This window comes from Chenopodium album, chromosome 2 (genome assembly GCF_948465745.1).
Source record: "Chenopodium album chromosome 2, dcCheAlbu1.1, whole genome shotgun sequence".
Lineage (NCBI taxonomy): Eukaryota > Viridiplantae > Streptophyta > Magnoliopsida > Caryophyllales > Amaranthaceae > Chenopodium > Chenopodium album.
The window spans coordinates 22,647,090-22,705,814 of NC_137835.1; the positions used below are offsets into that span (position 1 = coordinate 22,647,090).

At 34.5% G+C, this 58,725-nt stretch overlaps 1 protein-coding gene and 1 pseudogene across 6 annotated transcripts; both read left to right on the forward strand.

Moving 5' to 3' along the window:
* The first annotated feature begins 12,534 nt into the window (after positions 1–12,534).
* On the forward strand, positions 12,535–21,197 carry LOC145597335 (transcription termination factor MTERF4, chloroplastic pseudogene; annotated as a pseudogene). 3 transcript variants are annotated; one of them, XR_014103329.1, is made up of 4 exons: positions 12,535–12,673; positions 12,872–14,559; positions 15,948–16,038; positions 20,892–21,197. The product of XR_014103329.1 is annotated as a transcription termination factor MTERF4, chloroplastic pseudogene, transcript variant X2 (transcript). The 3 variants fall into 3 exon arrangements; XR_014103323.1 differs by having other exon boundaries at positions 15,951–16,038; XR_014103337.1 differs by having other exon boundaries at positions 16,000–16,038.
* Positions 21,198–23,974: 2,777 nt separating this feature from the next.
* Positions 23,975–37,015, forward strand: LOC145597347 (cationic amino acid transporter 2, vacuolar-like). 3 transcript variants are annotated; one of them, XM_081653503.1, is made up of 14 exons: positions 23,994–24,374; positions 26,504–26,705; positions 26,939–27,023; positions 27,585–27,725; positions 27,840–27,958; positions 28,062–28,158; positions 28,267–28,439; positions 28,563–28,629; positions 30,527–30,685; positions 32,215–32,488; positions 34,338–34,452; positions 35,438–35,550; positions 35,689–35,764; positions 36,552–37,015. In XM_081653503.1, exons 1-14 carry the CDS (start codon positions 24,236–24,238, stop codon positions 36,703–36,705), a joined length of 1,914 nt encoding a protein of 637 aa, XP_081509629.1. In that variant the 5' UTR covers positions 23,994–24,235; the 3' UTR covers positions 36,706–37,015. The 3 variants fall into 3 exon arrangements, 2 of the variants coding, with proteins under 2 accessions (XP_081509629.1, XP_081509636.1); XR_014103345.1 differs by lacking the exons at positions 35,689–35,764; positions 36,552–37,015 and adding an exon at positions 32,978–33,089 and having other exon boundaries at positions 23,975–24,374; positions 35,438–35,452; XM_081653510.1 differs by lacking the exon at positions 23,994–24,374 and having other exon boundaries at positions 26,509–26,688.
* The last annotated feature ends 21,710 nt before the right edge of the window (positions 37,016–58,725 follow it).

Consider the following 58,725-nt stretch of genomic DNA (forward strand, 5'->3'; position numbering starts at 1 on the left):
ATGTTAGGGCGTGGACTTTTTGACTGAAATTATTTTAAATGCACGTATTTTATTAAACAAGATTGCATGAATACAGGTTCCAGGAAAACAAAACAAAATACAAAAAAATTAAACAGGATTGCAGGAATACAGGTTCCAGGAAAAAAAAACAAAATACAAAAAAAAAAAAAAATTAAAATTACAATAACTTTGCGACGGAATTTCCAATAACTACAATAACTATTCCGTCGCAAAAGAATCCATTTTGCGACGGAAATACATTCCGTCGCAAAATTTGTGACGGAATATTCCGTCGCAAAATGACTCCTCTTGCTACGGAATTTTCGTCGCAAATGTTGTTTTCAGCTACAACTACCTTTCCGTCGCAAAATCCGTCGCAATTCGTTTTGCGACGGATATTCCGTCACAAAAGGACTGTTTGCTACGAAAGTTCGAGCGACGCCATGCCTGTGACGGAAATCCGTCGCAAAGTCACTTTGCGACGGAATTTTGCCAGTTTGCGACGAATTATTTCCGTCGCAAAACGGCCCTTTTCTTGTAGTGGAAGCTATCAATCTAGTAAAATTATCAGGATCATACTGCCCAAGAGTTACGGTAAATGTTGTTGCATTTCTAGTTGAGGACAACCCTGACATATTTTCGGGCTGTTCTTGGGTGAATTCAAGTGGATATTTATAGTTTAAATATGTATCACGCTCATCTTCAACTATCATGTTGTGGATGATGATGCAAGTCATCATGATTTTCCACATCAACTCTACACTCCATGCCAAAGCAGGCTTTCTATTTATTGCAAACCGAGCTTGTAACACACCAAATGCACGCTCAACATCCTTTCTAGCACTCTCTTGACGTGTAGTGAACAATTTATCATTTAAGGTTTGTGGGACAGCAATAGCGTCTATGAATGTCGACCATTTTGGATAAATCCCATCTGTGAGATGATATCCTTTGTTGTAATTATTTTTATTAACAGTGAACAGAACTTGTGGAGCTTGATTACTTATTATATCATCAAACACCGGAGAACGTTGAAGTACATTAATGTCTTTGCAGGATCCAGGCGTCCCAAATCCATAAATCCCTGGACGCAATTGCTTCTAAAATAACAGTCGCCGTTTTAGATCTTCCTTGATACATTCCTTTCCATCCAGCTGGACAATTTTTGTAGACCCAATGCATGCAATCCATGCTGCCCAACATGCCAGGGAAACCTCTATCCTCCTTTTCTCTAAGGAGGCGTTGGATATCTTCCAATGTTGGCTTGCGAAGGTACTCATTTGCAAATTGAGTAATTACTCCGTCGACCAACTGTGCAAGACATTCTCTAGCAGTGCAAGACATATGGAAGTAACGGTTAGTTGCACTCAATGTGTTGACAATGCGAAGGAAAAGGGGTCTTCGCATAGAAACCTCCTTCGAAATGTGGTTTCATCGTATACTGGTTGGTCACTAAAGTAATCTGAAACTAAATTGTCGTGATCTGCTTCACGATTTCTCAGCATAGTTACTCTTCGTTTTCTTTGACGTTTTTGTTCATTTTTCTGTACTAAATTATTTACAGCTACAAGTAATTCATTTTGCATTACTTGTAATCGATGACTCTCGTTGATAAAATTCATGACCATTTGATCATAGATTTCATCAGTTGAACTTGAAGAAGAAGAAGAAGAGCTTGAAGAGTTTGAATCGAAATTCATATTATGTTTTATTACCAAACAATATTTGAAATAGAAGGTTTTGGGGTTTTTTTTTTTTTTTTTTTAAATGCTAAAAGGAAAATAAGCTTGATATTAATAGATGTAATGTTATTGGGAGTAATATTATGAATTTTATAAATAAAAATATGATAAGGTTAGGATGATAAGATTTCTCCCAAGGATATGTGGTCATGAAACAAAGGATGTCAGAAGATAAGATTTTGGTTAGATGAAATGTCATGGGAGCAATCTGATAAATTATATAGACAAAAAACGATAAGGTTAGTCAGAAGATTAGATTTCAGATAATGATATGTGGTCATAAAACAAAGAAATTATACAAAGAAATTACATATTAATACAAAGAAATTACATTCATATTAAAAAGGTACATTGACAATAGTTCTGTAAAGTTACAATAATAATAAAACATACAACTCATAATCGTAATAACAAATCATGATTACTTGATACAATCAGGTAAATTAAATAAAAAAAAAAAAATCTACTCACTACTAAAATTCAGCCAAATTGCGACCGCCTCAAACGGTCACAGAAAATAGCAATAACGGTCGTAAAACATAATTGCGACCGATCGTAACATAGCGGTCGTTATTCTCTTGGTTGCAAAAAAAACAAAATTAGACCGTTTGACGGTCGCAGATTTTTTGCGATCGTTTTTACTATTTTCAACTATCGTTAAGAAAACGGTCGTAAATATTAATAATTACTACCGCTATGAAACGGTCGCAAATCTTGAAATTAGCGACCGTCATAAGCGGTCGCTAAAAGTTTTTAAAAAAACAAAAAAAAAAGGAAAACAGACCCATCACCCACTCACCCTTGACCCAGATCCACCGAAACTAGATCCCACCCAAGCCGCCACCACTGCCCACCCTAAACAACCACTAGCCGCTGCCCTCTACCCACCATCACCATCGCCCACCTTCAACCATCAATACCCACCACCACCCCCCACCCTTAACCCAAAAAAACATAAATTTATCAAAAAAAAATTAACCCATAAATTGAACCAACAAAAACATCCAATTAAACCAACAAAAACAACCCATATAATTTTGAACAAATTTACAAAAATTAAACAAAAAATCAAAAAAAAAAAAAAAACATAAATTAATCAAAACAATTTAACCCACAAATAAAATGCACAAAAATTAAATAAAAGGAAAAATTGATGGGAAGCGTTGGAGATTAATAATCCCACCTTTGGAATTCTTTTTAATAATCCCACCTTTGATATCAATCCGCTCAAAATACTCCCGGGTGACCAGTAACCGGTTGAAGAGGTAATTTTTTTTTATTAAGTTTTATTTTACACGTGTCACAATTTGATTTGTCCAAAATTAAAAAAAAAAAAAAAAAAACACCACCTAAGCTACACCACAACCACCACCATCCCCACCACCCCACCATCCAGACCCAAAACCACCGCCACCACTAATCGGACCCGAAACCAAACCACTGTACCGCTATCCACCCCAGCCAACCCAACCCTAAAACTACCTTAAAAAACCAACCCACAAGCAACCTCGTCTCCCCGCAACCTTCGTCACCACGCCGCTCCGGCCAGCCATCCCCAACCCAACTCTGACCTTCCCTGTCCCCCGTTTCCGGCGCGCCGACCTGACCTGTCCCCCATTCCCACCGTACCTTCCTCCCCTGACCTCCATTCAGATAAAAAATTGACAGGGTAAAGTCGTATCCCCTTAATCAAAAGTAATTCCTAAATCCTCTAACTAATGTAGATAGGGAAGCAGGGTCGAATCCAACAGAGAAACAAGTCTTTCTATTCCTAATTAATTAAAGTAATCTAAATTATAAAGTAACCAATATATAAATTTAGATATATAACTAAACTACGGAGATTAAGAATAAGGAGAAAACAATGAATAAAAGGCCTAGGGCATAGGTTCACCAATAAATAATATTCCAGGGTAAAACAAAATAATCAATCATCAATGCATACATTAATCAGATCATAAAGGGCTTTCGCTACGTATTACAATCACACAATTAATTTACCGGTATAAAATCTCATCTCTCGAATCTCGACTTAACCATTTATAAATTAACCTGCCTATTGAAACTAGACCTAAACATCAATTCTCATCTATCGAATCTCGAATCAATATTGTTAAACTCATGCATAAAAGGTCTGCGCAAATCTAGTCACAGAGCATTAAATCAATCAATAGGAAATTAATCTAGCATTGACAATTAACAATAATAAATTACCCCTTCATATTATTTATGGATCCCCACAAACCCTAGAAATAAAAATACTCACACATAATTAAATCTAAACAAATCAAAGTAATAAAACAAAACATGATCAAAGGAATAAAATAATTAACTAAGGGCCTGTTCATATTTACTTATTTTCAGTTCAGTTCAGTTCAGTTCAGCTCCAATCAGTTCAGTTCAGCTCCAATCAGTCCAATTCAGTTCAGCTCTTAATTACCCTCTCTCATAAAATATTCATTTCAGCTTAGTTCAGTTCAGTTCAGTTTAGTTCAGTTCCAATCAGTTCAGTTCAGTTCAGTTCAGCTCCAATCAGTTCAGTTCAATTCAGTTCAGTTCAGCTCAGCTCAGTTCAGTAAATATGAACAAGCCCTAAGATTAAGAGAAGAGAAATCGTTACCAAATAAATCTAGAATTAAGAATAAAGTTGAGAACAAAGTATCAGAGAGAGAAACTAATCTAAAAGCTAAGTAGAGAGAGAAAATCTAAGAAAATAATTAAGAAAGAGTAAAAAGGGTACTAAACTCGCTTTACGGAAAAGTATTTATACTAAGCAAGAATCCTAAACTAAAACAAACTTAATCGCCGAAAATTAACTCCTTAAAATAACACGCGCCCGATCGGGCGCGCCTTTTTCTCCGCGTACTCTTCTAAACAGCCGCGCCCGATCGAGCTAGCAGCTCACCCGATCGGGCGCGCCTTTGGCCACGCACCAGCACACTCTCGCGCCACGCCCGATCGAGCTGAGCTTGCCCGATCGGGCCCTTGCTTCACCTCGAGGCTTGGAACTTCGATTGAGCTTATTTCTTCGGCTCAATCCGGATATCCACTTAGGGTCTTGATCATTCGGTCCAAATACCTCAGTATCCCGATTACCGAGCCCTTAATCACCGGCTTGATGACTCTAACCGGCCTTGGGCTTCAAAGATGGTCGTGCTCCTCTAATTTCCATAGTTGATCCATGAAAACCCGGGAAAATGCTCCAAAAGTGAAATTTCCTACAAAACTCAACCAAAACTACGAAAACACTAATTAGTAATAAAAGTGTCTCTAAAGAGCCAAAAACACTACCGATTATGACAAAGCGATGGGGGTAAAATACTATATAAAATAGACATATCAAAAACCCACCAAACCCAAAACCACCTTCCAATTTAATAATAAAAAATCCACCAAATCGAAGCCGGGGAAAAGGGAGGGAGGCCAAGATCAGGACGGAGGAAGGGGAGGGCTCGGGATTTTGGCGGAAAAATGGTTTTCAAGGGTTGTGGGATGCTTGGTTTTCGATGGTTTTTGTGGCGGTGGAAGGGAGGTTGGTGGTTCGGGGGAGGCGGAGAAGGGGCGTCGGCACTGGGGGAGTCGATTTGGGCGTTCGACGTTGTTGGGTGGCTAGGGCTGGGCAGTTGATTGGTGGCGGGGACGGTGACTAGGGCTGGGCAACTGATTGGTGGTGGGTGGTTTTTTTTTTTATTTTATAAAATATCTAACTTTTTTAAATAATTTATTATTTTTATTTTTATTTTTTTACCATTCATAGGCCGCCACGTGTCAGGTAACCTATTATAACAGGTTACTTGACCGGTTGGGACTATTTAAAGTGAATTGATATCAAAGGTGGGATTATTAAAAAGAATCACAAAGGTGGGATTATTAATCTTCAACGCTCAAAAGGTGGGATTATTCCCATCAATTTTTCCTAAATAAAAATCAGCAAAAAATACGAACACAGATCAAACCCACAAACACTAAGCAAAATTTGAAAAAAAAAATCAACTTAAAAAAACCCACAAAAATTCGAACAATCACACAATTTCGACAAAAATCGAACCATTATTCGAACAAAATCAACAAAAATTCGAACCAAAACTCAAACAAAAACACACAAAAATCGAACCAAAACTCAAACAAAAACACAAACAAAAATCGGAAAAAAATTAAACAATCATGGAAATTAGAGAACTAAATAAAACAACAAAAATTGAAGATAAACAGAAATATAATAAAAATTCAGAGAAGAAACACATACCTTTCACGAAACTTCTTCCTCTTTGGGTTTATATGGTCAAATTCGTCCATAAAAACTCCAGATTTGGAATTTTTATGGTCGAATTTGACCATTAATAACAAACTTTGACGAAAATACAACACCGCAATTCATTAGTTAACAGAAATCCTAAGAAAAAGATGAAATGAAGAAGAAACAAAGAAACAGAGATGGATGAAGGTGAGGAAAGAGAACGAGAAGGAGAAGAGGAAAGAGTACGGGAGGAAATTTAGAGAAAGAGAAAGAGAATTAAAGAGAGGAGGAACGTGATAAGGAAAGAGAGGAGATAAGAAAATGAAGGAGGAGTAGCGGCTGTGAAAAAATTAGGGTTAGTGTGAGTTTCCATCCCTTTTATACCCTATTTTAAAAATTAAAAAAAAAAACAATTACGACCGCTAAAACGGTCGCAAAATTAGAAATCTAGGACCATTTTAGAGGCGGTCGCATATTCTGACATTTACGACCGTCTCTTTGACGGTCGCAGATTATGACATTTACGACCATCTTTGACGGTCGCAGATTATGACATTTACGATCGTCTCTTTGACGGTCGCAGATTATGACATTTACGACCATCTTTGACGGTCGCAGATTATGACATTTACGATCGTCTCTTTGACGGTCGCAAATTATGACATTTACGACCTTCTTTGACGGTCGCAAACGATTTAATTTAATTTAGAATTATTTTTAATTGTTCAAACATCCTAGCGACCGTCTAAAAGGCTAAAAACGGTCGCAAATTTGCGACCGTTGTCAAAGCAGTCGTAATATTGCGACCGCATAAAAAACGGTTGCAAATTTCATAATTTGCGACCGTTTTCCAAACGCTCGTAGAAAAACGGTCGCAATTTAGCCGAATTTTAGTAGTGACTACTGAATTTATCTCTAAGTTTCTTATACATTTCTAATTCAACTTCATCAAGAACAGGCTTCGCATTAATCTTTCTAACATTCTAAACTTCATGGCCTCGTCCTTTTGTCTTTTCTTTTCTTCGACTTGTGCCTTTTTAATTTCATCTCTTTCCTTCAACTGATCTAGAAGTCGCCCACCCAAATCATTCAACTTATCACCAACTTTGTTAAAATTTGTGTTTAACGCTTCAAGATTTATACTTGAAGATGAAGTAGTAGATGCTTTACCTTTCATCTTTGTTTGTTTTATGCAAGCAGGACTTTTACCTCTTCCTCCAACCTTGGATGGTGAATCAGGTTGTGATCTTTTACCGCTTCCCCCACTTTCGGTTGACGTTTGTGTGGCCACCGGGTATTAATCTTTTGCCAAAGATGGATCCCATTACGGATATTTTCTCAATTCCTCAAAACAGTGCAATAAACAAAACATCTTATTGTTAGTTGCGTAATAATCTTTGTGAGAAAATTTCTCCAAATTTTGTCCAAATTTTGCTCGGACTCACCACTACCCTTGGTTTGATAATGATACCCATATGCATCTACCCATTTACTACAATGTGAATTAATATGATCCTAGCGATTTTGCATAGATTTAATGTTTCTTACCTTTATTTCATCAGATTTTTCTATTCTAGAACGTTCGTAGCGGTTATAGATGTCAACCCATAACCCACTTCTCTTTGTCTTGGTTCCTCTCACTACGTCACCCCTGCGTTTATGTAGCCGATACAAGTGCTTTGTCTTCAGCTATGCTCCATGATTGGTTTTTCCTTTGCCCGGTGATGTTGACATTTTGTTCGAAAACAATTTCGACATCAACATCGTTAATGTCTTTTAGATGTTGCGCCCCCACTAATTGTTCCACATGTTCATCACCACTCTCCTCTATTGGAGTTGCATTGCTACCACCAAAACCTCCCAATGATTGATCCATGTTCTAAGTGAAATGTTCAGAAATGGGAAAACCCGGCATATTACCAAGAGATTGTTGAGATGACGAACTACTTTGAGGAAAAGGGAAAGAAGGTTGACATTGTGGAATATTATTGACATTTATTGGTCTTGATTGACTATTAAACCATTGTTAAGCAGCTTGAAAATGAGGATTACTGAATAAATTTGGGTCGAAAGGAGGATTATTTTGATTATATTGAAGTTTTTGAATTATTTGGAAAAATCATATTATTCCCGTAATTTGAATTATTACGATCCATATGAAGGGTATTTGAAATTGGAAGTGAAATTTGTGGAAAAAAAAAATTTGTTTGAGTGATATTAGATGTTTTCAAAAATAGATGAGATTAATGGGGAAAATTGCAAAAAATGAAAGTGTGTGAAAATATGGAAAAATTATACTCATTTTATACAGAAAAATTTTTTATGACCGTTGGTGTTTTTGGTTTTCTGAAATAAGTTACTGTTAACAAGTTATAGCCGTTTTAGAGATTTAAGTCACAAAAAATACGTGACCTCTAAAGTTGTGACAAGTGTCACAACATCACTTGTGCATGCTTTGCCATTTGACTGTTCTTCTTTGACGTTGGTTTGGCTTCTTGCTTCCAACGATTACTTTTCCCTTTTTTTTCTTTTTCTTTTGTTTGCTTTGGCAAGTGGGTCGAGACATTGTTTCCTTTATGGAAAGGAAATACTTCTTTCCTAATTAAAAGAGGATCCTTTTAGCTAATCTAGCATTCAAGAGGAATCTAAAAAGTAGATAAAATGATGGCTAAAAGGAGAGTAATCCTCTCATTGCTGGTGCTCTAATCCATAGCTTGAACACCCTTTTTTTATTATATAAAATTACTATTAACAAATTAGATTAAAACCAATTTACTTATGGGTAAATGAATTTAGGTCATTTTAGACCCCTTACATAACGTTTTCAATCATTGAAGGGTTGTTTTTCTTAAATTATCCTTTCATCCAATAACAATATTTAATTGGCTCAATTAATAATTATTGTATAGATAAATGGTATTGATGTAACAATTAGTGGTTGTATTAAGCTTGCTTTTTATTTAACATTTGTAAATCATATCATTCTAATGCTATCATAAATTAAAGGAAAAATTGCCCGGAATAATCCTACCTTTGGGCCGTCCGCTGAAAATAATCCCACCTTTAGATTATTTTTTAATAATCCCACCTTTATCCCCCGATCTTTTTTAATGGTCCCAACCGGTAACTTAACTTGCTGTAGCAAGTCACTTGACACGTGTCGACACCCAATTAGTCCAAATAATAAAATTTAAAAAAAGGTAAAAAAAAACAATTAATTGATAATAAAACCACCCACCAGCAAAACCACCTCCCCTGCCACCTATCCCAGCCCGCCGACCTCCCCGGCCACCAATCCCGGCACGCCAACCTCCCCATCCACTAACCCCGACCTCCCTTGTATCAAGTATACGGTTGTCCCACGAATCCAACCACCCTCATCGCCCTATTCCGGCCTCGCAATCACCCCCAATTTCGGATTTTTCGACATCCCCTGCCCCCTCTGGCCGCGTCGACCTCCCCCTTTCCCGAATTTCGGCATCCCCTTACCCTCGAAAACCCCTTCCCCATCCCGATCCCAACCCCCTCCCCGTCCCTTAACATCAGCTAGGCTGGGGTCTTGTTCGGTGGCTGGGGTTTGGTGGGTTCCACATCTGGTTTCGGGTTTGGTTTGGTGGCGTCGTGGCGGTGGTTCCTGGGTTGGCTGGGGTCTGGTTTCGTGGCAGTGGTGGCTCTGGATTTAGGTGGGGTTTCGAATGGGCATGGGATTGGTGGGTTTCGAAAGAGTTTTGGGGTTGGTTGGTTCCGGTCGGCGTCGGTTGGGAGTGGCGTTTCGGTTTGGTGGGTTGCGTTCATGTGGGGATGGTGGTGAGTTACGGTCAGGTGGAGATGGTGGTGGTTGAAGTGGTGTGGCTTAGGGGTGGCTGGGGCTGGTGGAGGGGTGGCTGGCTGAATTTTTTTTTCATTTTTTTATTAAAATTTTTGGTCAAATTGTATAGTGACACGTGTATTTCACACCCAAAAAAGAAAATTTAACTTTTTAACAGGTAACTGGTCACCTGGGACCATAAGAAGCGGATTAGGAGTAAAGGTGGGATTATTAAAAAATAATCCAAAGGTGGGATTATTTTCAGCGGACGGGCAAAAGGTCGGATTATTGCGGGCAATTTTTCCTAAATTAAAACATTTGACCCACCTATATTCAAAAGTGGTGTTACAAAAATGACTTCTTTTTTGCCTTTTAATGGTCGAATTTGGCCTTCTTAGCCATATCTGAAGTGAAATTCAAAGTCATTGTTAATTTTAAAGGTATTTGTTCTTTTTTTTTTATTTACGATTTGGTTGTGGGATCGGTTAGATCTATGTTTGTTTGTGGGTTCGGTGTATGGTGGTGGTGGCATGGCGTATTGGGGGTGGGGCTAGTGGCGTATTGGGGGTGGTGGTGGGTCAAGGGTTACTAGACGGGTAGGTCCGTCGGGGATTAGCAGATGAGTTACTTGAAGGGTTACTTAAATGAGGTTACTTAAGTGGGGTTAGTGAGGGGTTACTTAGAAGGTTACTTAAGTGGGGTTACCGGAGGGGTTAATGGAGGGGTTACTTAAGTGGGGTTACTAGAGGGGTTACTAGAGAGATTACTTTAGAAGTTACTGACGTGACACTTTACCACACATCCACACCAAAAACGCGCTGCAAGGTATTATTTTACCATTTAGTAGTAGGCATTTTACTAACGCTTAACGGTGAGCCGATAGGACTTCCTCAATTCCTCCACCCAAGTAGAGAGTTTACTCCCACTTGCCACTACCATAAGTACGAGTAAAGGTAAAATACAGTCCCTAAACTTTCGTATTTGTGCACTTTTAGTCCCTATCAACTCTTTTGTGCACTTTTGGTCCCTCCTCCACCACTTTAGGTATTTTCTAGGCAAAAGTTTAGGGACTATACTCACTGAGCATTAGTTTAGGGACTATGAGTCAGCAAAATAGTTTAGGGACTTTGAGTCATCAATAGTTTAGGGATATTGATTTTATATTTTAATATTTTTTCAACCAATCTTCTTTAGCACGTATCATTTTCTACTGAGTTTAGGGACCTTAATTTATTATTTGTCATTTTCCTTTTTTTTTGACACATTAATTTTCTCATTAACATTAATTTAAAAACAAAAGTAATTAAAAAGCAATACTGATTTCTTACAAATAAAAAACAAAAAATGAAGATAATAATTTTTAGGCTTGTAGGTATGATTTTATAAATAAATTAATTTTTTTTTAAAAAAAAAACCCACCCCAAAACCCAGCAACCACCGCACCCTCACAACCCCACCACAACCCAACCCCACTCCCCCACCGACGGAAACCGCTGCAACCTATCCACGATCCCCCAGCCCCACCGAAACCACAATTACAAACCCCAAACACAAACCTAAATCCAAAATCCCCACAATTAATTGAATCTAACACAAAAATCAAACCAAGTAAATTAAACATAAAAATTAGCCATAACAAAATAGGAGAGAGACATAAAGATACAAATTGAGATTTTTTTTTTTAAAAAACCCTAACCATCCTCAATTGTTAAAAATGGAAGAGATAGAGAATGAGTTGACTTGAATAATGCAAGTCTACGGTGATGGAGGAGGTATACTGCCAGTTGGTGGTGGTTTCCGGTCTTTGAAGGAGACAACTAGGGCTGTACAGAGTGCGGCTTAGACCGCACCAAACCGCAAATTGAACCGCAATTTGCGGTTTGGTGCGGTTTGCGGTTTGAATTTGCGGTGCGGTTTTTAAAAATGGCCTAACCGCGGCTTGCGGTTTGGTGCGGTTTCAAAAAATATTGAGACCAAACCGCACCGCAAACCGCACTTTAATGCGGTTTGCGATTTTTATACTTTATTTTCATTAAAATTATATAAAAGAACTAAATTATATGAGCTAATCTTTAACTATTAGTTAATTAAAGATTAATTAAAAGAGTTTAATATTTGAATTATGAACTAATAATTATGAAATAAAATAAAAGTTTTGTTTTTACAAGAATAATTACAATTTTAATAAAATACGGTTAAATCGCAAACCACACCGCACCAAACCGCATTTTGCGGTGCGGTTTGAAAAATTTACAAACCGCACTTTTGCGGTTTGGTGCGGTTTATGATCCAAACCGCACCAAATCGCACCGCGAACATCCCTAGAGACAACAGAGGCGGCGAATTGAACGAGGCAGCGTGGACGAAGATGGAGGAGGAACCATGGGCGACGAATTGCGTGGGAGAAGATGAAAGAGGCAGGAAATGAATCACGAGCAGGAAGCTTGGGTTACTTTAATTTTCATAAAAACAAATTTTAAATTAATAATTACTTGAGTACCCTTTTTTTAATAAATTAAGGTCCCTAAACTATTTTGTTGACTCATAATCCCTAAACTAATGCTTACTCAGTATAGTCCCTAAATTTTTGCCTAGAAAACACCTAAAGTGGTGAAAAAGGGACCAAAAGTGCACAATAGAGTTGACAGGGATTAAAAGTGCACAAATACGAAAATTTAGAGACTGTATTTTACCTTTACTCCCATAAATACCATTTCCCACTACTCCGTACGTAGTAATTAATCCGTAGAACAACCAGCTGTACGAGAAAGCGCTAAGGGCATCCACCCTCCTTTCGCACTATTTTTCCGACAATTAAATTACGAGGAAACAATTTTGGGTCAATCTCAATTTTACTTCAGAAGTTGAATTGAATCACTCTCTTAGGTATATCTTTTATTCTTTCAATTCTTATCTCTTTCTAATTTATTCATTCACATTTACATTGGCAAGCATGAATTAATTTTCAATACAACAACGGCGAATTAATTGATGAAATGGGAATTGTTTCAATTGTATATTATCTTTGCATTTTAGGGAAGAATTTGAATTGAAATTTGATTGTTATTCTTGTTATATTTGCAGATTAAACTGAAATTGTGTGTTGTACAAAAACATGAATATTAGAGGTTGTACTGGTATTGCCAAACCTAGTTTCTTACTAATACAATTCGATTTGCCAACTTTGAGGCTTGGAAAAGTACATTTCCTTCCATTATCATGTAGTTCATTATCCAATAAACATGGGTTTAAGGTTAGATTCCAGCACTCGGTTGCTGAAAGATCTTATTCTAGCTCCCGAGCTGCGAAACCGCACTCTGGCCGGGTGAAGAAGAAAGAAGAGGGTGCATCGTCGTTGTATTTACGTCCTAGCTTAAGTGATATGAAGCAGCAGAGAATGGAGAATCGTGCCCAGGTTTACGAGTTTTTGAGGGGGATTGATGTTGTGCCTGATGAACTTGATGGCTTAGAACTGCCTGTGACGGTTGATGTTATGAGGGAACGCGTGGATTTTCTCCACAAGTTGGGGCTTACGATTGAGGATATTAATAATTATCCGCTTGTTCTTGGGTGCAGTGTGAAGAAGAATATGATTCCGGTGCTAGATTACCTTGGAAAACTAGGTGTTCGAAAATCTAGTGTCACTGAGTTTTTAAGACGGTACCCACAAGTACTTCATGCTAGTGTTGTTGTAGATCTTCAGCCTGTTGTTAAGTATCTGCAAGGAATGGATATTAAACTACCTGATATTCCTCGTGTACTCGAGAGATATCCAGAGCTCTTAGGGTTTAAGCTTGAAGGGACCATGAGCACATCTGTTGCATATTTGGTCGGGATTGGGGTTGGTAGAAGAGAAATTGGTGGGGTTTTGACGAAATACCCTGAAATTTTAGGAATGAGAGTAGGCCGTGTCATCAAACCTTTTGTTGACTATCTTGGAAGTCTAGGCATTCCAAGCTTAGCTGTTGCTCGATTGATTGAGAAAAGGCCTCACATCCTTGGTTTCGACTTAGAAGCGAGGGTAAAACCAAATGTTGGATGTCTTTTAGAATTTAATGTCAGAGAAAAGTCACTTGCTGTAATGATTGCTCAATATCCTGAGATTATTGGGATTGATCTCAAGTCCAAGCTTTCCGCACAACAAACGTCATTCAATTCTATCCTTGATCTTGGTTCTGAGGACTTTGGACAAATCATAGAGAGGATGCCACAGGCTATAAGTCTTAGTAAAACAGCAATAGTGAAGCATGTGGATTTTCTCAAACTTTGTGGTTTCACTTTACAACAGATTAAACAGATGGTTGTTGGATATCCACAGTTGCTTGCACTGAATCTGGATATAATGAAGCTGAATTTTGATTACTTTCAATTGGAAATGTCAAGGCCTTTGGATGACTTGGTTGATTTCCCCGCCTTCTTCACATATGGTTTGGAGTCCACAATAAAGCCAAGGCATCAGCAAGTTGCGAAAAAAGGATTGAAATGCTCCCTTTCATGGCTTTTGAATTGTTCAGATGAGAAGTTTGAACGACGAATGAGTTATGAATCAATAGACATGGAGGAGATGGAACTAGAGCCCACATTTGACATGAAATCTTTAATGGGATCTAGAACAGACGAGTCAGATTCTGAGATTGATGATTATGATGATGAAGATGTGTAATGTCTTTATTCAAACCTGTATTTCTCTTTTTCTATGGGGTTGTGAATTATTTTGCTCTCCAACAATTTGGGAATGTCCATATAGATAGTGGTATTCTAATATCTTGAAGGTAAAGTTATTGATCATTACTTTTTTAACTTAAAGCATGATGTTTTCTAGTCACAAGTTGATTATAATGCTCAAGCCCCAATTGAAGGGGAGATTCAATGTGCTTACCTATCAATTTGCTTGATTGTGTTACGGATGCTTATATATTTATGCTCTGGGTAGCACACACATCACAGCATTGTGGTAGTTTGAACACTATAGTGTATTGTTGTGCATATCATAAGGCAAAGTGGCAAACTATTGTTCAGCATTATGTACTGGATATCCCCCAGAAAAAAGTAGGAGCATTCTAATTTAGAATTTGGTGTTGTTTTATTGGGTTGTTGCCTTGTGCTTTTAACTTCATATGCTGGATAGTGTGATTGACAACCTTTTGTTTTGCATTATTTTGCGCTCCTGCCTCTTAGTCCTCTACTTATGTACTCTCAGCCTGCTTTGAGTCAATGGATGTCTTTAGTTGGGGATCAATAACATGTAACCTAAGTAAGAACTCTTTGTCTTTGTCCCTTTAATCCACTTTTAATGTCTTATGTTGTGTGAGGTTAGCCTGTTGGATTTATAGACTTGCTTATGAAAATCATCGTAGTAGATTAATTTTTACATCACTTTTTATTTCGCATGGAATCGACTGTGCTTAGCAAGAAGATGATGTCATTGCATACAATTTTGATTTCTTCCCCTTTCCCCAGAACTTCATCCTTTATAGTTTTCTGATTATGGATTTCTGTTGAGTTGTCATAAGTTAACATTAACCCTACATTCTATGTATCCAGATTCTAGCTAAAACGTGTCAAAAATCAATGTTTTAATTTCGAAGATGAATGCATTGTGTGGGTCCTTAATATGTTTTTCCCTTCTGTCCTGCTTTTCTTGTCTTATGCATGCAAGCTAAATTCTGCTTCCAACTTCAGTAATCAGAAATGAGATGGCATAGAGTGAGGTACTGTTGTTAAGGATGGACAAGTGTTTACTGAATTAGGATTTGTGCTGCCATACTGCATACAACTTGGCTTGATTGAATTAAACTTTGCCCTCTAGTATTTTTCTATCTCCTTTCAATATTATCTGTCCACATCTCTTTTCTAGTTCCATATTTGTTTCATATAATATCTACTCGTATGTAATTCACTTCTCTGTTTAAAAAAACAATACAAGATTACATGTCAATTTTGAATGTTATAGTATTGCCTGACTTATATGTGTGCATAACCTTAAAAGACAATTATTAGGAATGAAAGGAGTATCAAATAAGTGATCACATAGTCTTCCAAAAAAAAAAAAAGCATTTATGTTATGTTGTTGGTGGTCCTCTTCTTTCATTTATGTGCAGAATTTGTTAGCAATCAATGTATTGACGAAATGAGTTTTGGTTAAATTGTCATGTTTAAGCAGCTGAACGCTGATCTTTTATTCTAATGTGGGAAGTAAATCCAAAATGCAGCTCATGGAATGTTCCTAAAAGATCTCAATTATACCTCAGGTTAGTCGGCTTAATTTGTGGATTCAATATTGATTCTCCTGTTTACACATTTTAATAATGCTTTTATACTTTAACTAGCATAGTGCCAGTGCAATGCACGGTTTACAAATCAACATATTAATTTATAATTTTACTTAATGATACATTGATAAATTAGGAAATCAACAAATTCTACTCATATTAATTTATAATTTTACTTACTGATACATTGATAAATTAGGAAAGCAACAAATTCTGCACATATTAATTTATAATTTTACTTACTGATACATTGATAAATTAGGAAATCAACAAATTCTGCACATATTAATTTATAATTTTACTTAATCAATCAAATCAACAAATTAAACATTCATCATTGTATACACACACAAATAAAGACTCACAATAATGATCAATTGATAAATTAGGAAATAACAATGTAAATACTACGTTTCCGTATATACAAACATTCATCGTTATAGTAATATTTTACGATCCCGTAAAAAATAAAATATAATTTTAAGTTATTCTCATTTCTAATTTATTTTTAATTTTTCCAAATTGTGGGTTTTAATCCAGTGGAAGAGTCAAATTACTCTCTCCGTGTTTTTTTAAGTGTTACAGTTTGACCGGCACATAGTTTTAGGCAATTTAATTGACTTAAATAAAATAAGAGGTAAGTGGGATAGTTGGAGTATTAAAAATTGTAAAAGAAAGGTAGTAGGGTTAATAGTTTATTGAAAAGTAATGAATGTGAGAGGAAAGATATACTACCTCCGTTACATATTATTTGCAACGATTTGACATAAAGTAGAGAGGAAAAATGTCTAATCGTTGCAAATAATATGTAACGGAGGTTTAATAAAAAAGTAGTAAAGGGTTTGGGTGGGGACCATGAGAAGAGAGAGATATAATATTTTAATGTAGTTTTTTGCCAAAAAAGGAAGTGTAACACTTAAAAAAACACGGCCGGAAATGGAAAGTGTAACACTTAAAAAAATACGGAGGGAGTAATAATAAACATCATGATAATTTTTTTTGTTTCCCCTATGAATTAAGGTTTTATGTAGGTTTTACTTATAACAAAAAATTTAAGTTTGAAATTAACTCTATTTTTTTATTAGCTGCAACTAAGAAATTTTTTATATCTCATAAATAATACTCCATTGTTACAACTTGCAAGCAAAAGAAGCGAGGGTAATATTAAAAAACAAATATGTTGAACATTAGTATGATTCATATAAATTTTAGAATATGTTCACTCAAGTACCTAGCCAACCCTAGTACATGCTACTCATCATGTCTTTTTTTTTTCCACTAGAATTTCTATTTTTAGACCCCGCTGATACCCGTTTTGCATTACCTCTGGAATGACAATGAGAAGAGAGAGAGATAATATTTTAATGTAGTTTTTTGCCAAAAAAGGAAGTGTAACACTTAAAAAAACACGGCCGGAAATGGAAAGTGTAACACTTAAAAAAATACGGAGGGAGTAATAATAAACATCATGATAATTTTTTTTGTTTCCCCTATGAATTAAGGTTTTATGTAGGTTTTACTTATAACAAAAAATTTAAGTTTGAAACTAACTCTATTTTTTTATTAGCTGCAACTAAGAAATTTTTTATATCTCATAAATAATACCCCATTGTTACAACTTGCAAGCAAAAGAAGCGAGGGTAATATTAAAAAACAAATATGTTGAACATTAGTATGATTCATATAAATTTTAGAATATGTTCACTCAAGTACCTAGCCAACCCTAGTACATGCTACTCATCATGTCTTTTTTTTTTCCACTAGAATTTCTATTTTTAGACCCCGCATGATACCCGTTTTGCATTACCTCGGGAATGACAATGAACATACACATATATATTGGAACACAAATATAGACTTACATAATGACCAAGGGATTAAGAAATGACAATGCAAATAATATTTACATTCCCGTCAATTATAAAATAAAATTTTACGTTATTCTCATTTCTACTTTACTTTCAATTTTTCCTAATTGTAGGTTTTAGTCTAGTGGAAGAGTCAAATTAATTATAAACACCCTAATAAACATTTTTTTTTCCTATGATCAAGGCTTTAATAGGCTTTACTGTACACAAAAAATTAAGTTTAACTTTTAAAAACTAATACTAACTCCGTTTTTTATTAGTTGCAACTAAGAAATATTTTTATATCCCATAAATTATATTTCTTTGTTGCAAGTAATAAGAAGTAGGGATAGTATTTTTTAAAAAATATGTTGAACATTAGTATGTTCATATAAATTTTAGAATAGGTTCACTCAAATACAACCCTAGTACATGGTACTACCTGTCATTATGTCTATTTGTTCAAAAAAATTTCATTTTTTGACTCTGGATAATATCTGTTATGCATTAGCCTGGAAACAACGCTAAAATAAACTAAAAAGACGAAGATAATGAAATAGAGTAATTATTAATTAAAAAGTAAAAGTGAAAAAGGTAAAAGATTGCAGAACGTGAATAAGTGTAGTATAATTAAGAAAAAGATTACATATAATGGCAAAGTTGATGGCAAATATTATTATTCCAAAATTAATTATATATACTATGAAAAAAGTACTATGTATTATAGTTATAATAAAATTATATATATAGGTTATATTTGAATCAATCATTTCAAAAAATTGTAATCATATTAGCATAAATTCATTAAATATAAGTTGCCATAAATTAACTTATTTCCAAATAGGTTTAGATTATATCAAATTTTATTAACAAAATTCTGAATCATGATTTATACAATAAATTTTAACCAAAATTATTGTTCTAAGGGTTCTTTAACTTTTTTTTATTTTTTTACCATTATAAGACAAGTAAATCATAAAGTGACATGTGTGAGCCTCACATTGATTTGCTTGTCTGTTAGTATAATATATTGATTTATTGATTGATGATTCTTGTAGTTGATTGCTTAGGTTTGAGTTCTATTTATTGTTTGTTTTATTATCCAAATGCTTTACAATATTTAGATGGTTGTTGTTGTCGTCATGACAATTTTCTGTTTATAATACCTAAATGTCTTGCAAGAATTGAGTTTTAGGTGGGTGGGAGGAAAGAGAAAGATGAGGGGAAGAGAGGGGGGGGGGGTGATGATTTGATATTTTCACTAGGTGATTGCCTTAATTGACTAAAAGTTCAGAAAAAAACGGTTGGCATATGACATGAAGTGTCTTTTATTACATTGGATACTGAATGAAACTTTTAATAGATGAAAGGAAATTCTGGTGTAATGTGTACTGTAATAGCTTGCTAACTCATGAGTCATATGAGCATGTTGACAGGATACTTTCATAACACAACACCGTTGAAAATTAGCAACCTATAGTGTCTGCTTGTTAACATTGTATCTCCACTCGAATATTTTTGCCATTCAGATGAGTTTTGACCAAATAGCAGAATCACATAATCTAGGCATGAGTACAATTCCGCTCTTTATCCCAAATTAAACTCCATAGGTAGGCAGAAGTGTAGACAGTGTATGGTAGTGTCAAACCTTTGATACCCTCCTATACAATCACCTGTAAGGAAAGCTGAATATCTATAACTACTTCAATCTTAGTGTCCCACTTATATGATCTGGAATACTTCAACCTCAATTCGGGGGCAACCTAATTTGCGAGCTCCTAAATTAGCTGCAATAAAAACTTGAGCGAATGGAAGATCCTTGATTCTAATGTTGAAGAAAACAAATTTTGTAGTTGCATAAACTTTTACTGGGTTCTCAATAATTATAAATTATGGCCATTGTACCCAAGAAATATGGTTGATAGCCTCTAAAAACCAACTACTACTTAGCTGTTAATGTACTGAAAGTTATGATGAAGAAGATAACTGTAGTACACTCATGACCATCCTGATTTCTGAATAAACAGGTCCAATCTTTGTCTTGGATCTATTTTATGGAAGGAGTCGAAGCATCAGCCTTGTAGTCCCATTTTGTGGATGCAGAATCACAATGACGAAAGAGATGATCTATAGCTAGGTTCACTAACCTTCATATTCCTAGACCATAATTTATCAATAAATGGATTCTGATAACAGAACTTTTACATATATGTTCAATTTCAGCAGAACATTCGCTTGCGCATGAAGTCCCGAGTCAAAGAGTACTTCTAAAAACTTAAAAGATTAGTATCTTAAGTGGATCCAATTCAATGGAAAAAGGAATAGATTTTTGTGGGCCAATTATTAAAGAGATATAAGAAGTTTTTTGTGGGATGAGCATTAAAGAGATATAAGAAGTTTTTTATGGGACGGAAGGATTAAATCAAAGACCCCAATTGGTTTTCCTGAGTGAAAGGTTTTGTAGTGACACAAGTGATACATGAGTAGATACTTTTTAGTTTGGAGAAGGTAGAAAATCATCCAGTCTCAATAGGATTATCAGAGTGTGTTTTGTGTTTGGGTTGAAGGGATTGATATGAGTTGGAATCCGCTCTTGTGATAAAAATATGCTTTTCAGATAATGTGTAACCTGGTTCTGCTCCTGATTTTTCACATGAAATCTATATCATATCAGTGACTGATCAATGTCTCTGCATCAAGTTCCTATACCCTGTTTCACAAAGTATCAGGAAAGAATTCTAAGATAATTGAAAAAAGAGAGATTGCAGTAGCTGATTCGATATATCTTCCTGTGGTTATACCCTATATGATTTATTGTCTGGGGAGAGGGGTGACTAATTATACCCTTAGTCAATCTTTTTTCTAAGGACCGCTTCCTTAGCTTAGTGCAGTAACTGATTACTATATTTCACTTCATTATTGTTTTACTTATCGCTACTGTTCCATGATATCTCTCTTCTAATGATGATGTTTTTCATCTATCAGTTTGTTTAGGGAAGGGCTGCACTTGGTGGTTCTGCTCAACAATCAGCGCAGTACTCTGATGGCAGCATTCTTGCCTTTGGGTTTAAGTTCTTGATTTTTCCCAGCACTCTCTGTTTGGTTTGTACTTTAGTAATTGTATTTTTTTTATTTTTTTTGTTATTTTGAGTAGCTTGTACATGTTTCCACGCATCTTGTTGTGTACAAGAGCTGTAATTATCGACCACATTGATGTTTATTATCAAGTGGCAAGATTCCTGCATCTCAATTAAATATTGCTTTCTTATCCAAAATTTGACTCTTTTTTGAGTTTTGTATGTTATCCTTTTGTTTTGAAAAGACAAAAATTGGACTGTCCACCTTGCCCTATTGTAAATCAGGCATCCCTTAATTCATAAAACACGCGTTCCTGAATATCCCAAATAATGTAGGGGTTAAATTTAATGAACACAGTCCTTAAAGGGTTAAAGCAAACGAACATGAACTCATAAGAATATGTTTATTCAAGTACAAAAAACTTGTAACTTGTTGTTTACATAAAATCTTGAATAAGGTTGACTTTTATTAACTACTAGTGTTGTGCCCTGTGCAATGCCCGAGTTATTTATTGAATTTTAAGATAAATTTACAATCTATATGTAAAAATTTAGAATATATCATTGATACAAAATTAGTTAGGAATTGATGTGTTTTTTTGATGATTTACTATCTAGTATGCATGTAATGACTAATAATAATGTTGGTGAAAATATTCGCTTTAATACATTAAAAAAAAAAAAAAAAAATAGCAAAAAATAAACTAAATAAAATTAAAATGTTCAAAGCACGTTGGATTGACTTGAATCCAAAATTTTGGGTAAGAGTTGAACATTTCTTGACTCGTAACCTAAAGTGACCCAATCCGAGATGTTTCATGACCTAACCTTATTTGCTAGTTATCCATTCTATTAGATTGTGAAGTATATAATTTTAATCAATTAGTATATATTATAAATGGATGTTTTACGCTTTGAACTACTTTCTTTGCTCCAAAAAATATTATGATATAAAAAATAAATTTGTATGATAATTTTTTAGAATTATAATCTAATAATTTTTTTTGAATAAAATTATTATTCAATTTGTACATTTGAAATATTGGTATTTTATCGATAATAAAACTCTAAACTAACAATTTTATCCTAAAATTCTATCCAAATAGAATTCTTAACTAACTTTTTTATCTTAGGAAGTCTATTTAAATCTACCAACGTGGCGCAACATTTGGCGAAAAGTTGGAACGCCAAGTGCCGCAATGCCGTGATATGGCTAAAAGTTTAGCTTTATATATTAGTTATATGATAAAACGAGTTAAAGTTATCATAAAAATATTGAAAGTTACAATTATATTATTGTAAAAAAATTTTAAATTTATGTCAATTTACCGTCTTTTAATAAAATAATAATTAAATATGGAGTATGTCTCATTCAAATTTATTGTATTACTAGATGAAGCCCGTGCGATGCACGGTTTGTTTGAAATTTTTAAAATAATTTTTTTACATATATATTTATGTGTTAAAAATTGTTAAATATTTAGATAAAATTCCTGATATTAAAAGATAATATTTTATATTTAATTAATTTAAACTGGATAAACTCATTCGCTAATTTTGCTTACGTGTCAGTTAAATTATTTAATTCTAAAAGAAATTAATAATCTCGTATTTAATTGGGTATCACTAAAATTTAATTATCCTACGTGGCGCGCTGAAAAAATTAAATCCTACGTGGCTCTCTAAAAACTCGTGAAAAAACTCCCCTTTATATATATATATATATATATACTAGATGAAGCCCGTGCGATGTACGGTTTATTTGATTTGATTTTTTTTGTATTTATGAGCCTTAAATTTGTTATATATTTAGATAAAATTCCTAATATTAAAAGATAATATATAATATTTAATTAATTTAAACTTAAAAATCTCATTCGCCAATTTTGCTTACATGTCATTTGAATTATTTAATTCTAAAAGAAATTAATAATCTCCTATTTAATTGGCTACTACTAAGATTTATAATCTTACATGGCGCGCTAAGAAAATTAGATCCTATGTGGCTCTCTACAAGCTCGGGAAAAAACTCCCCTTTATATATATATATATATATATACTAGATGAAGCCCGTGCGATGCACGGTTTGTTAGTTTTTTTTTTTTTATCAAAAAATATTTTTCATATTTATGTGATTAAAATTGTTATTATATTAGTTTTAAAATATTAGATAAAATTCCTAATCTTAAAAGATAATATTTTGTATTTAATTAATTTAAACTTTAAAATCTCATTCGACAATGTTGCTTACGTGACATTTGAATTCTTTAATTGTAAAAGAAATTAATAATCACTTATTTAATTGGCAACCACTTAAATTTATAATCCTACATGGCGCGCTAAGAAAATTAAATCCTACGTGGCTCTCTAAAAACTCGGGAAAAAACTCCCCTTTATATATATATTAGATTAGATTAGATTTAAATTCGAAGAATTTTTTTAAGGAAAAATTGTCAAAAATAATACAAACTTTGAGCGATCCACTAAAAACAAGTCAAACTTTTAATTATTTCTAAATAATACAAACGATATCTACTTTAAACAAATTATTTTACCTACAACTTATTTAACCGGTTATTTTTTTTATTTATCTTATAAAGTTGTTTAATAGTTTAAAAAAAAATAATACAATGTCACGGGTTTCATATAACCTATTCACGAGGTAACTAATCGGCTTTAACTTGTTTAAAACGGGTAACCCTCAAAGTTTGTATTATTAAAAAATAATTAAAAATTTGACTTGTTTTTGACGGATTGCTCAAAGTTTGTATTATTTTTGACAATTTTTCTTTTTTTAATTTACAAACTTTAAAGACCTAAACCCAAAAAACATGTATACCTCAAATACAAATAACATGTTTGATTGTTTTATGAATAGTGTTGAGAAAATTATTTAAAATTATTTAAAGATTTTTTTTAATGCTTATTTCAAGTTTGTATTTTCCCTATTTACCCTCTCACTTGGATAAACTCAAATATACATCAACACATCACAAACAAACTTATATTTTTTTTTTCTTTTTATATTCTATTTTAATTTATTTATTACTTCTGAAGTTCTGAGGGAAGTATCATTTCCTACTAAAACCTGCATTCGAGTTAAAGAATTCTCCAATGGCGGCACACCAAAACTATTAATTTATCACTTAAATTCTTCATTTATTAAACCTTAAATTTGGAAAAGAAATTAGGTATTAATTAATTTGATTGATAATTGTATGAGCATAATTAATTTTGTATAAATTAGATAAGATGGATTATGCAGGAAATTGGTTTAAATGTTTGATTAGAAGAAAACAAGTTGATTCTGTTCATCACAATTCTTCTTCTTCTACAAGTGGCCAACCAACGCTTGCTAGAGCCTTATCTGTTCCTCATATCACCGCCATTGGTAATATTCTTTCTTATTTATTTATCTATTTATTTATATTTAGAATTTGCTAAATGTATTTTAATTTCGATTGCGTTTTATTTTACTGGGTTTATTTTGCTGTGATTTTTGATGAAGTATCAATTTGTTGATCAGGTTGTTAATTGTTGTTATTATTATAAGAGCAGATTCTTTCCAATTAATTTATTTTAAATTTTGATTCAGATTAGCAAAGTTTTGTTTAGTGCAATAATGTAGTTTATTATACTTCGTATATAAGAACCAATTGGTCTTGTATGGACCCGGTCTACAATAAATAAAATTTGATAATATAGTGATATAATCACTTTTTTAGACGATATAATTTTTGTTAAAGTCATATTTTGAATTATGTAATCTCATATTAAACCATTTAATGAGATTATATAATTATCTTTAGGATGATAAAATTTAAAATCATCTTTTGAATGATGTTATTTACTATTTGATACTTTTTATAACGATAAATTCACTTTTTGAGTGGTACATTTACATAACAGTTTCAAGATGATATAATCACTTTTGTAGTAATATAATCACATTTCGTATGATATAATCATATTCGTATGGTATACTAGAAGGTTAGGTCTACAATAAGTTATTGTAGACCGGGTCTATTCTAGTCTTTACCTATAAGCACATTAACTTATCAACCTAGTTTTTGCCTTTTTGGGATATTCTAAACTTTCTCGGTTTCTTCTAACTTAGTTAACATGTTTGAAATTGAACAATCATAATCATGTGGGGTCTTATACTTTTATTAGAATCGTGTCAATGTATATATTTACAACGTATAATTTTGGCCATTGCTATGTGATAAAGTGAAGATACAGTATTAGGTTTGAAATCATGCATTGACAACTATCCCTAAAGAAATCATGTCGACTAAAATAAAGGGAGGAAGTATCTATTAAACATTTAAACCATTAACTTTCTGGAAAATCTTACCAATTTTATCCACATTGTGTTATTAAACATTTGGCATTAATTGTATGGGGTCGCATTATTTTCACTAATCATGACCAAGTTACTCGAATTTGAAAAGATTGTTTTTCTGTTTTGATTCAAGGCTGAATTTTGCTATTTTACTTAAAATTATGCCTGAACTCAAATAATGTCTTATGGCTTGTTTGGCATCGTTTTTCATTTTTAGTTATTTGATTTTTTGAAAACAAAAACCAAAAACAGGATACAAGTATAAGGTGTTTTCAATTATCGTCCATTAGTTTTCAAAATTATCATGATTTTAAATATTTAATAAGTTTGACCACTTCTTAATTCATTATATGACAAATATCATATTTTTCTTAAAACAAAAAAACCATTAAATAGGAAACCACAATGATACTAAACAGACCCTTAGCAATTGATTATGAGTTCAGTTACAATACTAATTTGTTCATTTATCAAATATGTCAGTAGGGTCAGGTTTAAGTGGAATAACTTCATACGAGGTCATTTTAGTCGGATGATTTCAGGTTTGGGTCAAGCAATGCTTGTTTTCAAGACTTTGGACGTCCTACTGTTTCGAAATAGCAAGTCAAGCAGTCATTTATAGCCAATTCTAACCATATGGTATTACAAATGATGTTTTACTGTTTAAGTCCAATAAAAATCATGCTTAATCCAGTGATAATGAAGGATGAATATTTTAATTTTTTGTTTTTTCATGCTGAAATGTTCTCATAAGTTTCACTTCATTGCATTGAATTTAATTGTTTTGGATCACAAACTGTTTTGGGATGTATGGGTCTGGAACTTTGGATACATTCGGGTTTAAGTTGCCAAGTTATAGTCAATACCGAATCTTGGTGGTGTGACGATTTTTGACAGGTTTATTTAATATTTATTTGGCCAAGTTTCATATACTCATATTTTATTGATAGTTCAGAATATTGGGTTCTATACTGATACTCAAAGCTTGAATAAATTAGACATTGCAATCATTTATCATCAGCACCATATTATAGCTTAAAATTGCATGATCTGTTGGTTTATTGTGCTTGTATCCAACTCATCTTCATATATTTCTGTATGTCAATGGTATACTAGATATATGGGAGCACTTTATTGTGTATTTATTTCTGTTAACTAATTTATTGGATACTCAGGAATTGGCACAACCATAGGAGCTGGAGTTTATATACTTATTGGTACAGTTGCCAGAGAGAATACTGGACCAGCCCTGACTCTATCCTTTCTATTTGCTGGTATAGCTGCTGCACTCTCTGCATTTTGTTATGCAGAGCTCGCCAGTCGGTGTCCTTCTGCTGGCAGCGCCTATCATTACTCTTATGTATGTGTTGGAGAAGGGTTAGTCTCTCAATATTATGTGCTCCTTGGGCAGTATGTTAGTGTTTACTTCATTTGTTTTTTCAGTGCGTTTGTTTTGATACAACTTCAAAGGAGGATGGTAGATCTCTTACAAGTAATTCAAATTTAAATTTTTAAAATTAGTAATCTAGTCTTAACTAACTACTATACTGTGTCAGCAATTAATTTCTTATGCTATTATTGACACTATAACTTTCATCAACCACGTGCAGGGTTGCATGGTTGATTGGCTGGGCTTTGATGCTAGAGTATACAATTGGGGGAGCTGCAATCGCCCGTGGCATATCTCCAAATCTGGTGAAGTACTCAGGAATCTTCTTGTCATGTTCACCGATCTCTTTGATCTTGCTGCCAGATTTCTTTTCTTTCTTTCTTTCTTTCTTTTTTTTTTTTTTTTTATTTTTGCAACTTTTTTCCTCCATACTTCTTGTTCAAGTAACACACACATTATTACTTTAATGCTTTTGGGTGCTTTAATGTTATGGTTTGCATTTAGATTGGTAAGTATCGGAAATGAATAATGATTCTTATTCTCTTCGAAAGAATACTTAGAAGGGGTAAACAAAATTCTGTCTCTCTTCAGTTTCTTTTTTATATTTCATAAAATATGACAACGACAAACGACACTTTCTGCACTCTCAATATGCTGTAGATTTGCTTCATTGTGCTCCTTCTAATCTTCTACAGCCCCATTATGCTTTGATCTCCTTGATCTGTAGTAGCTTGAATATCTATATGGGTGGTTCAAACAGTCAATGTTTCATTTATGGGAGCTAAATAAAGTTCCTTTGCTTAATTTATGCATTCTGTACTTTCAAATGGCTGTTACTCATTGGTTATTGGCCTTTTTTGTATCAGGTCTTGCTCCTTGGCAGCAGTGATAGGCTACCTTCTTATCTGAGTCGTCAATATATTCTTGCTCTTGATGTTGTTGTTGACCCTTGTGCAGCAATTCTCATAATTATTGTCACCGTGCTGTTGTGTTTTGGTATTAAAGAGGTATTGCTTAACGTTGTTCCATATCCTTTAAACTTTAAAAAAGCACTTTTCATTTCGTCTTTGTTGAGGTTTCACCATATCTTTTTTAATCAACTGGATCACTTGATGTTGTAGAGTGCATTTGCACAAGCTGTTGTGACATCGGCAAATGTCTGTGCTATGCTTTTTATTATAATTGCTGGGGGATACTTAGGTTTCAAAACTGGATGGGTTGGCTATGACCTCCCCAAAGGGTAATGATCTTGGACCATGGTTTGCATATTGGGATGATTGTAAACTCCTTTGTGATAGTAAATTAGTAAGTCCGTTGATTGTTTCATTTTTTTCTATATCTAGGTACTTTCCTTTTGGCATAAATGGAGTGCTTTCTGGCTCTGCCACTGTATTCTTCTCTTATATTGGTTTTGATGCTGTTGCTAGTGCTGCTGAGGAGGTATATGTTATTCATATCTGACCAATTATTCTGTTTGAAGTTAGTCATTGACTTGATTCTACTCCCATTTTGATGAATTTCTATTCACTTTTAGCTTTCACCTTGTAGGTGAAGAATCCAAAGCGAGATCTACCGTTGGGTATAGCCTTTTCATTGTTAATATGCTGTGCATTGTACATGCTGGTTTCTGTCGTTGTTGTTGGTCTGATACCATATTATGAACTTGACCCGGACACTCCTATTTCCTCTGCGTTTTCTAGTCAAGGGATGCAATGGGCAGCGTAAGCTATCATTACCCGTTCAATGCATGTTTACTTATTGTGCTATTTTTGGGAAATCTCTGTTTCATTTTAGTTGACTTTGGATTGAATGCATTTATAAGTTTTATATGGATTTATGTAAAGGTATATAATCACGATTGGAGCATCAACAGCTCTCTTTGCGTCTCTGTTGGGTTCATTTCTTCCACCGGTAAAGTTATATGATACATCATAGAAAATTGTTCTAGTCAAATTCAATGAGCTGAAGAGATGATGCTCTTGTTGTTACTCCAATCATTATGTTTTGATTTATTTATATTAATTTAATTCAATTATTAAGCTGTTTTCCTTTTTCAGGGAGGGGAGAGGAGGGGGGGGGGGGGGGGGAGGGGGGAGAATCATAATTAGCTGTAGATTTTCATTTTGATTCTTTTGCTATATCTTGCAGACCTTAATCGTATGATAAATTATCAATTGTTTAAAAATAATGCATGCTCCAAAGAAGTTTATCTTGTTTGCATTTTGCAATAGAAATCCTGTTCAAAATAAAATGTTAAATTCAGAAACTTAGTTAAATACAGCATAGATATTAAAAAAGAGAAGGAAATTGGTATGTTGTCTAGAATAACCCTGAATATTGACATTTTTTACCCTGAACATAGCTTTCATATATTAGGATCAACCAATGTGACATGGTCACTCTTTTGAAATGTAAATAATAAAATTAAAAAAATAAAATTGAATGGTGATGGTTTGGAGAAATAGCTAATGAGGAAGAGGTTTGAGGAAGTCAGAGAAAGAGAGAGAGATAACGGGAGAGATAGCTGACATTACACTGTCATTATCATCAAGGTTATTTTAGACTTAGAACATTATCCAATAGGCCAGGCTATCATGGATGATTTACATGTGAGAGGTATTTAAAATAACACTATTTCACCACGTTACTTTACATTTTTTTCGAAAAATCTACAGTTTTTTTTTTACTAATTGCTATAACTCAAATGTAGGTTATCTCCTAGATAATGTATAAATTGCTAATGTATTAGTGTGGTGTATTCTCTTTAAATAAAGAGGCTTTCAGGTCATTTCTAATTACCACAAGTAGTTGAAAAAAATGTCACAGGAATTTTTAGGCTCGGTGCGTAAAAATAGTTTACATCTTTAACTTTAAGATTCATTTAAGTCAATGTTGCGGCAATTGCACAACAAGAATTGTGGGTGATATCAGTAACTACTCCCTCCGTTCTTTTATGTTCTACTCAGTTACTATAAATACGTAATTTAAGTAAATGTTGAAGAATGTTAGTGGGTGTAAGATAAAGTGAATTAAAGTAAGAGAGAGAATATGAAAAGGTGGGTTTGTGTAAGAAAAAGGTAAATAAAGTAAAAGAGACTATGGAAAGATGTAATTATTTGGTGGTGAAAGGGGTAAGATAGTAAAAGTATTATACCAAACATAGAATAAAGTGAGTAGAACACAAAAGAATGACCTAAAATGGATAGTGAATAGAACCAAAAAGAACAAAAGGAGTACTAAAGTCTTAAACTATTACGATTATTTAATTATTGATTAGCTCATCAGATTGCTTTACCTAGGTTGATTGATGTGACTATAAAACGCTTCAAAATTATCGCATGTAAGTAGATGCTGGAAATTCAAGAGAAATGGCTACTCCCTTTGTCCCTAATTATTTTCCCCTTTGACTTTTCATGGTCCCCAAGGTTTTCCTTAAAACATATATATCTCCAACTTTATATGCGCAAAAATTACAAATATTTGGTGTTCTTAAAATAGATTTTTGTAACGATTTTGACAATATATCATTTGACTATATTATTTCTTATAGATTAATGAGGATTTATGTTCAAAATTTTCAAACTTTTGATCCCAAAAATACAATGGGGCAAAAAAAGGGGGGATGGAATGAGTACAAACAACCCATTATGCCAGCTATTCTTTTCTATTCAATGTTCTGCAGTAGAGTCTCTTCAGTTCAGGCTACTTATAAGCTAGTTTGAATATTTAGTAAAATTAGCTGTGAATGGAGATATCCTTTTCGCTTGACTTACATATTAACATATATTTTGATTTTTCTTTTCTAAAGCCTCGAGTCCTCATGGCGATGGCTAGAGATGGCTTACTACCCTCATTTTTCTCAGACATTAATCCACATACACAAGTTCCTGTGAAGGGTACAATTGTAACTGGAGCGTTTGCTGCTATATTGGCATTCTTCATGGATGTTTCGCAGCTGGCAGGAATGGTATAATTTACTGCTTTCTATATCAGCTTAGCAGATGTTTATAGGTAGAATAATCAAATTTTCCCCCTTTTCACATGTTTATTTACTACCTCCGTTTCATATTATTTGCAACAAGTAGACATTTTTCCTCTCTTCTTTATGTCAAATCGTTGCAAATAATATGAAACGGAGGTAGCAGTTGATTTCCTTAATGATGTTCTAATTCCCAAAATATTACAACTTGAAAGATTTCATTTAGCGCAAGAGTGAGATGGTAAAATGATAAATGATAAAACTCATTCTTTACTTTACAGTATGTTCACATCTGGTGATTTTTAATCTTAATGATACTTATGTAGTTGTGTTGCTATAGCTGTTATTTTCTGTCCAATTTTGTATGATGATTTTTAGTGGATAAGGTGACAAATATGTACAATATCTATTGAGGTTATAGCCTCTTGCTTGAAAACAAATATGTTTCTTGGTGTTCACTTAACTCGCAAATATGCTCTAATAGATGGAATAGGGGACGTTGAACCTATAAATTTCCAAGAAGGGCATGTATAAGCTGACATAGTCATCACATCCCACTGTGAGATTGAACACGCTATAACGTACTGCCGTCTCCTCTTTTCCCTCAGACTATGAGTTCCTTAGAAATATACTCTTCCTAATGGAAAGAAAGAAATAAATGCATAAGGAGGGTGAATAGTAGAGTTGTTTAGGCATTTAAGTTGGGCCTAAAGATGCATATATCTTTTCAGATATTTAAAAAAAAATAAAAAATAAAAAATACTGAAGTCTTTATTTCCTGGTTTAGAGACCAAACCCATGGTAGCTTTCAATTCAATGTCGATAATAGTTTTCCTTTTTCTTTTTTAGTGCAATTTCTCCCACTCTCATAGCAGAAAGGTAGGGGCACTCCTTTTTTCGCTTTCCAACTTCCCTAACCATACCAAAATACTACACCAATGCAGATCATAATTAGATTGGTTGCTACTTTGCTTGTAATTTATTATGTTTGTTTAATTAGAACATGCAGTTGGTGCAACATTGAAAAGTTTTGAGGATGAATGTCAGTTCAATTTGCAGATTTCATTTGATCTTGTTTAATTTGGTAGAAATCTTGACAAAATCAGCTTTCAAAGAGTATATTTTCGTTCTTTTCCTTTATCATGTCATTTGCTTAATATTGAGTTGTTATGTGGAGCATGTGTAATCATGTTAAATTAATAAGCATGGTGAGAGTATAATTACTAGGTACTAAAATTAGAGAGAGTTTCTTTATTCACCCCTTTATTTGGGGATTTTAGAAGATAAGAAGTCAGGAGAGGAGGGAAAAGAGTAAAAGGATAAATGACAATTACACAATTTTGTTTAAGAAATATGGTGGTGTTTTAGATAACACACTGGAATACTGGATCCTTCGAGCTCTTTAAGAGAATGAAACTGTTTTGGATGCTTTTTGTTGGTTCACATACAGAACTGGAATAAGAATTTATTTATTTTTTTATGTTATTTGGAGTGCATGATATATATCGTCTATGCAGGTTAGTGTAGGTACTCTTTTGTCTTTCACTATTGTTGCCATATCTATACTTATAGTCAGATATGTTCCCCCCGATGAGGTGCCACTTCCATCATCGCTTCTGGAGTCAACATGTGTGGCTTCATGGGATTACAGTGCTATCGTTGACGAGTTTGATGGGGAAAGTACAGAAAAGCAAGTTGGCACCTCCAACAATGAAATTCAACCGCTACATCACCATGGGAACTTAACAGCTGGACATCCTCTGATTTTGAAGCAGTTAGCTGAATGCAGTAGTAAGTTTAGAATATTCTACTTTAATTTAGAATTTTCTCAAAATTAGTAAGACTGAAGACCTTAATAATTTTGATAACCAAATATTTTATTCCGAAGAGAAGAAAAGGACAGTTCAATGTTGGTGCCCCTCTTGATGGTAGTAAGGTTATTCTCTTATTCTCATGTTAAACCTTTAGCTATGGAAACAAGCTTTATAACATTAACATAATTATTAAATACCTCCTCTGTTACACTAAAATTGCAACACCTACGTTGGCTCAATAGTTTACGCAATAGGAGAGAAAACAATTGGGTTGCTAACCCATGTGATTATACAATTAAAATTTATTTTCAGGAAGATAGGAAGGGGGGTGAGGAAGAACAAATGGGCCAACGATAAGAGATATGTAACAGAGTTAAAACAGAGAAGCCAAACTGTTTTTAGCACCAAAATTTAGCAACAGACATTCTGGTATTCTGTTTTGACTGTCTATGTCCCTGAATTCCAGCGATTGTTTGCTTGAAGAGTTCTTATGATTGGTTTAAACTGATACTTGTTTATGTAGAGGAAACAATCGTATTCCAGAGAAAAAGAAAAGGATTAAGACTCATTTAGTCAATGTAAGAATCTATTACAGAATTCAATTTTTCTATCTCTATTCTTGCTATAATTGCCATTAACATGGAATTAATAAGCAGTTGAACTCATCTCTTGCTTCACCCAAGTATGAGTAAAGCTGTAAAAGTTACCAAAAAGGGAAGTGTTGCAATTTTTAGCAAATACAAAGTATAGACAAATTTAGGCAGCAGTATCAGTTTAAAATTAAACCTCATGGGTGCTGCTAATATTTTCGTTTGTAAAAATGTAAATTTTATGTGTAAACTATTCTAATATGTTGATGATTATTGTCTAAAACTAAAATCACCTTGCTACCATAAAAGATTTCAGTACATTGTTACTATGTTACTAATGTTTGGCCTTGTTGTATAATTTCCTTTAACACTGTGTTTGGATAGAACTTTTGGAAGGAAAGGGAGGGGAAGGAAGATGAAGGAAGGGGAGGTGAAGGAAGGGGAGGGGTGAAGAAAATCAAATCCCTCATTTGGATAGCAGAGTAAATGAAAGAAGAGAAAGTGAGGGAATTTGCTTGTTCTTGTGAATTTTACCCATGGCTGAACTAATGATTTTGTTCTTGAGATATTATGTATTGAAATTCTCAATTTTTCGAAATAAAAAATTCACATATCAAAATTTCTAAATATAAAATTCTGGAAATATAAATCCGTACATATAAATTTTCCAAAAAACAAAAAACCTGTAAATCATTTCCCAGTCGATTTTCCAACAAAAATTTCAGAAAATTGATTTTTGAAAATTAAAACCAAAATTTCTGAAAATTGATTTTCGAAAATCAAAACAAATTGGTTATAGAAAAAGAAGAACACAATTTCTAAAAATTGATTTTCGTTTGTTAAAACCTTTTTTTTTCCAGAAAATTGATTTTTGAAGAACCATAACTCAATTTTGGATATGGGGCAATTGATGTGGTGGAGGCTACAAACAGCAGGTTTAGGGTCGGTGCTGGAGAGATTTGTTCAGTTTTCCTTCCAAATCTTCTCTAATTTGGAAAGATTTGTTTCTTAATTGTGGAAGGAAATTATTTCCTCTCATTTCTCTTCCTCCCAATTCCCTCAACTCCCATCTTTGCTATCCAAATGGAGGAAAATTCATCCCTTCCTTTCCCTCCTCTTCCCTTCCCTTCATCTCTCTGCATCCAAACAAACTGTAAATGTAAGAAGTCATATGTCCAGCCTCTTTATTTCAAATATTGTTATTGCTATCTTGTTAATTCTCTTATTTACTTCCAGATATTTCACATGCACATGATGAGAAGAGGCGGAGAATTGCTGGTTGGGCCATAATGCTTACATGTCTGGGGGCGTTTTTCCTCACAATTGCAGCTTCATACGTGGGGCTTACCAGGTTTGTAATTTGGAATTGGGGGCGGGAGGTTTGACATCTTGAATATAGTTTATTAGTCTTTCTCTAGAGCATAAAAAAGATGTAGGCAATTCACTTACCCTTCAATGTTTAAAGGCTTCATAATAATGAATTAATGATTAGAGGGATAAGGTAACCTGTATGCCATTCTATTAATTTATGTGGCATTATCTTGGAATTTCTCTTTCGTTTGTTGCTTTTCAGTTAATGATCTTAGATCTACTGTGTCAATTTAGCTTGCTTTGATAGATATTTACATGCCTCCTTTTGTATACATGATTGATAAAAAATTAGTTATACATTATCACCAAGATGCCTATGCTTGATATGGAAGGTTTAGATTGAAAAACCCCATCATGTCTTTGGGCTGCCATTTGTTAAAATTTTATCAGCAAAATCAACAAATATCATGCAATCCAGGATGCAGCTTACAAGTCAACAACAATTACCAGCCAAATTCAATGTCTTCTTTCCTTAGCCTACTTGGACCTCTTAGTCTCTTACACTTCATTCTTGTTTTGCATCTGGACCCCACACTCCCAAATGAGAAAAGAGGATCATTAAAGGCACTCTTAAATCTTAATGTGTGAGATGTGTAGTTAAGTTAGATGATTCTTGAACAAAAGCTAGAGCTTTTGTATCAAGTGGAGGTATTGGTATGAACATGCTACAAATCAGCAAATGTGATAAAATTTCATTTTAAAGCTTTGTTGAATGGATTCGTCCTGTATACTTTTCTTTAATAAGGGCCTAAGGCTTATACGGCGGAACATGAGAGTTGTTCATGAAAACTTCACTGTCTAGGGCTGTGCCCCTATTCGTTCTGCATAAAATGATAATTTAAAAAGATTATAATACAAGAAAAAAAAGGCTAATTGTAATGTTTGGACCAGTAATATATTAATTGAAATACATATCAAATTCATGTTATTGTAATCTTAATTTAATTTGGTGCTTTTTTCTCCAGTATACCCTGCTTCACATTATTTGTGGTGGGTTTTGCACTTCTTATATCCAGTTTGATAGTTCTCTCATGTATTAATCAAGATGACGCAAGGCACAGCTTTGGTCACGCAGGAGGTACTTTAACCTTGCTATTGAGGGGATTATTATTTTTATTTTAATCTGTCAACACTCAACTCACCACAAGTCAGGGTATTTAGCTCTCGTTGAAAAATTTTATTGTGCACTTATGGCATGTACTTTTAATTGTTTCAGGTTTCATCTGTCCATTGATCCCTGTGCTACCTGTTGCTTCCATTCTCATCAATATGTATTTGCTGGTGAATCTTGGGTGAGTGTATTTTAACATTACCTCCTATAATTCTACCTGAAATGTCTGCTAGTTCATTGAACATGCATTAGTGCATTATTATGGACCATTTGGTGCAAGATCATAAATTGAGCTTGTTAATGAGTACAGTGTGTGTAATTTGTACATCAAGTGCCATGATAATTCATCTCAACCCCAAGCATGAGTACCATTCATCATTGTGTGTGGAATGTGTACGTCAAATGCTTAATTTAGTTCTTTTTTCGTGGTTTTCTTACCTAAATCTCCAACCCCATATTCAAAATTATCAATTTGTGAAAAAATTATTGTTATTATATTAATTTTCACGTAGTTTTTTTAAAGTGGGGTTGAAAATAAATTTGGTATCGAGATATAGCTAAATAAAAGGAGATGACACATTAATTTAAATTTTAAAATGGCAAAATTAGTTTTAAAAAATACAATAACGGATTGAATTAGGAAATTTGAAGACTTTGTCAGAGAAAAAAAAAATACTACCTCCGTTACATATTATTTGCAACGATTTGACATAAAGTAGAGAGGGAAAATGTCTAATCGTTGCAAATAATATGTAACGGAGGTAGTAGATATTTTGGTCTAAATGTTGCCTGAGGTTTTTTTATTTTTTTTAACCAAATTGTCGTTTGGAGTTAACTTTTTTTTACCGTAATGTCGCCGTTGTTATTTTTTTACCAAATTGTCACTAGGGGTCTTTTTTATTTACCAATTTGGTCAATTGGCTGGCTATGCCATACACTCTATACCAACTTTGTTTTATGATTTTCAGGGCTGCCACTTGGGTTCGAGTGCTTGTATGGATGACAATTGGAGTGCTTATTTATGCATTATATGGGAGGACTCGTAGTGAGCTACGGGATGCAGTCTATGTGCCTGCAGCGCATGCAGATAAGATCTTTCGTGGTTTGAGCAGTCATGCCTAGGCAATTATACAATATTAATTGAATGCAGGATCTAATGCATATGACAGTAGTTCTATACACAAATATTACATGGTTTGTTGTTATTAAGTAGATGTTCGCAATGTATATACTGGTATATGATTTTGTTTGTAGCTGTTAAATTCATGTGTTGTCTGGGTTGCAAGTATCACATGGGTTTGTAAAATTTTGTGGCTTTCTTGTCCGTAATTGGAAAACCTAAAATACTTTGGGAAATGTCCCACATATTTATTTTTCCCAAGATTAAACCTTTGAATTTGATTACTATGCATTAGCCTTCTTGTTTGATTTAACACCACTTACTGTACGCAAGCACTAAGTTGTTTGTCGAAAAATAGTGCAGGAGGGAAACAAGAGTAGAGGCTAGATCTATGTGCCCGGAAGGGATGGCAATGGGTGGGGTCAAATGGGAGACCCGCCCCATCGCCGATTTAGTGGGGCGAGGATGGAAGGAGGTTTGGCGGGTGATGGGGCGAGGATGGATATAAAAACTGTACCTGTCATGGGTGGTGGGGCGGGTATGATTTTTAAAGAAATCCGCCCCATCACCCGCTTCATACTTATTTTTGTAAAGGTTGAAACAAGCCAGGAAGAGCTTAGAATCTAGACTATAATAATATAACAAACATAAAATATTATATTAATAACATATTATTGTCATATAATATGTCATTATGGTAGCAGGTATGGGGCGGGTTTTAGGTGGGATAGTTTTCCAAATGGGTGGTGGGGCGTGGATGGATATTAACTTGTATCCAGCAGGACGGGTATGAATGTGAATATTGTACCCAGCAGGATGGGTATGGATGTGGATATTGTACCCGCCATGGATGGTGGGGTGGGGATGGGTATAAGATTTCTAGGCGGGTATGGTCGTATGGGGGTGGAGGTATCATCCTCCTCACCGACCCGCCCCATTGTCATCCCTAATGTCCTGGCCAATTTTTCGTAAAAAATTTAATCTAAATAGAAAACAATGTGTATTATCCATAACCCTTAAAAGCCCCGGGTTGGGGAATTTTTACTTTTTCACTTTTCCTTATGAACAGTGATGTTCCTCTTTTGCCCCTTTCCTTTTCTTTTCCTTATGAACAATGCCGTTCCCTTTTTGTCCTTCAAAATTTTCTTTTTTTTTTTTATTTATTTATTTCTTGTGTCGTTCCGCTTTTGCCCCCCCCCCCTTTTTTTTTTTCCTTTTCTTATGAACAATGTCGTTTCCTTTTTGCCATTCATAATTTTTTTTTCCTTCCCAAACTTAAGCTATAACACTGAATTCTTGTGCTGGCAGGTTGTAGAGCTAGACACCTCAACTTAGGAAGTCAAGCATGTGCTGGTAGGTTTTAGAGTTGGGACACCTCAACTTAGGAAGTCAAGCAAGATTATTGTCGTTAACCTTAGCTTAATTATCTGGTGTTGCAGCGGTTAGCATAATAAACATAAACAAATTTATGTAGCTTATATAACTGTATTGTAATAATAGGATAATGATTTTGGTGTTGTGTTTAATTATATTTGTTTTGTTTGTAATTTTTAATATTTATTACGCTTGTAATTATATTTGATTATATTTGTTCACTTTTTCGTGATTTTGTATGTGTTGAGTTACTCTTTGTAGGATTATCTAATTCATTTTGTTGTTCATAATAATGGATTAGTGTTATTTCTAATAGGTGACAAGGTTTTGTTTAGTTTATCGGATTGGATTCAAACTGATTAGTTGTTAATTTAATTTACATTATATTCACCTAATATCGATTTACTTAGTTTGGAAAACTAAATTCTTAGAGGGGTGTAAGACTGTAAGCAAGTAATGAAATTGCTTTAGTTGATGTTTATTTTGCTTTGTTAACTTAAAGACTGTGTTTGGGAGATCCAAGTGAGTTGCAATCGATTGTTTAGTGGTTATTCAGCGGTTAACTGGATGTTAAGGTGAACTACGCAAATAAGTTATTATCCAGAGAATTTTTAGGTGACTCTACATGCTACTTCAATATGTACTTGATGGTTTTGGTTATAATGTTAGCGTACATAAAAGCCAATGCTACTACAGTGTTTAATTACCAAAACAATGGCAGAAAAAAACAGAGAGAGGGAAATAGGAATAGGTAAGAAATCTTCAGAGGTATTCTTTAGTGGTTTTCTGGTTTAAATCGAACTAAATGTTGAATTGTTATGATATAATGTGCACTAATTTGTCTGAAATTGCTTTGTATTTTATAAACACAATATTGTACTAAACCTTGATACAAAGCACTAGACATTATACAAATCAAAGAAAAACATCATTGATAACCTTGTACTGATTTGGACTTACAATCTGGACTCTTGATTAGTGTCGTTTAAGTAATTTGGTTGTTAAAATGGTTACAAGTGTAGTTGTTCTTTATTGTGCAGTGTTTTGGTTCTTAGAGTTTTACATTTAATTACAGGTGAATTCTAATTTGGTGTCCATGGCTAGCTTTAAACTACACTCTACGTTACTATTCTGGGTGTGGCCTTTTGGAACAAAAAAAATGTGATTTACTTCGTTTGGATTTCTTAAGGCTATGGATGGACAATCTTAAAAATGATGTTATATTGTTCTGTTTTTCATGTTTATGTTTGGCATTGATATGTCTAAAGACCCATAAGTTGTTCAGATCACTTAATTAGAATGAAGATTATTATTGTATCCAAATTGTACCGTTGATTCATTTTGCTGTGTTATGTATGTTGATACCTACATGTTTAAATTAGATTCATTTTGCTGTGTTATGTATGTTGATTTGATTTGTAAAGCAATATATAACTGTTGATCCTGATTGCTATATCAAATACACTTATGTTTAGGATCTAATATATTAAAACAATATACACTTGTATTAAAACAATATACACTTATGTTTTGATTTACAAATGTATTAAAACATGTATTTGATCCTGAGAATGTATTGTTTTAATACTATATCATACAAAGACATTTATCGTTTTAATGAATGCTGTATGTTCAAAATAACATTATTTTGTTTAAGCATGTATTGTTGTGAATGAATCTGCTGATTTTGTATGTTGTTGCCTTTTAGTTTGGTCTTAGCGTAAAACATATGCATGTTGATTTTATGTGTTGTAGTGCTTTTAAGGTGTTAGGAGGTCTTAGTTTTGTTTGTTTTTAGCTATCATACATGTCTGATGACTTTGTTGTTGTCTATGGAGTCATAGTAGAGACTCTTGTGTTTTAAAGGTGTTGGGAGGTTAATATAGTGAGGAAATTAGTGTATTTGTAAGCCTTGCTAGAATGTTAGAGTTGCAAGGTATATTTCTCACTTGCTCTGATGATGCCCTGTAGTAGCTTAGCTTCTAATGGTATATATTGATCATGCCCACATGTCATGGTGTCTGAACCGTTGAAAGTTACCATTTCTTTTCAGTGCTTGTTGAATTAGGTTATTGGTTTCCTCAAAGTTAGCAACTTCTACTTAAAGCTTGGCCGGTGAATATGGGAATGTAGTTGACCTTTCTCTTGTTACTTAGTGTATTCTTTCCTCTTATATCTTTGAAGGTGGTCTTAATGTAACCCTTGATGCCTCTCGTGAAAAGGCTGTTAAACAAGCTGTTCACTTTTTACGGGCAGAATATAGGCTGCAAGTTGATGATCTTACTACAGATGTGTAGACACCATTTGTGTCTCCCAAAAACCAAACCCAGTGATGAGTACCTTTCACGTCGAATCATAATCGAATGAAGTGAAAGTGTGGAAAGTCTAGTGTTGCGCTTAGTTTTTATTTCTTTTCTTTCTCTCTGTTTTTGAAAATCTATTTTAAGAAAACAAGAAATCCAGTTTGGTTTGGTCCATGGCAAGGGTCCAATAATAGTGTAGTTGGGTCGGGTTCGAAAAGAGCTTTCCAACGATATATTATAAGCCCAATTCCGATAAATAATGAGAAAATTATGACCAAATTACTAAACTGGGCCCGATTTGATATTTATATGCGGCCCAATGATCTAGAGGAGAGCCTATTATGGTTTATCATTCCTAATGTGATTGGGATTGATTATAGTCTTCTAGAATCTTCTAGAAGGTTCTTTTCATTCCTTATTTAGTTAGCATTAATAAATTGACTTTAGTTGACTTTTAAGAGTTTTTAACAGAATAAAAGAAGTGTTTTTAATGAATATACAATTTTTCCCTCTCGTACGCTTAAATTTTATCAAAATAAGAAAATGCGTGGAAAACTGGTTTGCGGCACCATACGACAGACCTGGCGTCTGGCGACCGGCGACAGCCCTGTCGTCTTGCGACAAGCGCGTGTTTAGCGCTGCGTCGTGTTTTATTCTTTTCAAAACTCCGATTCTTTTTTTATATCTGGATTGTTTTCATTATAAATAGCGTCCTTAGACTTTCATCAATTCTGTAACACCCCAATAATTCTCTCTTAAAAATATGTGAGAAACCTGTATATAACCTGAACAATTTCAAGAGAATTACTGGCGTGCTACCGCCACGTGTTCAAACGTTAAGACTATCTCAGAAATTAGTAGCGGAAAACCAAAACAGTTATGAATAAACTTCAAAACAAAAGGATTAAATCAAAATAAGTGTTACAAGTTGGAACCATTAAGGCCCTTATTCAAAACCCAATAAAAGTAGTAAGTGATTAAATCCAGTGTTCGAATAAATTCAAACCCAAAAGAAATAGTGTCAAATAAAATCGAATTAAAATAAATTCAAACTTGCAAAAGAAATAAAATGCAAACAACCAACTCTCTACTCAAGATCCCACAACCCTGATGAATGCTGCATGTGTAAGAACCTGTGGTTATTCTGCTCCCCAATATTACAAGTGTAAAAATTGGATCGTCACAGGGTCATTGAAAGGCGAAGGCCATGACCAAAGAAAGACACACACAAAAGCACGCAGTCAGCAAAGCTGAGTACATACAAGCTGCGAAATAAATTAAGAAAATACCTAACATGCTACTAATAATTAAGCATAAGCATCATTAAATACAGACTCAACTCATGAATCAATTATCAAATTTATTAAGACCTCACTAATTGATATTAACTGACTCATTTATTTATTTCATTGGATTTAGCAATAGACAAGGTTGTCCAACCCATGTCCAATTTGGAACATCAATAAAAGAAAAACCCCATGCCTCCTTTCGGAAACATCAATAAACATCCAACGACCACGGGCGCGACTCCGTGACCGTAGTTAGTATGAGATCTCACCTAACTCCTAGTTTTAGAAAAATAATATTTGAAATAGGAGACTCGTAGATCAGACGGCCTCGATAAAAGTACACGGCTAATACCCCATGTACCCCAACCCCTGATTGTCATTACTCCAGATGTGCACCATTCCAGAGTTTTATTGCTCATCCATCTTGCACTTTACGTGATTTACAGGTTTAGACTTGGTGATGACTCATATACATTACAATACAAACATTCCAAACACAATTCAATCAAACATGGCAAATTCTAAATTTAAATTATTGATTTATTAGTGACAAACAACATTTATTAATTATTCCTTACTACCTCGGTGTATAAACACCTTGAGTGCATAAGGCACCCCAAAACCTTAACCTCGTCTTACAAGACTTGAATTTCTCCTTTACTCATCCTGTTTGCATAATCATGAATAAGTAATAATTTAATCTTTACACCAATCACATACCTTTGCCTTTAAGCGCACCTTGCATAATTAGAGCACAAATAATACTTGCATTATAAACTAGTGCACATCATTTGAAATTCACAATGTATAACCAGACAATTTAACCCAGTCAATCCTATACATGATACTAAGTTCTTGATCCGTCCTTAAACATGCACTTACAAGCAAGGTTTCGTAACTTGTACGTACCTTGTGTAAACAATCCGGTTGGCCACTTTAAAACTAGAAGCCGCCTTCTACAAAGTCCTTTCCTAAACCAAACAATTAGAAATAAATCAATACCAAAGCAAATAAATTTACAGCAATACTAAACTACTTAAAAACCTCTTAAATCATCAAAATAAAGCCTTTAAATTGTCCCCAATAATCAAAGTTAATAATATAACATCCCAACTTTAAGTTTATATGTTAGAATTATGAAAATATAGTGTTTTATATCAAATTACAGCAACTTTAAAGTAAGTAAATAAATCTGGAAATTTGTTTTAAGTATATAAAATAACCCCATAAGCATAATTACTTGAAATAATCATTATATAGCAAGTTAGTGTGTTAAAAACCCAAGAATATATCAATTCAATGCAATTAGAGGCTTCAAAATAAAAAGTATGAAATCTGAAAATTATTTTTAAAATTAGAATTTAAAGTTCAAAGCTTTTTCAATCACAAAATACTCACAATAATTATTTTATAGGTTTAGAAGCATAAAAACATGAAACTAACATAACTTGCCCATAAAAATTGAAACTTTAATAATCTGAAAATTTAAGCATAGTATAATTAGATAACTTGATTAGCACGTTTTCAAGCCCTAAAACATGAAAAAAATCAATGCTTAAACCCTTATTTTCTTAATTAAACAAATCTGAAATTTTCTATAATAATTTAAACATGTCAAAACTCATAAATTCATAATCTTTTACAACCCAAGTATAATATCAAACCATAATAACAATCATTTAGAATAAAAATTAAACAAAGATTACAACTTTAAATCAATTTAATAAAATAAAAAGAAGTAAAGAAAGGGGAAGAAGAAGGGGCGAACTGCAGGGGGGGGGCGGCTGGCCGACGGTGGTGGCCAGAGGTGTGGCTGGCGGTGGTGGCTGTGCGGCAGGGAGGCGGAAGCAGGGCTTGAACTTTTTTAATTGCATGTTAGTCCGAAAGCGCACATGTAATACCCTAAAATTTTCTATTTTAAGTTTCGGGGACGAAACTTATTTTAAGGAGGGTAGATTGTAATACCCGAATATTTTGTGATTTTATAAAATTTAAAACAAAAGTTTTCGTATATTTCAAAATCTATCTTTTATTTTAAACAATTATAAAGCCCTATTTTATATTTAGTTGGACTCTTATTTACAAAACTACTAATATTTATTTCAACCCTGATTATATACTTCATAATGGCCGTTCGTGCGCCTGTTTGTGGCTCTTTGTTAATCATGGTTTTGATCAATTTTCACCTACCCTTGATACTTACATCGATCATCAATCAATTTGTAGCTTTGATCTTATTTCCACCCATTGACTATATTATACGTATGCAATTGTGAACCAATTTTCAAGAGACCAATCTCATTAAAGCCTTTCATGCATATGCTATGAGTGTAATACCATCGTCTCCCTAGGTAATCACCCTATCTTAATTAATTTTTTTTTTATTTGTTTGATTATAAATTGTTAGTATTAATTGTAATCCGTGTTGTTATGTGTAAATTTTATAATTTGTGAATTATATATGATCATGATTTATATGTATATGATTAGTGTGTGGTATTATAGGATTTAATTGCCGCATTGATTGATTGTATTATTTCTAGGGTTTTAATGTTGTTGTTATAGGGAGTATTGTTTTATCAAGGTTTTAGGGTTTTTAATGCAAAGTATTATTTTGGGGTGGAGATTTGATTAATTTTGGGTACTAGTATTAGTTCTATAAGAGTTGAGATATTTTATGAACCGAATATGTCGTCATATATGAATTGGGAACCTGTGCCAATATTGAGATATTATTTATTATCATGTGAATGGTTATTTGATCGATGTATGAGATCAAATGGTTGAGAATTATTATTTTGTTCTTGGTTTGAGGCTCGGAGTTATATAACTTAGTCCTTGGCTTGTTGGTAAGATGGTGATAATCATGAGTTAAGAATGAGGTACAATCTTTATTTATTTTTCTATGGTCCCCTACAGTGGGAATTGGCCCGTATGTGGTCTGGTTCAAGGTGTTTTCTAATTATTGAGAGTATTCAAGTTTTTATATTTGTTGGTTTTATTCGAATTATCCATGTCCAAGGCTAGGTATAGAACAAAGAGCATGGCACACTATTGGTTATGAGTTGAGTAAAGAATTATTATTATTCGAGGTTGAGTTGATAAAGGTTATTTTCATAGTACAATGTGTTATGTAGTTTTGAACTACATTATTTAATTGAGCTAGTAATGTTGATTATCCTATTATACTCTATATTCTGATATGTGGTGATTACTCAGCTTTTTGCTGACGTGTGTGTTATTTTGTTGTGCTACTTGTGTTTGCGGCCATGTCTTTTTCTTATGGTGGCCCTACGACGATCTATTTTGGAATTTGTTCTTAATGGTGAGCAGTCAAGATTGTTTAAACAGGTTGATCAAGGGATCGTAGCTTAAGGAGCTCAAGTGATCGATTAGTTTGTTTATAACAAGTTTGTAAAGTTGTTTTAATAGCCCTCCTAGTTTATTGGGTTGTAATTATTGGGATTTTGTAAGCCTTAACACTTGATAGTTTGTCGAGTGTGGCGGTAATACCTCCGATTTAGGTGTATGCTTCCGCTATTTTATTTAAAAGTTGTTTATTTTTCCTTTAATTCTTATTTATTTTCAGTTAGTAAATCGGGGGTGTTACAAAATGGTATTCAGAGCCTAACCGCTGGTGGGATTTTCGCAGGGATCTTCATATCCCGGCATGGTTTTGTTAAGGAATGAACCTATTAATTAAGAGTAGGATTAAAATTAACACAAGTTAAGCTGTTCGTTTCAAGAGTGATTCTCTATGTGCATGTGTTTGTTATGCTTTTTTTTTTTTTTTTTTTTTTTTTTTTTTTTTTTTTTATGTGACTAACTTTGAGTTCGGGGACGAACTCCTTTTTAAGGGGGAGAGTATGTAACACCCTTAATATTTTAGTACTCTATCTATATATTTTACAAAGAAAAGTTTTGTTTAGTTTTACTCTCTTTCAAATTTACAAGTTATTTTTCTACTTTAAGTTTCGGGACGAAACTTGTTTTAAGGAGGGTAGATTGTAATACCCTAAAATTTTCTATTTTAAGTTTCGGGGACGAAACTTATTTTAAGGAGGGTATATTGTAATACCCGAATATTTTGTGATTTTATAAAATTTAAAACAAAAGTTTTCGTATATTTCAAAATCTATCTTTTATTTTAAACAATTATAAAGCCCTATTTTATAGTTAGTTGGAATCTTATTTACAAAACTACTAATATTTATTTCAACCCTGATTATATACTTCATAATGGCCGTTCGTGCGCCTGTTTGTGGCTCTTTGTTAATCATGGTTTTGATCAATTTTCACCTACCCTTGATACTTACATCGATCATCAATCAATTTGTAGCTTTGATCTTATTTCCACCCATTGACTATATTATACGTATGCAATTGTGAACCAATTTTCAAGAGACCAATCTCATTAAAGCCTTTCATGCATATGCTATGAGTGTAATACCATCGTCTCCCTAGGTAATCACCCTATCTTAATTAATTTTTTTTTTATTTGTTTGATTATAAATTGTTAGTATTAATTGTAATCCGTGTTGTTATGTGTAAATTTTATAATTTGTGAATTATATATGATCATGATTATATGTATATGATTAGTGTGTGGTATTATATGATTTAATTGCCGCATTGATTTATTGTATTATTTCTAGGGTTTTAATGTTGTTGTTATAGGGAGTATTGTTTTATCAAGGTTTTTGGGTTGTTAATGCAGAGTATTATTTTGGGGTGGAGATTTGATTAATTTTGGGTACTAGTATTAGTTCTATAAGAGTTAAGATATTTTATGAACCGAATATGTCGTCATATATGAATTGGGAACCTGTGCCAATATTGAGATATTATTTATTATCATGTGAATGGTTATTTGATCGATGTATGAGATCAAATGGTTGAGAATTATTATTTTGTTCTTGGTTTGAGGCTCGGCGTTATATAACTTAGTCATTGGCTTATTGGTAACAGGGTAATAATCATGAGTTAAGAATGAGGTACAATCTTTATTTATTTTTCTATGGTCCCCCTAAAGTGGGAATTGGCCCGTATGTGGTCTGGTTCAAGGTGTTTTCTAATTATTGGGAGTATTCAAGTTTTTATACTTGTTGGTTTTATTCGAATTATCTATGTCCAAGGCTAGGTATAGAACAAAGAGCATGGCACACTATTGGTTATGAGTTGAGTAAAGAATTATTATTATTCGAGGTTGAGTTGATAAAGGTTATTTTCAGAGTACAATGTGTTATGTAGTTTTGAACTACATTATTTAATTGAGCTAGTAATGTTGATTATCCTATTATACTCTATATTCTGATATGTGGTGATTACCCAGCTTTTTGCTGACGTGTGTGTTATTTTGTTGTGCTACTTGTGTTTGCGGCCATGTCTTTTTCTTATGGTGGCCCTGCGACGATCTATTTTGGAATTTGTCCTTAATGGTGAGCAGCCAAGATTGTTTAAACAGGTTGATCAAGTGATCGTAGCTTAAGGAGCTCAAGTGATCGATTAGTTTGTTTATAATAAGTTTGTAAAGTTGTTTTAATAGCCCACCTAGTTTATTGGGTTGTAATTATTGGGATTTTGTAAGCCTTAACACTTGATATTTGTCGAGTGTGGCGGTAATACCTCCGATTTAGGTGTATGCTTCCGCTATTTTATTTAAAGGTTGTTTATTTTTCGTTTAATTCTTATTTATTTTCAGTTATTAAATCGGGGGTGTTACAGCACATGAATACGAGAAGAATAAAGTAGAGGCGTATTATTAGTGAAGGTTCTTTCTCTTTTAGATTGAATTTTTACCTTCATCCACGAACTTCCAGTCTTGGTTCCAGACCTATTGTAGTTAACGATCTCCTGGATCGTTAAGGGGTGTAACCTTCACCCTATGAACGGTTTACAAGTTCCTAAAATCTGTTGGTGACTCTTTTGCTCTAGCTTCCTTCCCTTTGGACGCCACCATGTTTATGTGTATGATCACAGTGGGGTTCAATTTTGGGGTAATGCTTGAAATATTTCCTACAGTTTTTGGCGACTCCACTGGGGAGGATTTCTATTTTAATTCCTGAAATTTATTTGGCAATGATTTAGAATGAGTGGATGAGACTCGAAAAGTTCTAAGTATTTCATGTGCGTAATTTTGATTAACATTATTGTCATATGCATAAAAAAGATCTCATTGGAAAGACCATCCGTAATAATTTAAAACATAGGATTTTTACACGTAGGAAATTTGAGGAATATCTTTCACAACTAAGATCGAAATAATGCTGCGCGAAACTGAAAAATTTTATCCAGCACAGAAAGCTGCTAAGGCATGTAGGAACAGGCGTCCAGAAAATAGATTATGCCGCCGAAGATTTGGCTCTGTCGCCAGGCGACAGAATCGAATTGCGGCGACGACCTCTGTTTGCTGGCGCCAAGTTCTTCCAATATCGAGCCAGAAATATGCGTTCTAATTTTGACTTGTTTTTAGCACTGTTTGCTCGATTCTACTTCCTGATTGAATTTTTCTCACTTTTCTGAAACCCATATGTGTTCTACATATGGACATAACCCTCTGGGAATTCATGCTCCATCTACCTGATTGAACGCTCTGTGCAACAAAGGGTACATCCGAGAATGTTGAATTCACCAAACCATGGAAGAGAGTTTTTAATTCGCGGTGTCCTATCCACTCACGCCAACCCTTCAAAAGGTAAGGCTTCCGCGCGGTGTATCCGGACAAGTAACCATGACCCTCTTTGACTAACCCATATCCCGAATTTTAGAGAACTAGAGCCATGGTTAGGTTGCTAACTCATTGCATCATATTGTGCCTACTTGCCTAATTGTGCATTATTTGTTGTGCGTACTTTGTATGTTTTTCCTAACCGTTTGTTTGACTTGTGTTTAAGTTTAAATAAACTGATTAATGACTAAAAGGACTTTGCCTAATTAATTAATTAATTAATTTGAGTAATTAAAGTCTAATAATTTAATCGAAATTGACTTAGTACAACTTCAGGCATGTCCCGTAGAGTTAAAATACTGAAAGTAGTCCCAGATCAACGTTCCAACAATGGCGCCACGATTTGGACTGCAGCGCCACACTTTTTTTTGCAACGCTTGGCAACAGCTCTGTCGTTTGGCCCTGAACTGCAAAGTGCGGCGACAGTTCGGTATTTTGCTCGAGTCATCACTATGAGTCTAATTAAACAGTTTGCTAATCAATTCGATTATTTTGTTAATAACAGTACCATCGTTAAGTCCTTAATTGAGTCTAGACACTAAGTCCCATGGTCTTACACAAGAGTCTTAACATGTCACCTACACTCACTACACTCACTAGTCTTAGCACACACTTTGTACATACTCTTTTCACACCATGACCATGTCTTAGGTTCATGCATGAGTCGGTTATTTCCGTCATTTGAGTTGGGGTACATTATATTCCTAATTTTTTCATATCTCTCCATCTACATCATCTTTCCATTCTCTACATGCTTTCTCTATATCACAACCTTCATTCTTCCTACCTTCTTCCATCCATGCATGTTAAATCGAGTTTGAGTCATGTGATTGACAAAAAAAAAAAAAAAAAAAAAAATGAGGGTAGTGATGAAACAGATGCACAAGGCAAGCTTCTCACCAAGATTTCATGCTTTCTTTTTTTTTTTTTTTCAAACCCTTTCCCCAATAAGTCTAGCATTGACACCCTTCATCCTCCTTGAATTTATTTCTTAGAGTTTGATTTTTACCCTTCACTTTTTAAATAAAAATGACCATTTATTTTCTTGCATATGATCATTGCATTGCATAATAAAAAAAAAATATCCATGTCAAACTAAGCACAAGGTATACCAATGATTTGAGGCACCCCTTGTAGCCACATCATATCACTTTTCACCCTTCAAATATGCAATCCTTTTTTGATAAACCACTTTGAGCCTCGTCTAACGATAGACCTTTCTTTTTTCAACCCATATCTACCTAACCTTGGGATGGGATGGTGTGCAACTTATGCAATTTTCAATTTCATAAAAAGCTTGAGTGACTTCAAAAGATTAAAATAGCAAAAAATAAGCAAAAATATAAATAAAAGTGTACAAAAGGGCAAGTGTTCCAATGTCTTTGACATGAACATGTCTTTGATAAGAACACGTCTCGGATTGCGTTTCTTATCGAGTGCTCGGTACCGTGCCTGAGAAACATGAATGCCAAGTGAGCGATAAACCGCATGATCGGGATTGCCCACACTTATAAAAATAAAATAAATGCAAAAGCAAAAAAAAAAAAGAAGAGAGCAAAAATAAAAAGGGGAATTTAAAAGTGAGAAAACTCAAGCATAAAAATATAAAGATTCAAAAGCAAGGTTGCACACCTTGGGGGCTTATCGAGAGAGCCTTTATCCCTTTCTTCTTCAACCTTTAGCCTAACCACGTTACAACCTTAAAAAGACCTTTTCGAGGTATACACACACTTGTGCGAGGTTCGGCTAGAGCTACGTTCGGCTTGATGCCTAACGGATACGTGGGCAACCTCACATCAAGGTGCGGCCGTAATAAAAATGCTTTCATATTTACTTTCATAAATGATCATATCAAGGGATCCCCTATTCTCATCCCTATCTACTTAGAGCTAGACTTGGGGGCTTGATCCCTACATTATTAACTTACCGAGCCTAAAGAGTCACCATCATTTGACTCTTCTTGAAATAATATTTTCCTACACACTTAGCCCTTGCGGCCTAACTTTAGTGTCACTATCATACATATCACAGATACATGACCAAATATACTTCCCTTAGGAACCCTTTGTCATGAAATCTTAACACAACGTTGAAGCATGCCTTGTCACATCACTCATCAATCATAATCATCATTGCATTACAAAGTATGAAGTGCTTAGCCTCCGTGCCTAAGTTACCCAAATACTTTCATCATTGAGTCAACAATTGAGATAGCCTAGGATGACTAATCATTGCACCTTGAGAGATAGTATCAAACAACATTTGACTAATCTCATTCAATATGCACCTTCAAAAACTTTGCTTCTTTCTTTTTCGGGAGAAAGTCGGCACCCTCCACAGAAATGACAAATTTTTTTTTGCTTTTTTACATTTTTGAGTCGCACGATCACATTACGATGCACACACGAGTCATGTACACGTTGAGTCATGTCGTGTCATATCACCTTGATTTGAGTCTAACACATGTGTCAAACACTTTGAGTCGAGTCAACCTCGAGTCTGTCAATCACAGTGAGTCAAGTTCATACCTTGAGTCACGACAAGTCAATGAGTCAAGCAACACTAAGCCTTAGGTCAACCCTAATATAATTAAAGAGATTAACAAAGTCCTATAGTAAAAAATATAAATGCAGGTGCATCCCAGTAAGCAAGAACATTCCCGGATCTTTTTTTTCAAAAAACCGCGAATATGACCGCATGAGATTCTTCCAAGATGAGAAGGGTTTGAGCAAAATTACATAGATTAGTAAATTAGAGATGGAGAGTTTTAATTTACAAAAGATTTGAGCGGATTTGGTTGAAAGGAAACGACCAAGTTCAAAGTTCGAAGCGAAACCGAGCAACGAACACCAGCATCAAGGGCAAAAAAGGGAAGACCCGACTCCAGCGCCAGACGACAAGGCTGTCATAATGTGTGGCCCCCATATTAGATTATGCGGACCTCACACATCAATTTTGGGTTCCTTGGCACGCCAATTAGCCCCTATAAGCAATTTGACATGATTAAGTAGTCGACTTGATTACAATCGCAATAAGTGATTGACCTCACAAAAGATCGTCTCACTTAGCTTAAAGCGCCTAAACATTGCCTCATGGCAAAGGCACCAACAAAATGGTTCATAAACAGCAAAGCACCGACATACTGGTTCACAAGCAGCAGAAGCGCCGACGCACTGGCTAAAGCAAAATTCAAACAGCATTAAGGATCAACAAGCGTTGGTCTTCGGTAGTTTCCTTTGGAATATTATCGCAACAAATGAGGAAGACTTCAAGTGAAGTTATCTTCGACGGCATTCGCTAAGATTGTGGAGGTTGTCACCAAAGATTTGAGAAGATAGCACGGGATGGGCGGTCTTCGACGGCATTCGCTAAGATTGTGGATGTTGTCACTAAGATTTGAGAAGATAACATGAGATGGGCGGTCTTCGACGGCATTCGCTAAGATTGTGGAGGTTGTCACCAAGATTTGAGAAGATAGCACGAGATGGGCAGTCTTCGAAGGCATTTGCTAGGATTGTGGTGGTTGTCACCAAGATTTGAGAAGAGCGGTTCGTTATGAGGCGGTCTTCGACAGCTTTTGCTATGATTGGGAAGGTTGTCACAACAACAATTACAGCAACAAAACGGTTACTCCAGAGATGTGTGCTCGACGGTGCAAGATACACGTTTCTTAACTCTTTTATCTGTTTAAACTAACGCTAGTTTGCAGGTATCGGCGTTACAAGAGTGATTTAGGATTGCAGAACGTTCTGAATAATTCTTCGTCCCTATCGCTACTTTGACTTTTGTTTTCGAAACTTGCGTTTCTCCAAACTCAGTCAAAGTGGGGGCTTCTATAGACACAAATTTGTGTCTCCCCAAAACCAAACCCAGTGATGAGTACCTTTCACGTCGAATCATAATCGAATGAAGTGAAAGTGTGGAAAGTCTAGTGTTGCGGTTAGTTTTTATTTCTTTTCTTTCTCTTAGTTTTTGAAAACCTATTTTAAGAAAACAGCCAATCCAGTTTGGTTTGGTCCATGGCAAGGGTTCAATAATAGTGTAGTTGGGTCGGGTTCGAAAAGAGCTTTCCAACGATATATTACAAGCAAAATTCAAGCAGCATTAAGGATCAACAAGTGTTGGTCTTCGGTAGTTTCCTTTGGAATATTATCGCAACAACTGAGGACGACTTCAAGTGAAGTTATCTTTGACGGCATTCGCTAAGATTGTGGATGTTGTCACTAAAGATTTGAGAAGATAGCATGAGATGGGCGGTCTTCGACAGCATTCGCTAAAATTATGGAGGTTGTCAATAAGATTTGAGAAGATAGCACGAGATGGGCGGTTTTCGATTGCATTCGCTAAGATTGTGGAGGTTGTCACTGAGATTTGAACAGATATCACGAGATGGGAGGTCTTTGTCAGCATTTGCTAAGATTGTGGAGGTTGTCACCAAGATTTGAGAAGAGCGGTTCGTGATGAGGCGGTCTTCGACAGGTTTCGCTATGATTGGGAAGGTTGTCACAACAACAAATGCAGCAACAAAACGGTTACTCCAGCAACGTGTGCTCGACGGTGCAAGATACGCGTTTCTTAACTCTTTTATCTATTTAAACTAACGCTAGTTTGCAGGTATCGGCGTTACAAGAGTGATTTAAGATCGCAGAACGTTTTGAATCATTCTCCGTCCCTATCGCTATTTTGACTTTCGTTTTCGAAACTTGCGTTTCTCCAAACTCAGTCAAAGTGGAGGCTTCTGTAGACACCCATTTTTGTCTCCCCAAAACCAAACCTAGTGATGAGTACCTTTTACGTCAAATCATAATCGAATGAAATGAAAGTGTGGAAAGTCTAGTGTTGCGGTTAGTTTTTATTTCTTTTCTTTCTCTTAGTTTTTGAAAACCTATTTTAAAAAAATAGGTAATCCACTTTGGTTTGGTCGATGGCAAGGGTCCAATAATAGTGTAGCTGGGTCGGGTTCGAAAAGAGCTTTCCAACAATATATTATAGGCAAAATTCAAGCAGCATTAAGGATCAACAAGTGTTGGTCTTCGGTAGTTTTCTTTGGAATATTATCACAACAACTGAGGACGACTTCAAGTGAAGTTATCTTCGACGGCATTCGCTAAGATTTTGGAGGTTGTCACCAAATATTTGAGAAGATAGCACGTGATGGGCGGTCTTCGACAGCATTCGCTAAGATTGTGGAGGTTGTCACTAAGATTTGAGAAGATAGCAAGAGATGGGCGGTCTTCGACGGCATTTGCTAAGATTATGAAGGTTGTCACCAAGATTTGAGAAGATAGCATGAGATGGGCGGTCTTCGACAACATTTTCTAGGATTATGGAGGTTGTCACCAAGATTTGAGAAGAGCAGTTCGTGATGAGGCGGTCTTTGATAGCTTTCGCTATGATTGGAAAAGTTGTCACAACAACAAATGCAGCAACAAAACTGTTACTCTAGAGACGTGTGCTCGACGGTGCAAGATACGCGTTTCTTAACTCTTTTATCTATTTAAACTGACGCTAGTTTGCAGGTATCGGCGTTACAAGAGTGATTTAGTATCGCAGAACGTTATGAATCATTCTCCGTCCTTATCGCTACTTTGACTGAACTTGCATTTCTCCAAAATCAGTCGAAGTGAGGGCTTCTGTAGACACCCATTTGTGTCTCCCCAAAACCAAACCCAGTGATGAGTACCTTTCACGTCGAATCATAATCGAAGGAAGTGAAAGTGTGGAAAGTCTAGTGTTGCGGTTAGTTTTTATTTCTTTTCTTTCTCTATGTTTTTGAAAACCTATTTTAAGAAAATAGCCAATCCAGTTTGGTTTGGTCCATGGAAAGGGTCCAATAATAGTGTAGTTGGGTCGGGTTCATAAAGAGCTTTCCAACGATATATTATAAGCCCAATTTCGATGAATAATGAGGAAGTTATGACCAAATTACTAAACTGGGCCCGATTTGATATTTATATGCGGCCCAATGATCTAGAGGAAGGCCTATTATGGTTTATCATTCCTAATGTGATTAGGATTGATTATAGTCTTCTAGAATCTCCAAGAAGGTTATTTTCATTCCTAATTTAATTAGCATTGATAAATTGACTTTAGTTGACTTTTAAGAGTTTTAATCATAATAGAAAAAGTGTTTTTAAGGAAAATACTATTTTTCCCTACCGTACGCTTAAATTTTATCAAAATAAAAAAAACGCGTGGAAAACTGGTTTGCGGCGCCATACGACAGACCTGGTGTCTGGCGCCAGACGCCACGTCTGGCGACAGCCCTGTCGTCTAGCGACAGGCGTGTGTTTGGCGCTGCGTCGTGTTTTTTTCTTTTCAAAACTCCGATTATTTTTTATCATATCCGGACTATTTTCATTATAAATAGCGTCCTAAGACCTTCATCAATTCTCATTAATTCTTCTCATCAATTATCCATCTAATTCTCACCAACTCTCATCAAGAAATTCTTGATATCTTCTCTCTCTCTCTCTCTTTTTTCTAAACTAGTTTTTCTCAAACAAAATTCCACATTCACAAGATCTAGACACACCTAGCATAGTTCGAAGTTGCCTTCGCCCTAGACGTGAAAGGTTTTCATTTCTAAGGGTTTGGTCCCTAATCTCTATTTCAATTATTTAATTTAATTGTTGGTTTTATATTTTCCTTGAGGTTACTAACGTGTGTATTTTGTTATAAGAAAGAGATACGAGGCATCCAATTAAGTACTTTAATTGTTTAATTGTTATTATGATATAGAAATCATGTCTAGGTTGTTATTATGATTCCTACTGTCATGTTAGGGTGTTTTGATCTTCCTAGTATCATGTTTAGGGTAAAGGTTATAATATCAAATATGACAATTGTGATTCTTGTGATGCCTTTTATTCTTTCCTAATATCATGTTAGTATCATGTTAGGGTTAAAGCTTTGATCTTTGATGTTTAGTGACATGCTAGGGTTTGTTATTAATCTTGTTAGTATCATGCCTAGGATCTTGCTATTATTATGCTTTAACATGATTATTTTAATTATAATTATTATTATAATTTGATTATTATGTTGCTTGATTTTATTTATTGTTATTGCTTGATCACACCTTTTATTGCATGTTTAAAGGGAATTTGTACTTGTAATCACGCTTAATAAGACAATTAATAATCTTGTTTAGGTTAAATTTGATTATAATTCAAGTGATCGCCAATAATAGTTTTGTTTGTGCATTAATATTCAACCAACATAGATAAACAGGTTTAGGGTTAACCTATTAATTGCATGTTAGTCCGAAAGCGCACATGAATACGAGAAGAATAAAGTAGAGACCTATTATTAGGGTAGGTTATTTCTCTTTTAGATTGAATTTGTACTTTCATCCCCGAACTTCCAGTCTTGGTTCCAGACCTATTGGAGTTAACAATCTCCTGGATCGTTAAGGGGTTTAACCTTCACCATGTGAACGGTTTACAAGTTCCTAAAACTTGTTGGCGACTCTTTTGCTCTAGCTTCCTTCCCTTTGGACGCCACCATGCTTAAGTGTATGATCACAGTGGGGTTCAAGTTTGGGGTAATGCTTGAAATATTCCCTACAAGATGCTATGTACATCCTCGATCTTTGTGCTTTCCTTTATGAGATGAAGCGCATAGCTTTAGACTCACTTAACAAGCCTTCACTAAAGGGTGTGACCAAGTGGCCTGTTCCACTAGCCAAAATCCATGGTGTTAAATGCATATGCATCAACTACATTGATGTTTTGCGTGTTTTGGTGGTTACAACTAGGGCAGGGTCTCTGCTATTTAGGTGGCTGAGCTTCCTACAGGGAAGTGGGTGTCTTGGTTGACAGTATATCCCTTTGACAATGCTGGGATGGAGTGTGTTTATGGCCCTTTGTTCAGCACTTTAAAGGCAGCAAAGCAAGATGCTGCTAAACGAGCTTTGAAGTTCTTGTGTGTTCGTTACGATGTAGATATAGTCGATTTGTACTATGGAAGGGGAGTTTATTATAGTATTAAGTGTGCATTAGCTAGGGAAAGCTACATGTCAGTTAAGGAAAGTGCACTTTGAAAGCAAGGAGATTTGCATCTAGCTTCTTATATTGGTGAGAGTGACTGTTTGACACCTCGATTTGGTTATCATAAGATTCCAACTCCTATATTGCCTCTAGCAGCCCCTTGTAAACCTAAGGCTTCTTCTTCATTTGGCCAACATGATGATGAGCATTTTGCCCCAATTCCTGATGGTTTATTTGTTCTAGTCCTTGCTGACTTAGAAACAGTGTTTAAGCGTCGGAAGATATATCTTAGTTTGGTTGGAACCTTGTAGTTCAACTGGAACCTTGTAGTATTTAAGTTTAAGAGTTTATGCTGTGTCAACATTGTTTTGTGCTTTGAGTATTCTATTGCTGATGCAGTTCCAGCTTACTTTTACCTTTCCTTGTAATGTTATCCTATGGGAGCAGTACCATTGTTTAATGCACTCTTGTTGGTTTGAATGCAATGAATTATGTGTAACTTGGCTTCTCTATGGGTTTGTTGTAGTGTTTGTTTACTGTCATGCTTTAAATATTGAGTGCAAGGTTGTTATGCTTACGTACTTTGATAAATCTCAATTGTTGATAAATTGCAGAATACAAGCTAATATTAGTCTATTACATTCCAGCTTGTTGGCTCTGTACATCTTAAGATGGGTATGTATTTAGCATATATCTAAGTGGGGCAAAGAAGATGGTTATTATATATTAATGAATATAATTGACAAAGATCATAAAACAAGTGCTTAAAAGTCACAACTGCCGTGTATATTATTGTCTCTAATCTTATGTCAGGGTACATTACTGTAGGCGTCGTTTGAAGCGCTCCTACGTTAAGCATGTAGTGAATATGCTTGGGACTCATCGGAAGTGAGAATTGACATATGATTAGGGACAAAGATTAGGGACAAGGAAAGTAGGGAGCCGCCAACAAGTTTTTAAGGAACTTGTAAACCGTTCACGGATCATTATAACGCAACCACGATAAGGGACAACAATAGGCAACAATGATTGACTCGTGAAGTTACACCCCATTCATAATCCATGAGATTACTAACTCCATATGGTTCGGAACCATGAAAGGAGGATCGGGGATGATGGTACAAAGTGAGTCATGGAGCCACATTCGCCCGTGTTGGCCTCTACTTGATTCTTATAGTGAAAATTATTCCTGTGATCTCAAAGACGTATAAACAAATATTCAATTCACTACAAACTATAATTATCCTAAATTGGTTGAATATTAATACACACATAATTCTAAAATATTATGATCACTTTGATTAAATAACACGATTAAAAGGAACCTAAACCGGTTGTCCAAATTATCTTATTAGTCGTGATTTTTCAATTACATATTCCCTCTAACATGCAATATGGTGATCAATACAAAATATAATAAAAGAAACATTAATATTGGAAGCAATTCAACATTAATAACATTAGTCAAATCAAATAAAGAATTATATAATAAAAACCCTAATCATGATACTAGCAATAAAGAATAAAAATAAAAGTAATTAAGTGATTAATTACTCACTTTTCACGTTTCCTTGAATTGCTACATCATGAATAAATTTTTAGTAAATTCAATAAGAATATAAATCAAATTGAAACAATTAAATTAAATAAAATAAGTGTTTCTGTCAAAAAAAAAGTGTTGATTTGGTCCAAACCCTCAGTTAATTGTACCTTTCACGCCTTGGTTTAAGGATGGAACCTCAGGTAATGTATGGACTCCTTAGAGTGCTTAGGGGAAGTATGGTGAGAGAATATGGAGGCTATTATTTAGGCTAAATAGGGAGAAGAGAATGTATGATTGTTGGTGTAGGGAGAAAAAGAATGATTTTTTTTTTTTTAATTTTTATTTTATTTTTATTTTTTATGTTCCGAACTGAAAAAAACAGCAGGGTATTTATAGACAAAATGAGAAGGGTTTTCCCCGAAACCCTAGAAGTGATAAGCACCGCGGAAAAACAATAAATAAACACCGCGTCACGGTGTGTGCATCATGACACGATGCTGGGCACCGTCACGCGGTACTGGCCACCGTGACACAGTGTACAGTTTTCCCTAAAATAGAAAACGTGTGAAAACACCATGTCAAAGTATGTGTACCGTAACATGGTGCAAATACCTGACACAGCATAAAGCACCGTGACTTGTCAGCATATGCCGCGCCGTGGCGCTTTGCCTTGATACGGTAAATTCATGTTTTTAGGCGTTTTTAAAACTGTGACAACTTTTGATCAATAACTCGGAATAAAACATATAATATATCGTTAGAAATATTATTAATTCTACTTTCCAAATCAATTAG

Excerpts from the sequence above, each read along its gene's own strand:
- LOC145597347 (XM_081653503.1), top strand. The coding sequence starts at position 24,236 with ATGGATTATGCAGGAAATTGGTTTAAATGTTTGATTAGAAGAAAACAA. Across the intron at positions 27,726-27,839 it reads TGTGTTTTGGTATTAAAGAG|AGTGCATTTGCACAAGCTGT; the intron begins GTATTGCTTAAC and ends TTGATGTTGTAG. Across the intron at positions 28,630-30,526 it reads TGGGTTCATTTCTTCCACCG|CCTCGAGTCCTCATGGCGAT; the intron begins GTAAAGTTATAT and ends TCTTTTCTAAAG.